We start from the raw sequence: 72,089 nt of genomic DNA, 5'->3' as shown, positions 1-72,089 counted from the left end.
ACTACAGACTTACTATCCATATGGGATGGGATTATGTGATCACACCAGCAGTGTCCCTAAAGGTAAAGTTAACTAACTCTAACTAAGCACTCAATTCTGCACAAACTACATAACAAGACTGTGAACTAGAAGGTAAAAGTTGGCACATTAGCAGATCCATATACTTACACAACATTTTAGTGACTTGCCGGCGACGTGCCTTCTGCTGCTGTGTGCGGATGTTACAGCAGCTATCTTGTCCGAAACCAGATTTTGGCTCCAGTTCCTGGTGCATCTTTTCACGCTTTAGCTGCAGCCCAATGAGCATGTAAAGAACACTGATTGTGAGCATGGGCAGAATAAAAAACAGCAAGGTGGTCATCTGGATTGTCAGGTTGTACATCCAGCGTGGTTTCACTAATGTGCACATGGCTGAGTCGGGAATCTCCACATTTATGGTTCCAGCAGGGTCTGTGGAACAACTGTGCAAGAAGACAATCCCATGCAGGCTTGTATTGGGCACAGCACACAAAACTGATACACCCCACACAGTGAGAATGACTCTCTTAGCATGAGTACGTGTCACATAATACTTTGCTCGCAGAGGGTGGACCACGGCGATGTAACGCTCTATGCTCAGTGCCGTCACGTTTAGGATGGATGCCAAGCAGACCGTCTCAAATAAGAAGGTCTTAAAGTAGCAACCTGCCGTTCCCAGAAGAAAGGGGTAGTTCTGCCACAGCTCATACAGCTCTAATGGCATGCCAAGTAGTAGCACTAACAGGTCTGACACGGCCAAGCTGAACAAGTAGTAGTTTGTTGGTGTCCACATGACTTTGTTGCGTGCAATGACGGTGCACGTCAGCACATTCCCCACAACGCCTACCAGGAAGATGATCAGATACATCAGGCAGATGGGGAGGAACACAGGTGATCGACGAGGACCCAGATATTTTTCCAGGTACCCCTCCTCTGTCAGATGTGTGAGATTATGAAAGGTCCCATTCACGGCATGAGTAATATTGGTGCACGCTTCTCCTTTAGGACAAAGCCACTCTTCGTTTTCAGTTATTAAATCAAATGAACAGTTGAAAGCTGACATCCTGCCAACTTAGCCGAGCTCACTGGCTGGAAAAAAGTAGAGGAAACCGTTATTAGCATCAATCCAGTTGAACACACAGTAGACAACACTGAATAGTGAGGATAAATAATGAGTTTCAAAATAAGTAAGGAAAGAATGAAGAACTGCGTGATAATTATTAAACTAAGAGTATTTCCTACCTCAACCCTGAACGCAGGACTATATAGCAGATAAAGAAAGTGTTACTTCTGGCACTTACCATATCACTTAATTGTCAGGTAATGTTCATCTATATGTATATGAGAATCATTACAGCACTGTGCAAAAGCTTTGAGCCACCTCCATTTCTTTATATCTAACCACCAAGGAGTTTTCCTTTTCATGTTTGCACCTGTTTCAGGAAGTAACCTCATGTTGCAAAAAAGAAAGAAAGAAAAGAAAATAAGAAAATATAAAGAAATCAGAGGTTGTGCAACAGATTATGAATTGATTACTGGATTCCTCATGTATTTGTATAGCAAGTATTATTTTTGCAAACGATTCCCTTATCAATTCCAGTCGCCCCGAATGATCTCACCACGCTCAAAAGTTTGGTTATACTTTACGAGAACGGATGACAACAGGGCAACTTGCAATACTTGAAAAGTAGATATTTCATTTAAGGGAGGAAACACTACGAATATGCAAAAGCATTTGCTCACAAAACACGTGATAACCTTAAATGAATGTCGTGTTTTTAATTCCGCTCCTTATTACAAAACCTGCCATTACTGTGCATTTAGGTGACCATGATGAGAGAGACAGAGTCTGGCTGGCTCAGATGCTGGCAGTTCTCACTGCAGTCTACCATTAGCGTCTCCTTTCAGACGAATGTCACCGAGCAGTGACTGAGTTTGTGGTCAAAGGCTTGCACCCATTTGCCACAGCAGATGCTCCGATTTTCGGTAAGTGAATGTGTTTAATTGTAGGCAGGGACATTACTGAATATTCTTGTGTAATTGCTACAGAATAATTTATGTTATACTTTGTTATTGCTACTGAAGAATATTTATTTTATTATTTTACATTTACAATTTTTTTCCTGGGGACCCCGTGACACCCCATTGAAGAGCCGTAAGCTGTGGATCTCTTAATATCTCACTGCTGGGTTTGTAAGGCCATGTTACTCCTAAATTTCTATCTTGTTCAAAGAGAAGATATAAAACAAAGTTCTAAGCTAATCGACCTTAGTGTTCTCCTTTTTTAAAAAGAATCAATAAGAGAATCGATAAAGAATCGAATCATTAAACAGAATCGAAAATGGAATCGGAATCATGAAAATCTTATCCCATCTCCAACAACGATGAGGCGGCCTACATGGATGAAGTGAAGAATCTGGCATCGTGGTGCCAGGACAACCACCTCCAGCTGAACGTCAGCAAGACCAAGGAGTTGGTGGTGGACTTCAGAAGGGGTCAGCACAGAGACTACAAGCCCATTATCATCAATGGAGCTCCAGTGGAGAGGGTGCAGTCCTTCAAGTATCTTGGTGTCCACATCTCCTCAGACCTGACATGGGCTGCCCACATTCAGGTCCAGACCAAAAAGGCTAGGCAGCGCCTGTATCACCTACGACAACTGAGGAAGTTCAGGGTCTCTCCAAAGATCCTCAGGATTTTCTATACAGGCGCTGTGGAGAGCATCCTCACACAGAACATGACATCGTGGTTCGGGAACAGCTGTGTGAAGGACCAAAAAGCTCTCCAGAGAGTGATCCGTACAGCAGAACGCTGCTGCAGGATTGCTCTCCCCCCGCTTCAGGACACCTACACCAGGAGATGCCGGACTAGAGCAGCGCAGATACTGAAGGACCCGTCCCATCCTGGCAACAAACTGTTCCAACTTCTGCAATCTGGTAGAAGGTTCCGCATAACTATGGCTACCACAAGATGCTCTGCACCACGTAAAATCGTCCATTATTAAAATATAGCCATTTTAAACTTGCACTAATTTTAAAATTATTCATTATTAAACTCTGGCTGTCTTCCACAGTCTGCCCCACCTGGGCACGGCCAATGGCCTGAGCCTGGTTCTCTTACTCTTACTTGCTTATAGGGGTCATTTGATTATTTGGGTTTTCTCTGTATTACCGTAGGGTCTTTACCTTACATCATAAAGCACCTTGAGGCAACAATTGAGCCAATCAATAAAAAAATATTTATAATTTCAGACACATTTGTTTTGTCTCTAAGTCTCTATAGACAATTTCTTTTTATTACATTTTTTTTACACCTTAAAGGTCTACATTTAAAACAACCTACCACTTCAGATAAAAAGGAAATATTTTTACCTTTACTACTCGTCAATAGGTACAGTAGCTTTGCTGGATATAAGAACAGTGATTGTGAGTTTACTGACATCTAAAAGTAAGAATTCATAGACAAGGATGAAAAGGAACAACGTTTGTGGTTTGACTGCAGATGTAGGACCTTGGAGTAACATTAGCTTCTGTCTCTTTGACTGAACATCTGCCTGGCAGCTGCAAAACATGAACCCACTTGACATTGCTATGTATAAAACTTGCAAATGGACTGATTTATTTAGTTTGGTGCCAGAACAGAATACCATATCGTTCTGGCTGACATAACACCTGCGTGTACACTGCCGTGAACAGTAGTTTTTTTTTTTTAACCTGTCCTGTCGGGCAGCTTTAGCAGGCACAATCATGATCTGAATGCCCCGTTGTGCCAGACACATTTGTTTTGTCTCTAAGTCTCTATAGACAATTTCTTTTTATTACATTTTTTTAAATTATTCAGACAAATGTATCTACTGCGTGACAATGCCAGACCTCAAGGCGGGTAGAAGAAACTTTTTAATTCAGTTTAATGGAATTAAGTTTCAATTCAATCTATCACAGCCCTGAAATGTATCAAATTAAACTGATGTGCATTAAACTGAATTAAACAATAGATAATACAATATAGTTAATACAAGCCTGAACTGTTTTAAACAGAGTTGCATTAAAGGAATTCAACTTTACAGAAGATGCTAAATAGGTGTAGAAAGCAATGATGAACTATGGAAGTAACATGTATTGCCCTAAAATGAGTAAGAATCGCTTTCTGAAAGATTGTATATTTGATCACATGTTGGCCACTTATAGAAATCACTGAGGAAAATGGAAAAGCATCCTTTTTTTGAATGTTAATTGATCATTGTTTGAGGCCAGTGAGCAATGCAATCAATTATCTAGTCTGCAGCTGTTAACACAACACCACAATCCATATGTTACCCAGAAGCTTTTTCCAGTTGTCAGAGCTTTTGTCCCTGAAGTAGAGACCATACTTTTCACTTTTCTGCTATGATTTAATAAATAATCAAAATCGTGAGTCCGAATCGTGTCAGTGGACAAAAATAACCTGTTTCAGCAAAGTCTCCATGACACCGTCTCTTATGAAAGTCAAAAATGTCATATCTTGATGGGTTGGAGTGTTTTTTCACAAGCTTTAAAACTGCATGAAGTCAGTACAGGATTGCAGGAATTATACAAATGCCAAACAGGGAACTTTAATGTCTGACTGTAAGTCAGACTTTAATAACAGTGCACACTTTTCAATTTATTTGGGGGCACGGAGAACACAGACAAAAAAAGAGAACACAGAACATATCTCCTTTTTCTGTATTTTTTTCTGTATCTTGCAATATTCATGATTTATTTTTATACCTCACTGCTTTTATCATTTTTGACACATCACATTTTCATTCATTCAACACGTTCTTTGTTCTAAACAAGTCAAATCATGTAATAGTCTGTAATGGAGTTAATGCCACAAGAAAAAGACCTGCGAGTGTTTGAACCTCATTCATCTACTTTACAATATGTAAAGACGTAATAACTGATTGATTGGTAAATTAACAGCTGATGCACCAAGATACAAAAAAGCCAGAAATGCATTGTTTTGGATTCAATAAAAACTTGTATGTGACACTTGTAAAAGAACCTATGAGCTGAAAGAAATCGAATCTCTTCCTTTTCAAGTAAATATTGACTTGATCACATGTAGCGTATAATAATTTGGGAGAATTAAGAGAGAGATCTGCAATCCTCAGTAAAGCGCTGTTACTGTGTAAACAAAGGTAATTAAAAAGTAGTAGTTTAATGAACTGGTTGATTACACAATGACACCCGAGATTTATTTTAGTCTGAACGATGAAGTGCCTCCTATATCAGATAGTGAATAAAAATTACAGTGATTTACTGCAGCTCTGCACTGGAGCATCTCTAGCTTTTTTACTGGATATAAATGCTCTTACCTCCAGTGTGTCCCTGTGTTGTTATTCCTTTGCGTAAACTCAGGTTGAAGCCTTAAGTCTGAACAATGTGCGGCTCTTTCACTCCACTCTCCTCCTGGTCTGTCGCACTCTCCTCCAGCCTCACTTGCAGTTACACACATACATACATATTGCGCGCACACACACGCTCTCCCCTTTTCTGTCATCCTTCCTGCACGTCAGACTCTCAGACATGAATGTTCAAACACAGGCAGATATTTAAAACAACATTTATAGTTCTTTCCATTGCAAACACTTAAATTCGAATGACTATGATGATATTAAAGTAGGAATACGAGCTGCGCTCCCTTCACTCAGAACCCCCTTAAGGTTGAGGATAAAAACCCTTGCAGATACTCAGCTTTCAGTTTTAATTCAGTAGACTGTAAAACATACTTTCACACAATTCCATGTGTAGCTGGTAATTTTCCTTAAACCTCGTTGTTAGAGTGGCGTAGCAGTGGTTTTCAAAGAGAAAGTATCAGTCGGAAATTAGTTAGCTTTTGTTCATCTCCTCCACAGCTTGGTGGACATATTAATATGTGACTAAACAGGTTGCCTACAGTTAGCTGTTTTTGTATGTTTGAAGTGTATTCCTCATCTTCAGTTTTTGCAAACACAGTTTTATGGATAAATATTTAAGCAAAATTAATGTACAAGGCCCAAACTGACTGTATTACCTGAATTTGGCTTCTAGTCACTTTGTCTTCTAATGCTGCTTAGAACCACGTCTAACGAGCCAAACATAGCTCTCTCAAAGTCCTGTGTTGCCTGGTTACACATTGTATATATTGCAATTTCACTATGGACCTGCAGACCTGCACAGAAAACAAATAACAACTTTTGTTTTAAACAGACACATTTTTCATGTCTCCCAACAACTCAGGCACCAATCAGTGGTCTTCAGATAAAGAGCCCGCAGTATCCCCAAAGACGACACAACAGAAGATGAGCGTGATCAGAAGCATGCTTCTTGTTTTCTTTGACGTTCCCAATGGTGCTGAGTGAAACTGTCTCCCAGGGTCAGACTGTCAATGTAGAGTTATAACATAATCTTGTTGAGGTGTCTGAGGGAGAACATTCCCTCACTGACAACTTGAACTGTGGTTCACCCCAATACATTCTATTTGTTTATTGTTGTTTTTATCTTGAGAAAAAGTCAAACTGAATTTCATTCAATCCATTGAAATCTTTTTGTTTTTTCTTCACACTAAAACAAGCGTAGTTACCATCTGTCATAATTGCCATGTTTCTACTGCAAAGTGAATATTAATTTAAAAGCTCTCCCTTTGTGTGTGTTCTGCCCTGGTGTATAATCAATACTTAAATGTGCCAATATCTGGGACTGTTTCAGGGCACTGTGCAGCTGGGGGAATTGTTGAAGGTCCAGTACTGTGGGTGGAGGTGAAATGTATGCACACCTAACCTTTCATATGCACCAAGCATATAATCAAAACCATAGTTAGCTCCCACCGTGATCACCCTCTAATTTTGCTGGTTGACTGGTTTTTCTGAATGGGAGATAAAGAGGATGCACATTCACAACAGGTGGTTAACGCTACGTGTGCTGTGCTGGATTCTGGTAGCTGACTGATCCTGGTGAAAACGATTTATCTATATATTCCTAATTTACCATTGTGTGGACAAATTTGCATCCCACTTTTTAAAATATATATATTTTAAACAGGAAATATAGGGAGACATAAATATATGGAGAAAGTTGACACCCTGACCAACAATAGTCCTTCATGTTTGGCATTCATGCCTTATTGAATTAACATAAGTTGAAGAGGTTTGCGTAAAGCTCTTATTTGTGACTATCTAAAGTGACCACACTCACTGGAAATTAAATGCTGGGCCAAGTACGATAAGCACTATGTTCGGAGTTACTCAAGCTTGTTTGTGCTTGTTTCTTTAAACAGTCCAAAGATATTTAAAGGTTTCAGATTTTGCACCAAAACTTCTGTAAACTACAAAATACAGGACCTAACATTCCAACAAAGCACCCTAAATCTCCTCTGCAGCCTCAGTAAAGCAACATTTAAGCGACGCATGACGCCGCTCTCAGTCCGCTGCTGGTGGGAGAGTCCCCAGCTGACCGTCCCAAGAGTCCCGTATGTTGGAAAATAGGACACAGGAAGGGAGGGCGCTAACTGGTGAGCGCCAGCTGAACTTTCAAAATAAGAGCGTGTTCTCTCTCTCTCGCTCTACACACACACACGCACACATATACATATGTGCTTATAGCAATTTTCATATTGCTTTCAAATAATGTGCTGATGGCCCATATAGGCACATAAGTGTATTCATACCGTAATCTGTCATATTTTTCAAAATGCATTTCAGCACGTTTCTGTATGGTTGTTCATTGCTCAGCCCTGTGATTATTGAGTCTGGCACTGGCCAAATAAAAAAAAAATTGACTTATTTAAATCTGAAATTGACATCATGCACATACTAACTACACATAGTAACTTCCTGGAGTTGTCTTACATCAGCTTGAATTTTTACATATATTTTATATACATTATATTCTTGTTATTTCATATTTTAAAAAACAAGCACTTTTTAGATTTTGTTGTATAGCAAAGTTTGTGTGTGTGTGTGTGTTTTCTTCTTTTTTTTATGTAACCAAATTATTAAATATGACCTTTTCCAGAACTACTCATGCTGCAGTTACAGTTTATTTTCTTACTTTTGATGCATCCGAGTAAGAACTGGCTACAGTGGCGACATAAAGTCTAACACTTCACTGTTTATTGCAATAATCTGACACTTTCAAGTCTAATTAACGATATGTTTGGATTTTTACTCTTACTGTTTGCTTCTTCCAATTTGAAGGTTGTTTTGACCTAAACCAGGATGCACCTGTGGTTTCTTGTAAATGGTGGTGAAATACTGATAGCACTTTCATTATTATTTACCCATGTTAATAGGTTTTGGGTTGTTTTTTTTGTTTTTTTGTTTTTTGTATATTTTGCACTGATTCAAACGATACCTAAATAAGTGTCAAAGACAAGAGTAGACACTGCTGGAGCAGCTGAAAGAAGGATTGGAGTTTTTTTTTCTTTGTTGAATAGTCATGCATGCGGTCATTTGAGTCATGAGTCATTGGTGACAATGAATAAGGTATTTCCCATGTATGATGATAAAGTGTACCAAGTCTCAGAGGAAGGACACAGGACACATATATAATCTTCAGATAGTGTGAGAAATGTGAAACACAGATATATGACATGTGTGTTGTAAATATACACATGCCATATATCTGTATTTCACATTCCCATGAGACCAATCACATTTCCTAATCTGTCCAATAGTACTTTTTCAATTAGAAATGTTAAATGTTGCACTAAGATCAAACAGTACTATGGTAGTCAGTTTGCCTGAGTCTGGATTCAGGCAAATATCATTTAATATCTTTACAAGAGCAGTTTGTGTGTGGTGATACTGATGAAAACTGAATAGCTAAAAAGCTGAATGACCAGGTTTAAAACAGCAGGTAACTGCATCATGATTGTTAAATTGTTCCATTTTATAAAAGTAAAATAGCAGGAACTTAGCAAACATGGAAAATAAGCTTTTCTCTCTTCTAATAATATCATGTGACTTTACTCGTGTCAGTTTTATTTCATGAGCATCTGAAACCACTAAAACTTGTATGACTTACAGGCTTGAAAACGCTCTTTTGTTTTCATCAGAGGAGCAGCTTTGTCACCTGCTTCACCTTAGAAAACGCTTCAAAGAACGGAGCCAGATTCAAAGTGACAATGAAAAGATGTCACTGAATCCCATGACATACCTCAATTACTTCGGCTCAGTGCATTCATAGAACCTCTGCAGCATCCTGCATGTTTTTAATGCGGTTTTCCACTTTATCCATTTATCTCCTGCTGCTTTGTCTCACATTGTGTATTATAGCTGTGAAGCCCTTAATGTGAATCTCGAACTGCATGCTGATTCTCACCATAATCTTTTGCAGTATAGTATCACGTTTACTAAGCTTTTTTATGCAACATTTTTTCAATTGAATTTGATTATTAGCTCTCATAGGCACTGTTCTAGAGATGGCATGTAAAGGAAAGTTGGGAAAACACACAGTATGCGGGGTTGCATTTAGATGATATCCAGCTGTTTGAAAAAGAGTATGTTCTTTACTTTTTGGAGTTAAGTGGTTAGTTCCTGAAAAGTGTAAGTGTAAGATTAATCTAAAGTGGGGAGTAACTGGGCAGATGAAAACATCTGGATCAGTAAAATGACACAATAATATCGTCACTCAACTCAAGATGCTAATGCCAATAAAAACAGCTGTGTGGCAGGCACATTGTAGACCCAAACACAGAACTTGGAAAGCAAGCATAAAAAAACTGTTTTAATGCAGATTGCTCACCAAAGCACAAAGCACACAGCTACAGTAAGTGGGACAACGCAACAAAGGACAGGGGAAGACACAGGTAATAGTGAACAGGTGGGGAACACAGTTGCAGACACAACTGAGTCAACACATAAAGAGACACTATCTTAAACAGGAAGAGGGAAACATGATTAACATGACACAAAAAGGCTATTTTCTAGGCACACTTTAGGCCCTCTAAGACCCCGCTGAGCATTGTTTAGTCACCTCAGACTACTTGAGTAGTGTAGTTAACCATCTCCACCCCTTTATGTATTCTTCTTCTGACACCTGCTTCCAGCAGGATAACCATCATGCCATTAAGCTGCATGATGCTATCATGTCAGTATGAACCAAACTCTTCCAAGTCCCTCTGTATTTATTTGAGAAATGCAGAAATGATTATCTGGAAGACAGTTTTAACTCGTGACCATATAATTAAAGAACTTTTTAGAAGTATTTGTTCAATCATTTGCAAAAACAGTTGGGACCAAAAATATTTAATTTCCAATCCACTGGAAATTAAATATGCTAATTTAGACTGATGAAACATTTCAGCCTCTGATTAATTAAAACACAAGGCTGAGGCAACATAATTTCACGTGAAAGATTCCATTTCACTGAGCGATAAATCAGATAGGGCTCTTTGAATCTATTCCAGCAATCACGGCGAATCACACAGCTTGACAGAGCCTGATTCAGTGAACATTTGGACTTTGGAAAGTAATTTCATTACCGGCATTTTAATGAACTCATATTCCTCATTTCAGGAGAATAATTGAATGATTTAGTAGCAAGCAGGCGTCTCATGGCATTTTAGTTTTTCATGAATGACAAAACCTTATTGAGCAGCTGTTTGCCTGCACCTGACAGGACAGATCCATATTAAATGATCACCCTGACCTTTTGCTTGTTCTTACTATGATCTGGGGGGCAAAAAACACAATGATGAACAAGAAGGAAAGATGAAGAATATCTTTGTCTGTCTTTTTTGATAATGGTTAAAAAACAATTACCAGATGATAGAAAGAATAGCAGTGTGTGATGTGGATATTACACATGTCCACAGATGTTCCTTAAACATTACAATCAGGGGTGTTTTATGTATGCCTGCAGCTGTGCTCAGTAGGGCAAAAACATTTAAATAAAAACGAGTTCTTGTTTTCAGCTCTTGGAGCCAATGTTTTATCCTGTTAATTCTGCGTGCTTTCTGTGCAAGTCCCTCCAGTGACACTGAAAAGAAAGACACGCTGAGCTGGATTGTCAGAGTTTGTTTTAGGCACTGTGGTGTCAGTATGGATTGTGTTATAGCTATGACAGTATGATAGCTTGTCCTTTCAGTGAAATCCAGCAGTTGTTGACATTGTTAGACATGTAGCTGGCTGAGATGCCTAGAGGTTATACACCAGCCTAAACAGCTGATGACAAGTGGCTTTTCATTACAAAACACAAACTGCAAATTTATTAGAAAATCTAGATGTCCAATTTTAGAAATGAACAAAAAAGGCTGAGGAAAAATTTGATTTCTCTTAACTTCTGGTTGTTGTTAGAAAAAGAGAATATTCTGCCTTTCGCATGATTTTAGTCAGAGGATATGCTGCAAGTTGTTGATGTAGTGTGAGCATATTATTGCTAATTTATGGAGCCAGACTTCTTTGTCAGTGTGCTAGGCATATCTAAAGAACTGGACTTCAGTTTAGCCTTTTAGTTCCCATTCAGAACAGCTTTACATCTTGGACTTAAACTAACCAGCTCCTTGAGGATGTTATATCCATGGATGTTGTCACAAGAAAGTTTGATGCTCTGATATCAGCTTATAGGCCATTACGTGAAATGAGCTGGAAAGGGATCAACATATTGTCAGGCTATTTGTGTCAGGAGGAAGGAGGGGGAATAATGTCAGAGCCATAAAAATTGTCCACCAGCAGCTTACTTACGAGAATCTGAAATGTTACAATATGCCTAGCAAAGTCGAACCTTTAATAACAAGGGTTCATGAGCTAGCATCAGTGTGAGAGTGAGAACACTCTGAAAAAATACAAAGTAGACATTTTTACAAAAAGGATGGCACAGCTGGGGGATTAGGACAGCACATTTTGTCCCACAGGCATCAGCTTGTCAGCTTTCTTCAGGCACACAGGTTGAGTTTATTCACGATGAGTCAGTCTTTACCGCCTAATGCATTTAGCCACAGGATTGATCACTAAATAAGCCAGAAAGGCGTCATGTGCACATGCACATCCACAGATTTAGCAGATCTAAGCGGGACTTTTTTACTTGCACATTTCCTTCCCTTTTTTTCTGCTTAAATGCAAAGTCAAATGGGTTCATTTAGGTGTTTTTCCCTCTGTATTCAGTGACCCTTCTATATACTAAATTGAACCTAAATTCATATGCAGGTAACCACTGCTGTGTATCAAAGGTGCCAATTTCATGTGTTATTCAGGACAAGCCAAAGGCCAAATCATGAATATACACAGAATGACAGCCGGAGTCATGATGCATTTTAATTTGTACTTCTTTCTTTTTTCACTGTTAGTGAGAAAGACAGAGAGAATATGAAGCAGTTTATGTGAGAACAGACAGCTGCTTTGTTATGCACGGCTCAAAAAAATCAAAAGGACACTTTTTTATAAGAGTAAAGCATCAAACCATTTTAACTTCTGGGATATTCATCTGGTCAGTTAAGCAGCCGAGGGGGTTGTTAATCAGTTTCAGCAGGTTGGTGTTAATGAAATTAGTAACAGGTGCACTGGAGGAAGCAACAGTGAGACAGTAGTCTGACTGATTTGGCAAGGCTAAGTGTCACTGCTGGGAGCATGAGGTAATACATGGACCATACATAGGTTGCACAGGTAGCCCAGGTCCTCCAGGATGGCACATTATACGTGCCATTGCCAGGTCTGCAGTCTTTCCCAGCACAGTGTCAAGATCATGGAAGTGATTCCAGGAGATAGACAGTTACTCTGGGAGAGCTGGACAAGGTCTTAGAAGGTCCTTAATCAATCAGAAGGACTGCAGCATCTGCTCTTTTGTGCAAGGAGGAACAGGATGAGCACTGCCAGAGCTCTACAAAAGGACCTCCAGCAGGCCACTGGTGTAAATATCTTTGACCAAGCAATCAGTAAAAGACTTCACGAGGGTGACCTAAAGAACTGGCGTGCTCTTGTAGGCACTGTGCTAACTGCCGGACTCTGTGGAGTCTCACTGGCACTTCCCATAGAATATCAGGCTTAGCAGGTTCACCACTGCTGCCCTGTACTTCACACTGAGCACATGTGACATTTGTGAATGGATCTGGAGAAGCTATAACATCGTTCAGCATAACTGCTTTGGTGGTGTATCAATGATGGTCTGGAGAGGCATATCCATCTAAGTTCTATAGGCAAGGTAATGGTATGCTGACTGCCATTAGTTCTCAGGATGAAATCCTGATCCTATGCAGGTGTAATGGGTTCTGGGGTCCTCCTGGTGCACAACATTGCCTGGCCTCATGTGGTAAAAATATGGAAGTAGGGACTTGAGGATCAAGGAGGTGATACCATTGACTGGCCCCCACACTAGCCAGGAGCTCAGTGACGCCCTGGATCAGATCTGGGAGGAAAACACATGCATGATTATGTTCTGATTTGTTGTCAAGGTGATCCTTTACGTTTTTTTTGAGCATCATATGTTTGAAACTCTGTATTGCTCATAGTATAAAAAATAGCAGGTGGCTTGACAATACATTGTTAATCATCAGGAAAATGGCACAGGTGTGCTCCAAATCATAAATTGGGAAGTAAATGTCCAAGATCAGTGTGTTAGTGGATGCTTTGCTACTGCCAGAGGGAGGCGATCAACAGAATGTGAAGACCACAACATTAACATCACAAATAAACGAACCTCGTCTAACACAATTTACAGACTGCCCACATCACAGCTACTCCAGAAACGTGTGGAAAACCACACGGGCTTATATAACAGGTGAGGTCTGGTATTGGCCCAATGACAAACCAAACATTATTTTACTCATTATCCCTGCATGTGTCAAAAGTCATGGTGGTACAACAGCAACACTAGTTTACAAAGAGTTTCCAAATTTATTCTCAAAATTTTTTGCAATTCTTGTTTTATGCAACTAACAATCCTGGGACAGGTATTCAGACTAGAGGCACACCAGGATAGGCCTTTTGATCAACTACAAATAATAATAATAATAATAATAATAATAATAATAATAATAATAATAATAATAATGACTATTTATTTAATAAAACAGGGTTAGAAAGTGCTTCACAGTTCAAATAAAAACTACATATTGAGGATAAGTGTGCATGTTAAATCAAACACACATAATCAGCCATAACGACAGACATTCACACAAACATGCACGTGTGCTTTCAAACTATGGCAGCAAATGAAGGGGGATGGATTAAGGAAATGATAACTTATAAAAATGAGTTTTCAGCATTCACTTAAAACAAATAACAGAGTCAGCCAACCTGACTGGCTGAGCAAGGCTGTTTCACAGTTTGAGTGTCACACCCTCAAAGGCACTATCACCTCTGGTTTTAAATGGGCTTCAGTGAGCTTGTACAATGTGAAGGTATAAGATATTATTGTATTTTATAATATTGCATGGTGTTTGTTGATATGATCTCAAAATGGGTGGAGGTTTTTCTTTTAGAAATCAGGATGCAGGTGGAGTGGCCAGTGCCTTCTTGAGAGAAATTTCTGGAGAAACAGCAATGGCTAGCATGAATCCAAGTCGTTCATGCCAGCCATTGCAAGGGGATGCAGATGTTACATATCTATAAAAGACTACTACATGCGAACAGGGCTGTCTCTTTCTAAAAAGAAAAAAAAAAAAGCTCCCTGGGCTCTTTAAAGCCCCTTTCTTGAATTAAAACTGGAAGATAGCGCTATCAAATATAAAGAATATGAAGACTCAGGTGCGTAATGATGAGGGATGCAGGGTAAACTAACAAACTCTGACAGACTGATGCCAGACATGCAGCAACAAAATAGCTCCAAGACTGGTCGACCAGCTGATGTTTTTCCTTTGTTGTCTACCCACTGGCTTTTGGGGAGGCAGTTGTACGCAGGTGTAATTAAATGTGTAAGAATAAAAAGGAAGAGTGAAATAAAAATTCCTAAATGAATACATTTACTTTAATACATCTATCTAGCTATATTACAAATTTAGTATTGAAAACCTAGGTCTGCTGCTATATCCTTACTGTATGTATTTCATATATGCATATTATTTAGATTTAGCAAATTTAACAATTTTATAAAAGTCAATAGAATTTTAATGTCAAAGGATGGTTTTGCTGGCCCTAAATATCCCTTTGACAGCTTTAACCAATCATTATTTATTTAAAAACAGAAACACGGTTATTTTACAACTGTTAAAATAACAGGAAATACTATATCTATAAAAAACAAAACAAAACTTGAAATAAATTGCTTCACTATAAAGCTGCTTTGGAACTTGTTTTCTTTGAGCTTTTACTTTGAAAGAACAGGAAGCAGACGCTTTTCCGCTTTTCCGTTCTCGATTTCACAAAGTTGGCATACAGAAAGCAGAGGTAGGTCTACCAGAATTTTTCCCTTTTGTTTTGCATTTGTTATTAATTACTTGGCACACGAGCAAGTTATGAACTTTTCCTAAAGCGTGCACAAGGCTGTGTGTAAGTGTGCAAAACAGACGGAGAGTGAGCTAAACATTAGGAAATGAGGATGATGAAGACTTAAAATTTATTTAAGTTAGATTCCTGAACAAATGCATGAAAAACACAATGTAGGGAGTTCATAAACACAAAGACTGCTAACATGAAACAAGCATGCAGCATGAACATATTTTTTTTACTGTTAGAAGAAGTCAAAGAAGTGGAATCAGTGAGTGAAATCCTGAATATTTCTGGTAGACTCTGATGACTTTATTAGTACTAGCTAAGGTTTCTAGCTTATGCTAAATTGGTTTATTTCAGCTATTTCAAAGGCTTATCTTAGGAATTTTCTTTTATAAAGACTGAGTCAATTTAGCAAATATAAAACATATTCTAATTGCTATTTGAGTGTGTTTTAATGGCTTAAAATTAAACACAGTCTGAATACAGCTACTAGCCTGTATTCAGCCTGTATGTAGCATATATAGCATCTATGGCTTTTTTTTGTCAAAGATGTTTTGCTGATGTTGTTTTAAGGGGACTGACAAAATATACTTGAGTAAAATATATTTTATTAAGCTAATTTAAGTTAGTGCAATTTCAAGATAAAACAGAGAAACCCCCAGCAATCAGATGACTCCCTATGAGCAAGCATTTTGGTGACAGTGGGAAGGAAAAAACTTTTTAACAGAAAGAAACATCAAACAGAACCAGGCTCAGGCAGGGCTGTGACCGCTTGGGGGTGAGGGGAGGAAGACACAACATAGACATGTTGGCAGAAATTAACATTAACTACTGATTAAATGCAGAGTGGTGTATAAACACATATGAAGTAGGAAAAAAAAGGTGAGTGAAAAAGTAACACTGATGGGTAGCCTCCAGCAGCTTAGACCTATTGAAGTGTAACTGCATAGGGAGAATTTAGGATCACCTGCTCCATCCCTAACTATGTGCTTTATCAGAAAGGAAAGTTTTGAGCCTAATCTTAAAAGTACAGAGAGTGTCTGTCGGGCTGGACAGACAGACAGAGGGTGGAGATAAAGAGTCTAGATAAATATGAGTGGCATTAAAGTAGCTGTACATAATGTTATTTCTGTGAGATGGTTATGAGTACTTTTTTCTCTAATAGTTGAAATTCGTGAAGTCATTACTAGTTAAGGATTAATGGAATGCTTGCTTAACTCAGCAGAACTCTGATCTTGCAGCCTGTCTACAGTCGTGAGAGAAACCTAGGCTTGTTCTTATTGTCTTCTTGGCTGCTGTTGGTTCTGTGGTCTCTAAAGACGATCCTACGCTGCTTCAGTAATATGTAGGTCAATCTATGACTGATAATGTTTGATATCAAGGTATGCTTTTACTGTATTGGCAGTATGTTTGGGATCATTGTCGTGTTCAAAAATGAAGACATTGCCAATCAGACGCTTTCCAGACTGTATCGAAAAAAATCAGACTGATTTTCTACATTTGCACCACTGGCTGAAATGCAGCCACGAACCATGAGAAAGCCGCCACTGCATTTTACAAATAACGATAAACTTACTATACCTCTCTTCTGTACATACTAATGACAAGAACTCTAACTACTGATTATTTTAGTAATCAAGTATTCTTTATTATAATTATTCCAACAATTAAATGCATGATTGGACAAAAAATACTTTTTGAACAAAAGATTGCATACAATTGTTTGGAAGTAACACATTTCTTTTAGCACAATCCATTCATTTCAGGAGCTCAAAAGTAATTGGACGAATAAATAACTGAACATAAAACATTTATTTCTGATACTTGGTTGAAAACCCTTTGCTGCCAATCACGCTCTGAAGTCTTGGACTCATGGACGTCACCAGATGCTGGATTTCCTCCTTTTTAATGCTCTTTCAGGCCGTTACTGTAGCTGCTTTCAGTTCCTGTTTTTTGTTGGCCTTTCTGTCCAGAGTTTAGTCTTCAACAAGTGAAATGATTGCTCAACTGGGTTAAGTTAAGGTGGCTGACTTGGCCGTTCAAGAATATTCCACTTCTTTGCTTTTAATGAATTTTTGGGTTTCTTTGGCTGTATGTTCTTGAATCGTTGAACTTGGACTTTCGACTCCCTCCACAGATTCTCTATTGGATTGAGGTTTGGAGACTGGCTAGGCCACTCCAGAACTTTGAAATGCTTTTTACGTAGCCGCTCCTTCGTTGCCTGGGTGGTGTGTTTGGGATCATTGTCATGGTGGAAGATTCAGCCACGTTTCATCTTCAGTGCTTTCACTGATGGAAGGAGGTTTTCGCCCAAAATCTCACGATAAATGGCCCCATCCATCCTTTCCGTAATACGAATAAGTCGTCCTTTCCCCTTTGTAGAAAAGCAGCCCAAAGCATAATGTTTCCACTCACATGCTTCACAGTGGGTATGGTGTTCAATTTAGCATAGGGCTGCTCAATTAATCGAATTTTAATCACGATTACGATCTGGGCTTTCAACGATCATTAAAAATGACTGAGCCGATTATTAGCCCCTCCCTCGTGCTTTACTCTCGCGCTGCTCCGTGTGGCAAATCGAGCGCACCTCTCTGCATTTCGAACACGCATCACAACAATTAAGAGGACCCGAGGGAAGCTCGGAAAGCTAAGCAGAAGTTATTTGGAGAGGAGAGTGACTGCCGTTGGTTGAAAAGAGAGGTAAAAAAAAACTTCAGTGGTGTGGAAACATTATGGGTTCGCGGAGTCAGACTTGGATCAAGTAGACATAGTGTGTAAACTTTTCTACGGTGTCATAGCTGCACCACAGAGCAACACTGCAAAGTTCACTAAACATAGATGTTTACATTTTTCATTTATTTTTTATATTGCAAACATTTGCACTGTTATCAGTATTTGCACGCTATTTTATATTATTTTTTAAAGTCATTATTCAACACATTGTTATTGTTAACCCTTTAAATCCCCGTAGAACCGGAACCGCGTAAGCTAGCGCAATAATTTGTTTTGCATATGAAACCGGAGGAGTTGTACTTACATCTTATGCCATCAGCTTGTCCTCGGTCACGGTTTCCTTCCACATTTAGCTTTGCAAAAATTGCATAAAAAGCGCTTGCAGGAACAAAACCATAATATTCCAGAAACACGCTTTGCCGATCCGATCAGCTGTTCGTAACACTTCCCACAGTGAAAAAGAGTCAACGCGAACTATCGCATGTCCGCCATTTCCTGTCAGAAACCGGAAGTGACGTCATTTTGGCGGAAAATGTAGTTTTTTACTTGTAGGCCTTAAAAGCCTATACTGGTGTTTTTATAAGTCATGTTTGACTCTATACTTTTCTGAATAGTTGCTGGGATGCTTAGAACTCGAATTGCACTGCTGGAATCAGTTTGTTTTGATGCACATGCTGTTTTCTTTGCAAATTTGCATCATAGGATTGTTTTTTGTTTTTCCTGCAGTATATAAAAATTGCTGTATCTCCAAAATAAAACTATGAAGACACTCAAAATAAATTTCCTGTGGTGGAAAACTATTTTTTTGCAACTTTTTTGTATTTAAAGTTTTGAGGGATAAGCCTCTTAAATTTCCCCAAGTAGAAATATATGTAAAAAAACAAAACAAAAACGATTTTCAATTTTTTTGTTTATTGCACTTTTTTGCAATTAATGTAATTACTATGGACTTAATGCATACATATTATTAAAATATGGGCTATAACAGTTGCATTGATGTATAGCAACTTGAAATGCTCCCAAAAATGGCACTACAGCATGTAAAAAAAAAAAAGAAAAAAAAAAAAAAGTTCTGGCGGACTTGGTTCTATGGTAGGTCTTAAAGGGTTAAATAAATATCGTCAAATATCTCAATCTCAATTTCAGTGAAAATAATCGTGATTATCATTTTTGCCATAATCGAGCAGCCCTAATTTAGCATTCTTCCCCCTCCAAACACGGCGAGTGATATTTATATCAAAGACTTCTATTTGGGTCTCATTTGACCACATGGCATTTTAATCCATGACGACGTAGTGTGTTACTAATAGTGAACTTTGTTACTGTGGTCCCAGCTCTCTTCAGGTCATTGACCAGTTCCCCTCGTGTAGTTTTGGCCAGGACAGCTGCCTCCTGCAAAGTGGCAACTTTTTGTTCATTCAGGTACAGCACTGTACGGTCAGGAACACAGTTTTTGAATTCCTCCAACAATACCAGTTCACGCAATGCGTTAAACTCTGAAACTTTGCTTGCTTGACACCACCTATCAAATAGTATCCCTTTTTCCCTTGCAAACTCAAGGAATGTTTGAGCAGTGGGGCGATCGTGGCTCAAGAGTTGGGAGTTCGCCTTGTAATCGGAAGGTTGCCGGTTCGAGCCCCGGCTTGGATAGTCTCGGTCGTTGTGTCCTTGGGCAAGACACTTCACCCGTTGCCTACTGATGGTGGTCAGAGGGCCCGGTGGCGCCAGTGTCCGGCAGCCTCGCCTCTGTCAGTGCGCCCCAGGGTGGCTGTGGCTACAATGTAGCTTGCCATCACCAGTGTGTGAATGTGTGTGTGAATGGGTGGATGACTGGATATGTAAAGCGCTTTGGGGTCCTTAGGGACTAGTAAGGCGCTATATAAATACAGGCCATTTAACATTTACCATTCCTCAGGGTCCTGAAACGCTGCCTGTAGGCTTCAGGCACCAACTCATAGGCTCTGAGTATAGCGCTTTTGACATTGTCATACACAAGACTGTCCTCGATAGTGAGAGCTGTGCATACTTCCTGTGCCTTACCAATTAATTTGCACTGAAGCAAAAGGGACCAAACCTCCTTGGGCCAATGTAAAGCCATAGCAATGCGCTCAAACGCATTAAAATAGGCCTCCACCTCAGTCTCCCTGAATGGTGGAACTAGGGCAATGTTTTTGCCTACATCGAATGTCGGCGGTGCACGAGCAGGGGGAGAATTATCTGAAGGATTACTATTGTTATCTTCATCCTTCACTGAAGATGGAGCAGAAGGCTCAGGAGACAATTTGTTAGCTTGCAACTCCAGCTGACGCAACCTAATAGATGTCTCAGCTTCTAGCTGCCGACACTTTAGCTTGAACTCAAGCTCATCCTTACGTTCCCTTTCTTTGGCCTCAAGTTCAAGACGAGCTAAACGTACCTTTAAGCGTGCACTAACACTGGGATTACTGGATTCGACAGAGAAGGGCTCAAACCGTGGAAGAGAGGCTGGTGGCTTTCCCTCACCTGGTTTGACCACTGTAGGTGTCCCCGCCCCCTCCTCAGCACAAACCTCAGGCTGATCAGAGGTTTCGAGGTCTGACGCGTCATCCCCCGAGTCCACGTCTAAAGGGAACACACCTTTCCCAACCAACCCACTGACAACAAGAGACTTTAACTCGCTCTTCTTCATAGACTTAGCCACAGGGATTTCATAATGCGCGGCAACGGCAAATAAATCTTCCTTCCTACATGCATCAAGCTGGTCTAATGCAGGCTTAGCTATAAAATCACCCAGGCTAAACTGTGCCATATCCAAAATTAATCCCGGACGAGCCCCAACTTATGTTACGCCCCCCCTTGAAAACGAAGTGTTGACTGGAGTGAGGGGTAACACAAAGTGAAAGAGAACACATGAACTACTGGAGAATAGATGTCATTTAAACGTGATTTATTGCCCAAAACTACTACAGTAAAAATAAACACAGGGAAGCTCTTTTCTTCAGGGTCTCCAAGGCCAAAACAACAAACAAAACACCCCCTTTAGCTAAAAATCAAACCAAGTACTCACTAACCAAAACAAAATACAATGGCTGAGCTCCCTGTCTAACCAAAAACAGGAGAAAACAGTTGAAACCAAAATGGCAGAGAACCCCTACCTGCTTCCACAATGATGAACTAATTAACACAATAAGGGCACACCTTTGCTTACAATAAAAGAAAGAAAACCAAAGTTCCACAGAGTTTAAGTTCTCACACACATACACACTAAGGCCCGCTGCCCTAAACACTACAGCTCACAGCTCTGGCAAAAATGGGGAAAGTGGCAGGGGTGTGGCAGTTTAGGATGGCAGACTATATGCCGTGGCTGACGAGCTGGAACACACCTCAGCTGTGGCTCATGAGGCAGACCTGCAACACAAGAAAAGGAGAAAAAAAACCTCTTCTACAGAGGGAGAGCCACTAGAGGTCAGCGACCGTAACAACGATATAGATTTGAAAATTTGCGATAACGATATAACTGACGATATAATTGACGCAAAACAAAATACAACTCTACAACTTTATTAGTGGGGAAAAAACCCCATCAATTTCTTTTTGTTTAAACAAGCAGCTGTTTATTTTAACGTGCATTACAGCCTCACAAAATTCAACAGTGGTTATACTATGAATGAATGCGTATTCATAATGATACGTATGAAGCGCCTTGAGGCGACTTTTGTTGAGATTTGGCGCTATATAAATAAAATTGAATTGAATTGAATACTGTTATATACATGGTTATCCATAATCATGTATATCCACAAAACTTAAGAGGTGCTTTGCAACAAAAGTGCAGTGTGCGAAATCAATAAGTCAAATAATAATATTGCACAAACTCTTGAGTAAAAACAAAACAAACAAAAACATAGATAAATTATGCTACTGCTCCCAGAAGTTTTTCTACATTTCAACTTTTAAGATTATTTGCCAGAAACACTAACATGTTCACAGATGCGGGCTTAAGGGAGGACCTTTGACAAGTTACATTTCCACCTGTGCTGAACAACCTTTCAGATGCAGAGCTAGTTGCTGGAATGCAGAGGTATTTCCTAGCTAATCTGCTGATGTGGGGAAAATTTACTGTGTGAACTTTCCACCACGAAAGAGGATCACACTCACTGTCTGCTGGTGGACTATTCACATAACTGCTCAGTTCAGATGATAACCTCTCTGCAGTTACCTCTTTCTTGCCACTAACTGGTCCCTTCAAAAAACTCCCAGCATCATATGTTTGAAACTCTGTATTGCTCATAGTATAAAAAATAGCAGGTGGCTTGACAATACATTGTTAATCATCAGGAAAATGGCACAGGTGTGCTCCAAATCATAAATTGGGAAGTAAATGTCCAAGATCAGTGTGTTAGTGGATGCTTTGCTACTGCCAGAGGGAGGCGATCAACAGAATGTGAAGACCACAACATTAACATCACAAATAAACGAACCTCGTCTAACACAATTTACAGATTGCCCAAAGGAACAGCTTGACAATGGGAGAATGTGGTGGAGACTGGTTCTGTGTTCGTGCTAAATGCTAGCTAAACTCATCAAATATTCCCTATCATGATAAATCATTTGTCCAACAATAATCCAGAGTTTGATATTTAGTCTAGTGTAACATATTTCTAAACTCCTTACCCATTTAATTGCACACCCCCAGCTGAGCCAAACCAGCAGCAGTTACTGCGCCTGACAAGCTTTCCAGTTGACAGCTTTTATATAATTACTTTACTACATGAAGCATAGTATTTTTGCTCACAATTTCAGAAATGTTATCACAATTTTAGACATTTTTTTTATCCATTGCATTTAAATCTTGCATGTACAACACAGATTTGTACATGCACGTGTCTTCATTGTGGACAGTGCACTTTTTTTATGTGTGTGAGAAGTGGATGGAAAGACAAGACCATGAAGGAGGTTTTTTTTGGGGGGGTGGTATAGTACTGGTGGAGGTGTGTGTGCGTGTGTGTGTGTCAATCATTCACGACAAGAGGGCTAGTGTGTGCATGTTTTTTGTCTGTGCAGTAACAATGAGAAAACCTTGAATGTATTTTAATGGGTGTGTGTGCGTGCCATGATAACTGACAATTGTGTGTGTATTTCTCTTTGATGTCCCTTTTTTTCCCTCCTCCATCCACCACCTACTTCAAAGCAGAGTGCTCCAATCTCTGTTGCCAGTGGATACCCTTATACATAACTTTATACTGTCACTTACACCAGACTATTTAATTGTACTTTCAACATGGGTCTCAAATTAAAACCAGTAAAGGGAAACTGAATGCATATAAACGCATCCTATCTGCAACTGGTGCTCCTTAATAATTTAACAGTATCTCACTAATAGTAAATACACCTTATTAATATAATGTTTAACAAATTCCTTCCCTCTACTGTAACAAAGAGATAGATGTAAGGATATAGCTTGAGTGTTTGTAATTCTATAATATATAATATTATATATATAAATGTCTTCGTTTCACATCACCGTGTCTTGAAATAATACTAGAAAGAGATTCTGAAAGAATAAAGGACTGGCAATAGGTTCAAGTGGCTCTGTCAGAATCTTGAGAAGACTAAGCCTGGCCCCGGGGACTTTTGGAATAAACATTTTATAACCACTTTTAGAAAAGGAAACACAATAGCAGCCAGAGGACAATCTGATTATTAGGATCACTATGCAAATGTGTACTTGAGCGAGGCATTCATATCCTCGCCATCTTTTTGTAGAAGAGGCTTGGAAAGTGAGAAGAACACTTCCTTTAGGGCATCTGTATCACTCAGCCAGCACGCTAATATTGGTGCCTTTACAGTAAATATCTCCCATTTCTCCCAAATACACACAAACACATGAAAATATACACTAAATATATATATCTCAGTCATGTGGAATGTTTGTTATGGCAACAAGACATATAGTGGAATGTGTTGTAATTGATGTAATTGGGGTGTTTGCTACTAATTTTGTATACATTACACACAAATCCCTGTGAGAAGATGAGATATACATCACTCTAAGTTATTTTTTTCCATAATGTGTGCTGGTACTTTCTTCATTTTCAGTCCATGTTCTTTTTTTCTGTCCTAAAAACACTGTCATCATTGCCCCAAGACTCTGCTAGGCTATTAGATATGGCCTAAAGGCGAACATGTAACAGGCTTTTATCAGTGTTGGAACTGTGAACACTTCAGTGTTATACAGCATAGTGCATGGCAATAATGAAATTTGAAATAATTGTCTTACAAAGGATTTTATTGCACTTTTCATGAAGAACTGGCTCAGTTTTGTGTCCTTGGCCCACGACAGACATGTCAATATAGAAATTAAGTTAGAGAATTTAAAGCCTCAAAGCCTGGTAACCTCAGTAGCACTCTGTGTGCATTTTTAGAGGACCCTACACATTAAACCACAGCAAATATAAAAATGTTAATTGTCAGTCATGGTGCTAAAATTACCACTCATTCGTAGTTTACACAGGAACCACTATAGAGGTGTTAAATTAACAATTTTAAGAGAGTTAATATTGTCATGCCATTAGTATTACCTAACAAATGCTTTGCTTGCAAAACATTAACACATATCTAACAAAATAGATTAAAAAAAACCCCCAAAAGAAACCAAACTTATAAAATAGAGTAATATAACTCTCTATAGAGTCAATTTCACAAAAATGAAATGTAAAGATGCTTTTAGTCTCTGTTATTTTAGGTTACACTGGGCAAAGCAGTTCCTGTTCTCAGCCACACTTTTCTCTCTTAAAGCACTAAAATTCTACCCCCCCCCCCCCCCCCCCACACACACACAAAAAGAAATGTATTAATGGTAATTTTCATCTTCAAGGTCCCGTAGTTGTTGTTAAGGTTCAAAATATTGGGGATGGAGACAAGAGAAAAAACCACAATAACAACACTGGTCCGGCCGGGTTGAGTCAAACGATGATTTAATGATCACACACGTGGGAGATGGACACTGATGCAGACAGCCTCAAAATCTCAAAATGGTGGAGCATTGCTCAAACTTTTATAACCTCTGGTGCCTCCACCTTATCATAAAAAGCCTAAACATTCACATGCTCTCTCTCACACAGCGCCTAAGCTACGACCTTGGCTCCCTGTTTATCTGCTCCTGCTGAAATGGGGCAGAAAACTCCAGCACACTCTGTTCTCTTCTACTCAGACAAATTAGACAATAACCTTCTGCGAACAGTATTTCTTATAACTCAGCAATATAATGCATCATAAAACAATATCATTCATTCACAACAAGTCAGCAATTTAATGTAATGCAAATCAGTTTAACTAATGCAATAGTTATCAGCTTCTTCTAATTCAGGAGAATAATGCAAACTAAAACTACATAATAATTCACAATCTTTAATTAGGGGTATAACATGGCATAAAATAATATCATAATTTTACATTGTGAAGATATAAAGGGTATTTTTAGGAAATCAAACATGCAAATTTACAACTGGCTTATGTGACTGTCTTTTGCCCTTATATGCTATCGATATGTCTGTGCACCATTGTCACCAGCACAAATTCTAAGTACATTCGTTACACTTAAACCCCAAGCCTTTTTCATATGCACTATGTATCGTCACATTTAATATGTGCTTAGCACTTTGATTTCATGCTGTCAGCTGTCAGAGCACCTTAGATGAACCTGACTGGCTCAGTCCTGATAATTCTTTGCTTATAGAGCATCTGTGTTCTTTGTCCTAATGTTTCTAGACAAAAATAAAATAATGATAGAAGATAATACAAGTGAATCTGCCTAATTACAGCTTTTTAGTTAATTTGTGTTAAATTATGATATTTTATGATGTGCTCATGTACGCACATGGACACACATGTCCATAGCAACTGGGAATATTGCTGCAACACAAGAGCACAATCCCTAAATAGCGCTGATGAGTGTGGTGATGTTTTTTCAGTGATTTACAAAAGTTTAACTGTTTTGTAAATACGTGAGCCATCAGTTCATTTCAATATGACATGCTCAATCTGAATTTGTGTGGGTCCAACACTAGAAACAGCTCACAGCTCATTAGAGGATGGCGAAAACTGTCCATGGTCCTGAAATTATACCTGTTTGATTTATTTAATATTTTACTGTTCATTTGATTGTAATAAAGCTTTATTAAGTTAAATTATGTTTTTCTTTAAGTTTATTGACACAAATGCATTGGTTTAAACTATTCAAACTGAAAACACTGGAATGAATCAGTTATTACACACGATCTTTTTGCCGTGCTGTCTTTGCAAATAGTGATAGTAGTGATAATAATCTTTTGTTTTTTTTATTAAATGCCTAACAAGGGCCATAGAGAGCTGCTGAAGCAGAAAAAAACTAAAACGCTGATATGAAAAATGAATTACGATTTATACTAGACATTAGTTCATAAGTGTTACATTATCTGTAGCCGTTCTTGCGTTTGTGTCCATCTTCGGCCTTGAGTCTCCTTGTTTTCTGTCTACATGTCATACATTGTTGAAGGTTTATTTTAAAAAATGACAAAGGAGGGAAATACAATAAAATACTAAGGATAAAAAACAGATAGTGGACAGAACATAAATGATATATCCACTGACTTATCCAGAATAAAACCAATGGGGAAGATTATTTAAATAAACACTTCAAACATCTCACATGCGTGCATACATACATAGGACACATGCAGTAACACATTAACACTGGATTTGTCAGGATCCGAGAAATTAACTCCAATTACTTCTTCATCCTTTTGTTGTCCTGTTCCCATCTTTTTTTTTTTTTTTAAGATGTGTCTAATTCCATCAAATTCAAACTGAGATAACATCCTTCTTAAAATTTTTTCTCAGTTCAACATTCGATATGTTTCATGGGAGATTTGCACATGACTAGTCATTCTATTTTATTTACATTTTACACAATTTCCCAACTCATTGGACCTTTATGGGTTTGTAGAACGTATAATTTATTCCTGTGCTTCCTCTTCCTTGGTCTGAATTGCCATGTTATTTGTTGTGTCTATACTTAAAACATACACTTGAGAATTGTATTTGTCAGACTATAACAAGCTGTAGTAGATTACTGATTTGGTCGTCTTACTTGTGACCCATTAGTGATGCTCTTGACTGGGTTCTGAATTAGTAAAATTAACTGGCTTTTATAAAAATTGTGCACTGTTAATAGAATACCCACAAAACTTTCCACTCCCACTGGTGGTGCCTTATGGTATGCTGCCTTGCTCAAGAAATTTGTACCTTAAAGTGGAAGAAGAGCTCAACTAACACTACCACTATTAAAATAAAGTGCTAACTGCTTACTTAATCTAATAATCCAAGAAGGTCATGGCCTCATCCTCCGACTAGCAGGCTCAGTAAACAGTGAGTATGTAATTACTAGGGGTGCAACGATATTCGTATCGATATTGAACCGTTCGATACAGTGCTTTCGGTTCGGTACGCGTATGTATCGAACAATACAACATTTGTAATTTATTTTATCAACTTTCCTTCTGACGATGCTGTCTGTGTGGAGCGCTCAGTGAATCTGCGTTCGACTACTCCGCCTAGGCTGCACTGTCGAGCGCAGATCCACTGAGCGCTCCACACAGACAGCATAGTCAGAAGGAAGAGCACAGGGCACCTCCCCCACCCTCATTCAGATCTGGCGTTTGGAATTATTTTGGTTTTCATGTGACGTATGACCCTGAAGGTAAGCGAGTCATGGACTAAAGTAAAACAGTATGTTGGATGTGCCATGCAATGCTCAATTACATGGGTGGGAACTAGTGTGTTAGCGCAGTTAGCTCGTTAACGTGTTGGCCGTCTAGCCCCATGCACGGGGCGATCGGCGGTAGCTCGTTAACGGAGATTTGCCATGTTGTGGTGTTAAGGTCATTTCAACGAGATTAACCTGAAAGCACTAGTGGGAACACAACGAATATGACTGCACATTTACGCCGACATCATCCTAGTGCAAAGACAAGTGGAAGCAGACAAAAAAAAGCAAGCATGCTACTAACTTTAGCCGAGTCATTTAGACAGCTGTTAGCACATGATTCTCCTTATGCTGCTGAGAATATAACCCAGAAGAAGCGGATAGTATAGCTTTTATTTTGGAAAGAGACATTTCTCTGTAATAAACTCTCTTTTCCAAAGATGCATGATTCCTCAATCAGATACAGGGCTTGCAATATCGCTAGCCTGACGTCCTGGGGCTAGCGATTTTTTCAGTCGGGCTACCAAAATCTATCTCTTCCCTGCCCGTCGGGCTATTGTAAGAAGGAAAAATATATGTCAATGCTTTTGCATTCTTTCAGAAATGTAGCTGGGTAATTATGTCATTGGCATCGGTGAGCCACTGTCAATATGTGACATATTGAAGTCGCGTTTGAATTTGCGCTTGTTTTTTTGCTTTCACTTTGCAATCGTGCGAACTGTGTATAGAGAGCGACAGCACTGATCTGTGAGTGATGATAATTTGTGCACCAATTCCTCTGACATCGTCTTATTAATCGTTAGCTTACTATGCAAACATGACAAGTGAAATCTCCCGCAGCAAGCTTAAACATGTGAGAGGTTGATCGTGCAGAGAATCGCTGAGCTTATGTGAGTGTGTGTGTAAAAGCAGCAGGATTTATATTTGACTACGATGACCTGGATGACTGAGAACCTTCACAGACAGATATATATTTTAGTTCTGCTGAGTCAAATAAGACAGGTCAGGGTGAAGAAGTGACAGCCAAAGAAAAGCTTACCACAAAACGGAGAAGTTATGACAAATCAGACTATAAGGCAAAAAGAAAGTGCAGCTTTATGGTTTCATGGACAAAAGAATTTCTGTGGCTGCAATATGACAAGCTAAATAACCAGGGCTGCACATAAGTGGTCCGCAGGTGCGCATTCGCTGTCAAAATAAAAAACACGCACAAGGGTTAGGGTTAAATTTAAAAACTGTACTTTTGAGTTAAAATATATATTTATAATTTTAATAAATTACAAATTAAAAAGGCATGAACATTTTTTTTGTATCGAAAAAATATCGAACCGTGACACCAAAGTATCAAACCGAACCGAACCGTGAATTTTGTGTATCGTTGCACCCCTAGTAATTACATACTGATATCTACTAGAGTGATATAAAATGGCTACAAATATTCAATAACCTGCATACATTGAAATAAGTAAATAATAAATCCCAGTAAAATAGACGAGACCTGTAAATGCAAAGGGAAACATACTGTACTACCTAATCTGTTGAGTGTTACCTTCTTCAACACAGACCTGCTTTCTGTTTTCATATCTACAAAAAGTTACATCTTACTTCTATGCATTATATTATTTATGTAATCTACTTAATGTTAAAAACTAAATGTCTGTTTTTAGTGGATCTTAATTAGTTATTGGTATAGTTATTTATCTTTATTATACTACTATTATACTACTTTATTAACATCCTTCTTAAAATTTTTTCTCAGTTCAACATTCGATATGTTTCATGGGAGATTTGCACATGACTAGTCATTCTATTTTATTTACATTTTACACAATTTCCCAACTCATTGGACCTTTATGGGTTTGTAGAACGTATAATTTATTCCTGTGCTTCCTCTTCCTTGGTCTGAATTGCCATGTTATTTGTTGTGTCTATACTTAAAACATACACTTGAGAATTGTATTTGTCAGACTATAACAAGCTGTAGTAGATTACTGATTTGGTCGTCTTACTTGTGACCCATTAGTGATGCTCTTGACTGGGTTCTGAATTAGTAAAATTAACTGGCTTTTATAAAAATTGTGCACTGTTAATAGAATACCCACAAAACTTTCCACTCCCACTGGTGGTGCCTTATGGTATGCTGCCTTGCTCAAGAAATTTGTACCTTAAAGTGGAAGAAGAGCTCAACTAACACTACCACTATTAAAATAAAGTGCTAACTGCTTACTTAATCTAATAATCCAAGAAGGTCATGGCCTCATCCTCCGACTAGCAGGCTCAGTAAACAGTGAGTATGTAATTACTAGGGGTGCAACGATATTCGTATCGATATTGAACCGTTCGATACAGTGCTTTCGGTTCGGTACGCATATGTATCGAACAATACAACATTTGTAATTTATTTTATCAATTTTCCTTCTGACGATGCTGTCTGTGTTGAGCGCTCAGTGAATCTGTATTCGACTACTCCGCCTAGGCTGCACTGTCGAGCGCAGATCGACTGAGCGCTCAACACAGACAGCATAGTCAGGAGGAAGAGCGCAGGGCAAGCTAGCGAGACAGAAGTTAAGCTCTACTTGCAACAGGCAAATTGAACCTCATTCAGATCTGGCGTTTGGAATTATTTTGGTTTTCATGTGACGTATGACCCTGAAGGTAAGCGAGTCATGGACTAAAGTAAAACAGTATGTTGGATGTGCCATGCAATGCTCAATTACATTGGTGTGAACTAGTGTGTTAGCGCAGTTAGCTCGTTAACGTGTTGGCCGTCTAGCCCCATGCACGGAGCGATCGGCGGTAGCTCGTTAACGGAGATTTGCCGTGTTGTGGCGTTAAGGTCATTTCAACGAGATTAACCTGAAAGCACTAGTGGGAACACGACGAATATGACTGCACATTTACGCCGACATCATCCTAGTGCAAAGACAAGTGGAAGCAGACAAAAAAAAGCAAGCATGCTACTAACTTTAGCCGAGTCATTTAGACAGCTGTTAGCACATGATTCTCCTTATGCTGCTGAGAATATAGCCCAGAAGAAGCGGATAGTATAGCTTTTATTTTGGAAAGAGACATTTCTCTGTAATAAACTCTCTTTTCCAAAGATGAGTGATTCCTCAATCAGATACAGGGCTTGCAATATCGCTAGCCCGACGTCCCGGAGCTAGCGATTTTTTCAGTCGGGCTACCAAAATCTATCTCTTCCCTGCCCGTCGGGCTATTGTAGGAAAAATATATGTCAATGCTTTTGCATTCTTTCGGAAATGTAGCTGGGTAATTATGTCATTGGCATCGGTGAGCCACTGTCAATATGTGACATATTGAAGTCGCGTTTGAATTTGCGCTTGTTTTTTTGCTTTCACTTTGCAATCGTGCGAACTGTGTATAGAGAGCGACAGCACTGATCTGTGAGTGATGATAATTTGTGCACCAATTCCTCTGACATCGTCTTATTAATCGTTAGCTTACTATGCAAACATGACAAGTGAAATCTCCCGCAGCAAGCTTAAACATGTGAGAGGTTGATCGCGCAGAGAATCGCTGAGCTTATGTGAGTGCGTGTGTAAAAACATTTCAGTTCTGCTGAGCCAAATAAGACAGGTCAGGGTGAAGAAGTGACAGCCAAATAAAAGCTTACCACAAAACGGAGAAGTTATGACAAATCAGACTATAAGGCAAAAAGAAAGTGCAGCTTTATGGTTTCATGGACAAAATAATTTCTGTGGCTGCAATATGACGAGCTAAATAACCAGGGCTGCACATAAGTGGTCCGCAGGTGCGCATTCGCTGTCAAAATAAAAAACACGCACAAGGGTTAGGGTTAAATTTAAAAACTGTACTTTTGAGTTAAAATATATATTTATAATTTTAATAAATGACAAATTAAAAATGCATGAACATTTTTTTGTATCGAAAAAATATCGAACCGTGACACCAAAGTATCAAACCGAACCGAACCGTGAATTTTGTGTATCGTTGCACCCCTAATATATATATATATATATATATATATATATATATATATATATATATATATATATATATATATATATATATATATATGTGTGTATATACATACATACATATATGCTTAATCTGACTTTATAATTAACTTACCTATTGCAAAAAAAAAAAAAACGTACCTATTGCAATGTGCAGGCGATGTCCAAAGCATGAAAGTCTGGTCCAGTTGTTGAGTGCGACGGCTTTCACAATGTTGGCCCCGTTGCCTGTCGTCACACACACTTGTTTTTCCTCCTAAAGATTCCACGAGCTGAGGAACTCTTTTAACCCTTTAAGACCTACCATAGAACCAAGTCCGCCAGAGCTTATATTATATTTTTACATGCTGTGGAGCCATTTTTGGGAGCATTTCAAGTTGCTATACATCAATACAACCATTATAGCCCAGATTTTAATAATATGTATTCATTAAGTGCATAGTAATTACATAAATTGCAAAAAAGTGCAATAAACTACAAAAAAATTTAAAATCGTTTTTGCTTTTTTAACATATATTTCTAGTTAGAGAAATTTAAGAGGCTTATCCCTCAAAACTGTAAATACAAAAAAGTTGCACAAAATAGTTTCCCACCACAGGAAATTTATTTTGAGTGTCTTCATAGTTTTATTTTTGAAATACACCAATTTTTATACACTGCAGGAAAAACGAAAATAAATATTATACTGCAAATTTGCAAAAAAGCAGCATATGCATCAAAATAAACTATTTCCAGCAGTGCAATATGAGTCCTAAGCATCCCAGAAACGACACAGAAAGTCATAAAGTCAAAGATAACTTTTAAAAAGACCAGTATAGGCCCTGAGGCCCTGATGGTAAAAAAGACTACATTTCCGCAAAAATGACATCACTTCCGGTTTCGGGCAGGTAATGGCGGAAATGCAAAAGTTCGCGCTGACATCTATTCCAACGTAGGAAGTGTTATGAACAGCTGATCGGATCGGAAAAGCGTGTTTCTGGAATATTATGTTTTTGTTCCTGCAAGCGCTTTTTATGCAGTTTTTGCAAAGCTTTATGTGGAAGGAAACCGTGACCTAGGACAAGCTGATGGCATAAGATGTAAGTACAACTCCTCCGGTTTCATATACAAAAAAATTTTTTGCGCTAGCTTACGTGGTTGCAGTGCTACCGGGATTTAAAAATAGTTACGCAAAATGGAGCGTGTCCGCTCCGATCGGCTCTAAAGGGTTAAGACTCTGGCTATATTTTCCCCAGTATGGTCCTCGGGGAAAAAACTTGTTTCGAGGCACGTGTTTTGTAGCTTCCAGTCTTTGTCCACGTAATGTATTGTGAGGCTCATGTAGGGGTCTGATGTTCGGCTTGACCACATGTCCGTGGTGGACGCAAAAAACTCCACCGAAGATAATGCATTTGACACCTCAGTACGGATCTCTTCATATTAGGGCTGCCACGATTAGTCGACTAATCACGATTACGTCGACTATCAAAATCGTCGACGACTGATTTAATAGTTGACACGTCGTTTGAAGCTTTGTAAGATCTCAAAAGACGCAGGAATAAGTAGTAGGATTTAAGAGTGTAATAATGGACTGAAACAGAAGATGGCATGTACAAGGATGCCAGCTGCCGTTAAACCCCGAAGAAGAAGAAGCTGTGTCCCAGAATTCATAGCGCAGCCCAGCTCAGTTTCCAACAATGGCGGCAGCTAGTTAGTTTTAATATTACTCTTATTATTCTTTCTGGGTCACAAAATAAACGTTTAGCATATTTTCAGGCGAGAATGTAACTGCGTAAACCTCAAATATCTGCTCAGTTTATCAAGACACCACATATTTTCAAAAGCTCTCCAACGTTTTCGGAGGCGTCTGTTACCCACTAGCTCGATAGCTAGCCGGGGCAAGGCTCACTAGAGCCGCTGAGAACACCGGACTCCCGGCAAATCGTTTTCAAACCCACCACCATCTTTCACTACTCAGGTTAAACATATATAAGTCACTTAGATAACTTAAAAATGTTATCGTTTGGCTTTTTTTTAGTATTTTATTTGTGCCTGAGTAAATCGGTTTGGCTGAGATTAAAGTTATAGTTTTTACACAGCTGAATAAACGTCAAGCAGACAACTGATTATCAGAAGTGTGAGATGCTCGAGAATATACTCCGGTGTCCTGTTATATTTTAGATAGCAAGGAGTTTATTAAACTTCACCGAAACGATCTGCAAATTTCATTAAAATGTAATAAACTATCATCTTGTCTTTATTTTTAGTTAGCACATACCTTAAACATTTAAAGCTGTAAGCTAATGATAGTTATATAAGAGCAGATGCATGCTGGTGCAATAAGCTGTACGCTGTACGTCGAATGGATGCATGATCTGATTAGTCGACTAATCGCAAAAATAATTGGTGACTAGTCGACTATCAAAATAGTCGTTTGTGGCAGCCCTACTTCATATAAAGCAGGCAAGGCGACTTTAGAGAAGTATTTCTTTGTGGGTAGCTTGTAGCGTGGATGGAACGTTTTAAGCATCTTTTAGAAGCCTTCTCTTTCCACACTCTGAATAGGCATCATATCCCAGGCTAAACAATGTGTCACTGCATTAGTTAGTTCCCCCCAGCATTTGTTACTTTTGTCATAAGGCGTGCAGCTATTTAAAGCTACGTCGATTGTTTGTTGAGTCATCTTCTTTGGTCTCACCACCTAGTTGAAGCGGACAACTCTTCACGTGCTTTAACGGCTTTTTTGTACTCCAAGAAGTGCTTCTGCTTCAAATGATAAAATAGGTTTGTAGTGTTTCCTCCTTTTGCCACGGCCCGCTTGCACGTTCTACAAAAAATTGTGCTTTGATGGGTATCCAATGGACGAAAACCAAATCACTTCCACACCACCGAAGTTGCACTGTTTTTACTGACCAATTCTGGTTCACCCGCTTCATTCAAAGATGCGCTTTCGTCCGTGTCATCCTCCATTGCCGCCATACTTTTTCTGCCATGTGCGTATGAGCGTATGAAAACAAAGGCACTGCGCATGCGCATTTTGCCCACATTCTATCGCAATATTTCATTTTCCTATCGTTGCCGACCGTTATACTGGTATTACCGTGAACGGTATAATATGGCCCAGCCCTAGTTCTCAAGATTATTTTTACCCCATCAGGTGACATCTTGCATGGAGCCCCAGGTCGACTGAGATTCTCAGTGGTCTTGTTTTTATTCCATTTTCTAGTAAGGAAACTCTGGGTCGGGGATGAGTTCCTGCCCCAAGTGGAGGAGTTCAAGTATCTCGGGGTCTTGTTCGCGAGTGATGGGAGAAGGGAGCCAGAGATCGACAGACGGATTGGGGCTGCAGCTGCAGTAATGCGGACGCTGCACCGGTCCGTCGTGGTGAAGAGGGAGCTGAGTGTAAAAGCGAAGCTCTCAATTTACCAGTCGATCTACGTCCCTACCCTCACCTATGGCCACGAGCTGTGGGTAGCGACCGAAAGAACGAGATCGCGGATACAAGCGGCAGAAATGAGCTTCCTCCGAAGGGTGGCTGGCCTCTCCCTTAGAGATAGGGTGAGAAGTTCGGCCATCCGGGAGGGGCTCAGTGTAGAGCCGCTGCTGCTCCACATCGAAAGGAGCCAGCTGAGGTGGTTCGGGCATCTGACAAGGATGCCCCCTGGGTGCCTCCTGGGTGAGGTGTTCCAGGCATGTCCCACCGGGAGGAGGCCCCGGGGCAGACCCAGGACACGCTGGAGAGATTATATCTCTCGGCTGGCCTGCGAACGCCTTGGCGTTCCCCCGGATAAGCTGGAGGAGGTGGCTGGGGAGAGGGAGGTCTGGGCCTTTTTGCTTAGACTGCTGCCACCGTGACCCGGCCTCGGATAAAGCGGATGAAGATGGATGGATGGATGGATGCTTTTTTACATTCTGTCTCTCACAGTTGAAGTTAGGGCTGCACGATATTAGGAAAACCTGCGATGTGCGATAACTGTGATCAATACTGCGATAACGATATGACTTGCGATAAAATAAATAGCAAAAAAAAAACAAAAAACAAATACATAATTTCCGTTTTACTGCACAGTTTTATTTAATGAAAGCTGCTGTATTAGCAGTGTAACAACAAAGTGCAGTCAAACATTGAAACATTGCCCCCATAAAAAAATTTCTGAGGCTTGAATTCTGAAAGACATCCTTCCCGGTCTCTATAATTAGTTTTAAATAAACATAACTTAAATTATACTGCAAATTATCTCTATGCAGTTGTTCATCATTTTACCACTCACCAAGTAGTTATGATGCAAGTCAAAACTGGAGTGGAAACTTTACTAGATTAAACTATAGGTAAGAACTTGTCTGCTGTGGGAACACACCAAAGAACAATTGTCTACCTTTGTGGTCGTACTGGCCAAGACTAATATTATCAACAATTAAGAACAATGTAGGTAGTGTATTTTTGTAATTTTTTGAAAAAAAAAAAAGGTTTCTCTATCTTGCATTCATCCTTCCTGAGTGAATGTTTTTTATGGCAAGTTCTTGTTAAGGAAAACCAACATGTTTACTCTCCAAGGTTTTAAACATGTGCGCTGACATGTTACTATGTTTCCTGATGTACTAAAAAGTCTCTCTGAAGGTGAGCTACTTGCAGGTATGCAGAGATACTTCCTTGCAAGCTTGCTTAGCTGTGGGAATGTCATTTTGTGGAGTTTCCACCATGCCAAGGAGTCTTCCTCACTGTCTATGGCCGTGGATAGCAAGTAGCTGTTAAGCTCAGCTTCAACAGCTTGTGAGAGATGCATAAAAGAGGAGGTAGGGATTGGAGCTGCCTTGAAGAAACTGCCCAGGGACTTTTTTGCCTTCTTCAGGGGACGACTGGGTGGATCATCTGTCTGGGCCTCTGGTTCAGCGGAGCTTCTCTCCTGGAACAGAAAGCAGATTATAAGAAAAGTAAACATTTTGGACTAAATATGAATTGAAAGGTTTTATATATAAGCATGCATGAATACCTTCTGTGCCACTGCTTCCATTTCTGACATCACTCTGGTCTTGATGTCTGAGACTCGATCAGTGCTGGTGTAGCTGACTTTAAATCTGGGATCCATGAAGCACGCCATGTCCATAAGTTCCTGGGTAGCTGGATTTTCATATTTAGTAATCAGGTACTCGAGGATTTTCTTCTTAATTGATTTTGTCAAATCACTGTCTTCTTCCTTCTCTGCAAGCACCGACGTCTTCATCAGATGAAGGACTGGTTTTACATATGAAACACTAACGTAGCTCTCACCAGACAGGGCATCTGTAAAGTCTTGCAGGGGGTGTAATGCCTGGTTGACAGACTCCAGTACCTCAAGATCCTGCCAAGTAGGAATCAAGTGTCTTGATTTCTTGTCTGCTGAGATGACATCAGAAATGGCCCGCTGCTGCTCCAGGACTCTCTCAATCATCTTCTGCCTGGAACCCCACCTGGTTGGGCATTCTGTGATCAGTGTGTGCTCTGGGAGGTTGAGCTTCTGCTGTGCTTTTTTCAGAGCCATCTTTGCTTTCCAGCTGTGGCAAAAATGTCCAACTAACTTTTTGCAAAGTCCAATGGCTCGGGCAATGCGGGCATCATCTTTGATAGAATTTTCTGGAGAAATAAGAGGAAACAAAAAAACTGTCATGTTTAAAACCTTTTTTTAAAAAAAAAAAAAACTAATTGAAATTTATAACTAAAGTTGTCTAAAAAGGTAACATTATCCTTATCAATATCAATTTGATAATAATGTATAGCACATTTTCATTGCTAAAAAGATCTGCCTTGAATAAAACTTACCGATTGCAAGGTGCAGCCTGTGTCCAAAACACTGAAGTCTGACCCAGTTGTTTAGCTCCGTGGCTCTCACAACATTGGCACCGTTGTCTGTGGTGATGCACACTTGTCGATCTTCTTTAAGATCCCAGCTGGCTAACACCTCACGTAATACATGGGCTATATTTTCACTAGTGTGGGAGTCTGGAAAATACACAGTCTCTAGACACCGTGTTTTCAGTTCAAAGTCTTCGGTGAGGAAGTGCACTGTGAAACTCATATATGGTTCCGTTGTACGACTTGACCATAGGTCTGTAGTGCTTGCGTAGTTTTCAGCTTGGCTCAGTTCAAACATGACGGTCTTGCGGCATGTTTCATACATTTGTGGAATGGCGACATGTGAAAAGTAGTTTCGTGAGGGGATGCGGTATCTCTGGTCCACTTTATGTATCAGACTGGTGAAGCCCTCTCTGCTAACTGTATTTATAGGCATCATGTCTTTAGCCAAAAAATGTGTAATGGCCTCTGTTATTTCTTTGTACCGCTTCGACGTTTTCTCATAAGGAATTCCACTTGAAAAACTCTGATACAGAGACGGCTGTTGGACTGCTGCGCTCTTTGTCTTAACATTAGCAACCTTTGTTTGGCTAGCCCTATCTTTCTGGAACTCTTCAAACAGTTCTCTGTGGTTGTATTGAAGATGATGGTGGAGATTAGTCGTGTTTCCTCTGGTGGTTGCCACGAGTGTTCGGCAAGTTTTGCAGAGTACCTGTGTTTGGAGAACGTCGTCTTTATCAAATCCAAAGTACCTCCAAATAAGTGAGGTACTATTTTTTTTTTTTAGCCACGAGTTCAGTAGCATTCTCGTCACGCGTCTCGCTCTCAGCCATTACAACTCTGACTCGTTGCTGCAGCGTTGTTCGCGCCCGACCTGCGTAGGAGGCGGGCCTCTAATCCATTTGATTGGTTAATGCCGTGAAGGGCTCTATTCGACTGGTCAAATGTGTAAATGGATTTCTTTGATTGGTAAATTCTTTACAGCACGTGTGTAAACATTTTAAGGTACCCAATTATCGCAGTTTACGCCGTCTTTTGCGATGGGCCCATCGCGCAGGCTGATATCGCGATGACAATAAATTTTCGATTTATCGTGCAGCCCTAGTTGAAGTGAACCTATCCTGAAAATTACAGACCTGTCTCATCTTTTTAAGTGGGGCAACTTGCACAATCGGTGGCTGCTAAATACTTTTTTGCCCCACTGTAACTATAATTGGAACATGTTTCAGTAAACAGGTAAATAAATAAAACTTGTGTCAGTGTGAAATATACATGGACCTAACTGTATATGGTGTGTGTTCATGCATGTGTGTATTTTGTGTGTGCTGTGTGTCTACGTGTAAGTGTGCTAGTAAGTGTGTGTCTGTAAGTCGTAAAAGGAGCATGTGATGTCTGCTATGAAGAAAAGCGAGCAGATCAGCATTCTCAGAACTGAGGTTTGCCCTGTGATTTAATGCGACGTTTACTGTTGCAGAGAGCAGACTTTTGGATGGTGTAGGTGTTATTAATTAATAATTAATAATTAATTTGAACCATTCAGTATCTAACCTACCAGCCCCAGGCCAGTGCCTCAGAGTTTTACTGTGCCATGTACATTTTTATAGGTCAGCTTTGCTTGTTGCAGGTGACTCTGTCTAGTTGAAACATTGTAACAGACTAAGGTAGCAGTTCATCTGCAAATTTTAATGTCACTTCTGTATCTTTACTGTAGATTTTCACTGTGTAAAACAATCTGCTATAAAGTTAACTTTACATTATAGTAATAGGTGCTAGAAAAAAAAGCTCACTTAACCTGAACTTACCAATTGAAGGACTCTGTGTGTGTAGAGGCAGACTCTGGCTACATGTTCAAATAGAACTGCATGATCTTCTCAGCTGCTGTTGTTTTAGCAGTATTTCTGTTAAAAAAACCTGCTGCCTGCATGGGCTTAATGTTGTAATACTTTTTACTCACGCACGTGCTCATAGATACTATTTTTAGTTGCAAATGTGAGAGAAACCCTCATGTTTGCATAGTGATATTAGAATTGTGGATTAAACTAAAATGATTTTATTCAATTAACCATTACTGCTGTAGTTATATTGATTTTTTTCTGTCATTCAGTCTGCGTAGAGATTTGTGTGTGCGTATCAAAATCTGTATGTTTGTGTGTATGTGTTTGCACTTTTATTTTTTTATTATTTTTTTACACATTTACAGATCTGTAAAACTGTGTCAAACTTATACATGTGTACAGGAATCTGTAGATGTTTATTCAGAATGCCTATAATGGCATTTGTAAACATGTAAATACATTTACAATAGCTAAAAGTTCTGCAAGAAGCACTGAATATACAGACAAATCGTCAGTTACAAGTCACCTTTCAGTAGGTTATCATGACAGATTTGGAAATGTGTTTGGAAAGTAGTCTGTTAGACTTGTGTTTGTCCATCTCTGGTATGTCAGTATGTGGTGTACCAGAGATAGACAGACCAGAGTTAATTTACTACTATATCTAACCAGAAGCCAGATTAATGAACCTGATAACCTTAACACAGTATCTTAATTTGCAGTAAAAAACCCCCCACAAAAACAGCCTTACCCAGTAGCAGTAACTTCATAAGCAATTTTGCATTATCATTTCATTCATTGAAATGAAAATAAAAATTTAAATTCCGTTTCAGAGTACAACAATTTACATCTTTTGAAAAAAAAAAAAAGAAATACACGTACCAGAACTTTAGTCCAGCAGAGTTTGTGCTGACAGCAGCTCTGGGATCTAGATTTGCACGACCTTAAAAGAACAGATTTGCTTAGATGTTTGAAGATTAAAAAAGCAGTACTGTGCAAAGTCAAATCTTGCTCTACAGGTAGTAATAGCACTGATTAAACTGGGCTAACTTAAGTTGTGTAATGGCAAAGCAGCTTGATAATTTCAAGAGTACGTATCTCTGGCAGGAAGAAATTGGAACAAATGATGTGTTTTGTAATAGGCTGCCAGCAGTAAAGTATCTAAAGATAGAAAAGAACCAATCTTAAATTGTGAGTTTGCTAAATTCTGAAAACAAGTGAAAAGCAGCCATTTTCCCAAATTGCAAGAGAGTGTGGCTACCTGGAAGTAAAATATTATGATATGAGGTGTAGCTAAAAAAATCAAACACAGCTGGATTCATCACAGCTGTGTTTGTCCTTCAGGGATCAAGCAAAACTGTCACATTATGTTTGCATTATGAAGTCTCCCTTCAGCTTAGCTTTACTTTGCAGTTCTTTTCATTTATGGTGTGAATACAATAAAATATTTGTAGGGCTTGAGCAGGACCATTGACTCACACCCAGGTTCTGCAACACTGTTGGGTAATATAGATGGTCTCATGGATGCATTTAGGTCTCCTCCTCTTCACACTGAAAGTTTGACATGGTGCAGGCAGAACATAACCCATCTCAAATTGTATCTTTAGATACTTTACTGCTAGCAGCTTATTACAAAACACACCATTTGTTTCAATGTTTTGTGCCAGAGATACACACTCTTGAAATACTTTTAAATTATCAAGCTGCTTTGCCATTACACTCAAATCCCAATCAAATGCCATTCCCACTAGATACTGCTGTGAATGCAGCTTCACAGTAATTAATTTGGGACAGATATTTATGACAGATGTGATTTTGCTAGCACTGAAACAAGTCAACTCACATTAATAATAGAGTTTTTAACAAGGATTACATAGACTTCTAAGAATTTGTTCCAAGTATTTATTTGCATTTGCACTTTGCTGCATTAATATGTCCTGAGAAAAAAGAAGCATTTGGGTCCATTCCATGGAAACTGACTAAATTTAAGACCATTACTGAGTTCCCAGTGATGATGAGCCAGCAATTCCAGTAATAACACATTTATTAATAAGAAATCTACATAGTAATTGAAAATGTTTTAGCTTTCTACTGTTATTAGTTTGCTCATACAAGTCAGGGGCATGATCAAGCATTTTCTGAACTGTTTTCTGTGGAGCCATTTTCAAAGAGGCATCTTCAGAGAAGAACTTAAGCTGTCTTTCAGTTTTTTAGGCCAAATATCTGCTACAGCACTGCTGCAATAAAATGTCTTACTCTTCTCATTTTATTTGCATATTTGCTAGATTTACATGTTTTACATCTTTATATCAATTTCACGTTAGCTAAAGAGTAAATACAAAATGCAGTTCTTAAATGATGATTTTATTTATTAATGAAAAGGCATTGCTGTATTTAGTTTTCTTGTTTCTTTGCGAGGTTCAGGTCTGTTAATCAGAATCAGAATGGGTTTTATTGCCAAATGTTGAGCGGGTTTACAACATTAGGAAATTGCTGCGGTGCTTCAGTGCAAACATACTGTTATAAATACTGTTATAAATTAAGCTTAAATAGACATGAAAATAAGAATAAGAATTAAAAGTGCTAAGTAGATAGATAGATATATACATGATATATACATGAGTGCAGGTGGTGATCAGTGCCAAACATGGAATGATGCAGTGACCACACCGTAGGGTCATGTGTTAGTGGTAGGAACAGTCATACGGTTATTGTTCATGTGTTCAACAGCAGAGGGGAAGAAACTGTTCTTATGGCGAGAGGTTCTGGTGCGAATGGACCGGAGCCTCCTGCCTGAGGGGAGCAGGTCAAACAGACTGTGTCCAGGGTGAGAAGGGTCAGCTGAGATCCGGGCTGCACGCCGCAATGTCCTGGAGGTGTACAGGTCCTGCAGAGATGGGAGTCTGCAGCCAATCACCTTCTCAGCAGAGCGCACAACACGCTGCAGTCTCTGTTTGTCCCTGATAGTGGCTCCAGCGTACCACACGGTGATGGAGGAGGTGAGGATGGACTCGATGATTGCAGTGTAGAATTGCATCATCGTCCGTGTTGGCAGGTTGAATTTCTTCAGCTGCCTCAGGAAGTACATCCTCTGCTGGGCTTTCTTAATGACGGAGGTGATGGTGGGCTCCCACTTCAGGTCCTGGGTGATGGTGGTACCCAGGAAGCGGAATGAGTCCACAGAGGTGATGGGGGTGTCAGTCAGGATGATGGGGGGGAGTGGAGCTGTGTGCTTCCTGAAGTCCACAATAATCTCCACTGTCTTCTGGGCATTCAGCACCAGGTTGTTGTGGCTGCACCAGGACACCAGACGTTCAACCTCCCTCCTATAGGCAGACTCATCCTCGTCCGAGATGAGTCCAATAACGGTGGTGTCGTCTGCAAACTTGATTAGCTTGACAGACTGGTGGGTGGAGGTGCAGCAGTTGGTGTACAGGGAGAAGAGCAGAGGAGAAAGAACACAGCCCTGAGGGGAGCCGGTGCTGATGGTCCGGGAGTCCGAGACATTCTTTCCCAGCCTCACATGCTGCTTCCTGTCCGTCAGGAAGTCTGTCTCTTAAAGCCAGTACTGTGTTGGTGTATGTGTCTAAAAAAGATGTAAAGGGTTTTGTGCTTTTTCCTCATGTTGTGTGGACTGATCTCTGTGTTGTGTATTGCAATTTTCTGCTCTTTTTTTTAACGCTCAAATAGAGCTGGGCGATAGAACGATAACGATATGTATCGCGATATAACTTTTACTCGATAGAGAAATTAAACTATCGCGATAGACTCTTGTCCTCTTAAAAAAAAAAAAAAAAAAAAGGTCAGCCAATCCAAATTAAGTAGCGCAGAGCCGAACCAATCACAGCCGCAGCGTCACGTCCCGTGACTTGTTACGTACAGCACAAGTGCCAAGCCGCACGTGTGTTTGTTTGGGAAGCAGCCAGCGGGTAATGGAGCCAGCGCGTAATGGAGGAAATGAGTGTGCCGACTAGAAAAATCAACCGAGCGTGACCGAAGAGAAAACAGATGATGGTTCCAACGCCGGAGATATTGTCGAACGGAAGAGCTATAGAAGTTCCGTAGTGTGAAGGTATTTCGGCTATTTCAAGTCTGACAAAAAACAGAGTAGCGTGCACTGTAAATTGTGCCGAAAGCAAGTCTGGAAATACAATAAACTGGTGCATGCGTCACACTGTGCGCCACGTTATTGTTTCGGTGAAATGAATTTCTACAAGACTGTTACTGTTAATTGTACTCTCTGCAGTGTTTAAATGCTTACATATACACACAGTTACTGTCCCTCCACACATACGACTCGGTTCTGCTTCTATGCCCCAGCTTTGTTTACTTTTTCCCACCGAGGCTTCTAGACTTCTGATTGGCCAACATTTCTGGTGCAGAAATGTTGGCCACCTGCTGCTTTGGCATGTTCATAGCAGCGTTTTCCTTCATTTCTGCCTTTATGTGTGGACGGGATTATTTTTTAAAACGAAAACGGAAAATCTCAGTTTTCAAAAATACCCGTGTACGTGTGGACGTAGCCTCAGTCTCTGACTGGAAGCGCTAATTCGTCATTCGGCTTTTGTCAGACTAAAGTAACTGTTAAAACTGTTTGAAAAGCTCAGCTATACAACAAGGAGAGATTGAGAATTTCCTTTTAGTTCTCAGTTTATTTGATATTGACAAAAGTTAGTCAATTTTGTCTGTTCTTCTGTAAAACAAACTAAGATTTATTTTTAGAATTAATATTTTGTTTCTAAGTGGAATTGACAATTTAGTCTGTTTCGTTTGTTCTATTTTGAAACTTAAACGCTTTAGCGGCTGCCTTTTGTGTAGTTTGTAATATTTGCCTTTATTTATCTGAAAAAGTCTCATGTTCCTTAAGTACATCTACCCTGTTGAACTTATTATGGGAAATAAATATTTAAATAAAAACAAGCTGCTGATTATTTCACATTTTACTTGTGAGCAACGGCACATTTAAATCTTACAAATATAGTTATTTGGCTTATATCGTGATATATATCGTTATCGCCTGAAATGAAAAAAACATATCGTGATATGAAAAAATCTCATATCGCCCAGCTCTACGCTCAAACAAGTTTCACTTCTGCTGTTAACACCTTTATTATTATTGAGGACTAGAAATGTGTAAACATTAATAATGAAGACTGAAGTTCACATCATTGTTACAAAACACATAAAAGATCTGATTCACCAGTTCTAGCATGGCAATGATTGAATTGTGCCTGATTAATACTGTAACACTGTAAAAGGCAGATGAAAACAGGTAGTCAGGTAGAGGAAATGTTTCTCCCACTCTAACTTTTTTTGCAGTTGCATTTGTTGTAATTTGTGAAGATGTTATAATATTTGTTGATTTTATAAATTAGTGCAACTCTTCTCTAATGGCTTGTTGTTTTCCTTCAGCAATAATGCCACCAAAAAATGCCAAGCCCAACTTAAGCCATTCCCAGGTATCTGAGATTGTGAAGAGGCTCTACCGGCTGACTGCATCAGTGATTCAGTCTCTGCCCAGTTATGATGACCAGAACTTCTATGTGGCGCCCAGTGAGGGTGGCGAGTATATCCTAAAGATAATGAACTCAGAGGACAGCAAGAATACCTTGCTGATTGAGGTGCAGACATACACCATGTCCTTCCTACAACAGAATGGAATTCCTGCTCAAACCGCGCTGCCCAACACCTCAGGAGAGCGAATGAGTCTGGAGGAAATTGGTATGTGACCAGCCACGTTGTTCAGATCTGAAAAAATATCGTTACCTGACATGACATAAAATTTCATCCATGCACGATGAAGCTTGTGTGACCGCAGCCTGGCACTCGGTGTTCAGTCAGTCAGGCTCAAATTGATCCTGACTGATGTCAAAATGCTTCGTAGCAATTTCCCTGTAAACATTCACTGTTGAATCACAAGTGATTATAATTAGAAATTGTTTGTTTTTCAGTAACATCTAAAGATAACATGTCAGAGTGTTATTTAAACCTAGGACTACGAAGCCCCCAAAAGACTTTGTGTGCTTACTGGAGACTTCTTTATGTCACAGTGCTGTGAACATCTTTGTCTCCTTCCAGATTTCTTATCATTTTTTTATATTTAAATGTTCCAGATCACCAAATACATTTTTTATTGGATAAAGATAACCAAAGAAACACAAAATGCAGCCAATAACGGCTGATCAGATATTGTGGGTCCTAGACCCTAAACAAAATCCTGAAATTGACAGAAAATGAGTGAACCAGTGTCCAAAGACTTTCCATCATTACTTAAGTATGTTGGCACACTGCACATGCTTATAAGTACTGTGTTTCTGTGACATAGTATAAATGTGCTGCGTAGTTGAACTCGACCTTTGGACGGTTGCTTTTGCAGATAATCTGTAAAGATAAGGCACAGGCAAACTTGGCATCTGCAGGAGTAGAATAACACATCCTGGCTTAGGGCTAAAGGGCAATCTTACACAAGGAAGTTTGCATAATTAGCAATATTGTTACGCCTGTGCCCTTGAACAGGGCTCTGCCATATATGTTCAAGTTTATTGAAGCCTATAATTATTCATATCCTTACTTTTGGCAGATTGTGGTTTTGGCAGTCAGAAGTACCTGGTGAGACTGTTGACCTATTTGCCTGGGACAACCATCTCCAAGGTTCCTTTAACTCCACAGCTGCTGTATGAAATGGGGAAAACTGCAGCTAAAATGGACACAGTCATTAAAAAGGTATCATAGTAACAGTCCTGTGAAATCTCTTCTAAAGGCGTCCACTCTGTGTTAGAATTTCAGTGAATCTTCGGGAGAGAATTTCGTGAAACTGCCCAGAATACATGTGTCTATCAGCTATTTTTCATTTACACATGTCTTGCATTTTTGGTGTAATTTAAGATGAAACACCCTCATCTTCACGTGCTGGAGAGAGAGGGGTTCAAATGGAGTCTGTCAAATGTTGCTCTCCTGGAAGATTACCTCTACGTGTTAGACGGAGAGCCTCTGCTGGAGGTTGTGAAGTCTGTAATCCAAGGGTACAAGAGCTCTGTGGATCCCAAACGCTCTAGTTTTCGCAAATGTGAGTATACAATATTATCTTGTTACATGTATCAGTTACATGCTTATGACTTAACATAAAATATATTTATTGTCATAAAAGCATAGCTGTGAAGGTTAAAGACCAGTAACTGTTTATCAGAGAGCTGCTCATACAGTTTGCACTGTACTTCTTGATTACCTTGTCTTGGCTTCTCATTGGCTGATTGTATGTAGTAGTTTGATTTTACAAATACACTTTTCAAATGTCTTTTTTAAAGGCGTTAACCATGGCGACTTCAATGACCTCAATGTCCTGGTACAGCCTAATGATAAAGAAGGCTATAGGATCACCGGTATTCTGGACTTTGGCGACATGAATAGTGGCTACTACATCCATGAGCTTGCAATCACCGTCATGTACATGATGATTGAGCACCCTAAACCCATCGAGGTGGGTGGACCCGTCCTTGCTGGCTGGGAAAGCGTCCTTCCTCTCAATGAGGTGGAGAAAGATTGTCTATATTTGCTGGTGCTGTCCCGCTTTTGCCAGTCCTTAGTTTTAGGTCGTTACTCTCTGACCTTGCAGCCAGAAAATGAAGAGTATCTGATGATTTCATCCAGAAAGGGTGTTAACATTCTCCAGCAGCTCTGGGAGTTAGGAAAGGAGCAGGTGGAGAAGCTGTGGTTTGAGACTGCTGCTCAGCTCAGTGACAAAAGTGAAAGACAGGAACAAACTCGTTCATGAAGGCAGTGACTCCACCGAGCGACAATTTGTCCACAAAAACGAAGATTGTGTTTCCACAGTTAAAACAGTTTATATCTTTTAAACTTGTTTTATTTCAGACAGAACAACAAGGAACGTCAAAGTGTTTCAATAAAGCTAGAGGAGTATATAATGTGTCTGAGAAGAAATTTAGATACTGTTGTGGAATAAGGGAAATATTTTACTGCTACTCATACTCATCATTATTACCATTGCATTAATCAAATCAATCATCATTTCAGTAAAACATTTATTGAAGCTGTTGCCATTACATTAACCTTTTTACTACAGGTACAGCTAAGACCATTTTATACACATTGCATCTTGTGCTTATTAAGAAGTGTATTCTGCTCAGTCAATCGAAGGTCTCAAGCTTTGTTTGGTGCAATGTCCAGACAATCTATTGTAAAAGTGACTTGGAGCAACAGAAGGTTAAAACTGCGTACACGCTCACAAAACACATATAATACATATAATCTAGAAACAGGCTTGAGTGAAGGCCTGAATGTATCCGGCTTCTTGTTGCATCTGAGTTTGCTTAGTAACAGGTGACAAAAGATGGGCCAAAAAGGAGGACATCAACATCAGAGCCTGAATCCATCGCCATATTTGGAGAAGATGCTAGAGAGGGGAACTTCAGTGTCTGCATTTATCTCTTAAGATTGCTCATTGTCTATAAAACATGCAAATGATGTTCTTAAAATACAAAGTATGTTCTTGTACAACGCGAGAAGTGGCGTTAACCAACCCTGACGTTATAAAAGCAATCTGAAGTATATTTTTGGGCGGAGATCTACATCTGATGTTTTGCAGTGTTCATCTTCCCACGCGTGTGTTCAATAATCATCTGTTTGATTGCATCCTCCTGGGCCTCTATTTTGTTTTGGTTCTCAATTGGGACACTGTATAAAAACTATTAATGAAGTACTGTAAAAGAAGAGGTAGTTATTAGCAAATTCATGGATGAGAAACTGAAAAAGCGATTACTAACTCCCACAGTTAAGTGCCTCAGATCTACTTAAAAAGGAAAAAGTAACTGAATTGTCATCTTATTTTACAGATTACGGTAAATGACAGAGTGATTTAATCAGATTGTTTAGAGATGCTTAAATACGTCTGAATTAAACACATCCACGTTCCTCTACACTTTTAAGAAATCGATGTTAACAGATTTGTTAACACATTTCCAAATCTCATCACAGACACACAGATCCAAGTGCAGACACATGGATGTGAAGACATGGATTTGAAATCACGCAGATTACACAGTTCATTTAAAAGACAAAACATGTCAATTTAAAAATAAATTAAAGAATTTCATGTTGTGTTTTTATTTCTGTTATTGAAGGGGCTTTGGAGCCAAAATGGTTTTTGGCACAGACTTTCTACCACATTCAAATTGCAAAAGTGAAAGGATGATATTTGCTGTACATCACACAAGTTTAATTCAGATAGATCAGCAGCAGAAACATCACGTATTAGGAACATAATTTTTAAAAAAAAGACTCGATGACTTTGTGTTCTTTTCAAGTTAGGGCTCTTTACATGAGTTACACTCATTTCTCTTGCAGCAGTTTTAACTCATAATTCATAGCATCGGATCTAACAGATGCTATCATGCGTCATGTATCATTTTATTATGAAAGTTATACCTTTAGTAGCTTTAAAAATGTCCATCATGTATTTTGGTGTTGTGATTTTCTCCTGACAGTATTTTTGATTAAATCTAGTGTAATACTGCCCCCATGTGGTTGTCATTAGTGAAGCAAGGACTTTATGGTAAATACTAAAACACTGACTGTTAATCACTGACATCACCGACAGTCTGATATGATAATATATCATATCATCAATTTTTTATTTTATTTTATTGTAATTTTTGTTTCAAAAAGTATGTTTTTCCTTTGTAGAGTAATGTTACACTGACATACACATACCGGCCACTTTATTAGGTACACTGTAACAAGTAGGACTTCTTTTGCCTTCAGTGCTGCTGTAATTCATCGCTCCAATCCATCAAAGTGCTTGAAGAGTTGGGTAAATATTGACATGCTAGCTGCAGATTTGATGGCAGCACACCCATGATAAAAGTCTCCTGTTCCACCTGCTTTCAAAGGTACTCTGTTGGACTGAGATCTGGTGACTGTGGAGGCCCTTTGAGTACAATGAACTCATTGTCATGTTGAAGAAATCAGATGTGAAGTGATGCTCAGAGAGTTCTAAGGGGCTCAGAGTGTGGCAAGAAAATACGCCACATAGTTACACCACCACAGCCTGTCTGAACTATTGATACAAGGCAGGATGGATCTGTGCTTTCATGTTGTTTATGCTCAGTTGTGACTCTACTATCTGATTATTGAACCTGAAATTTCTGTTCAGAAATCTTCCTGTCCATTTTTTTCATCTTTTTCAATTTCCGTTCTACAACCATTTGTGAGAGAACGGGTCTCTCTCAGGACCTCTGTGATAGGATGCCACCTGTGCCTAGTTGTGAAATTTCCACAGTCAACTGTTAGTGGCATTATAACAAACTGGAAGCGATTGGGAACAACAGCATTGTAACGACGATGTGGTAGGCCATCTGCTGACCCTCACAGAGCAGGGTGATTGCAGAGATTGCCAGGAGAACAGTGCTTGTCTGACTTCATTGTGCCAAGTTGAAGTGTGGTAGAGGGGTGAATTCGTTGTGGAGTTGTTTCTTAGGAGCTGGACTCGGGCATTCATTTCCAGTGGATGAAACTCTTAGTTCTTCAGCATACCAAGACATTTTGAACAATTTCAGCTCCCAACTTTGTGGAGACGGTTTTTGGTATGGCCCTTTCCTGTTCCAACATGACTGCACACCAGTGCACAAAGCAAGGTCCATAGAGAGATGAGGGAGTTTGTGTGGGCCGGTCTTCAACAACAGTGCTGACCTCATCCCGACAGCACACCTTCGGGATAAATTAGAGGGGAGACTGCAAGCCAAGCCTTTTCATCCAACATCAATGTCTGATCTCACAAATGTACTTTTGGAAGAATGGTCAGAAATTCCCATAAACACTCCTAAACCTTGTGGAAAGCCTTCCCAGAAGAGCTGAAGCGGTTATAGCTTCAAAAGGTGGGCTGATGTTTTATTGCACCCCATAGATTACGAATAGGATATCGCTCAAGTTCATAAGTGTAAAGACAGACAAGGGAATACTTTTGGCAACATAGTGAACATTTTTTACTTGGATCCCATTGAGGATGCCCATTTTTGTTGAATTAATTAAAGAAAGAGTAATTCATAACTCTGCACTTTTTAAAGCACAAATGGATTATGCAGTGAGCACAGAGAACATCTTGTGTAGATAAAGATGACTCAAAGACTTTAGATTTAGATATTTTTTAACACCACTCCCTCCATAAACAAAGCTGTGTTGATACATTACACGTTTCAAGCAATCTGACCCCTGATCTGAACAGTGATTGCATTTATAGCCACATGTCATCCCTCAACTGCTTAAAACAGTGCAAACGTTATACTTCTCCAGTCTTTCTGGAGATGGTATTCATCCAATTTTAGGTGGTCAAGCAAATCTAATTCAATAGAGAGAAATCATTAGAAGGAATTGAAAATGATTTATTGATCTACAGAATTAAATGATGCTATTTGCCGATTAGACTCTGATGGCCCACAGCAGAATGAAATCTCAACGGTGACAAAAATTAGGGCAGGACTCTCCAGAGTCTAGATGCTGGAGGCTTCGATGAAGTGACTTGCGGGCAGGAAGAAGCAATGATGTCACCATTGAGTTTTACAGCATGGGAATGTGTTAGTCATGTAATGAATAGACTAGCAGCTAAACACCTGGGAAAGCAGACAGATTAGTGAATATAGAATCAGAATCAGAATCGTGTTTATTGGCCAAGTATATGTGCAGACACATACAAGGAATTTGGTTCTGGTAGATGGTGGCTCTCAAGCACAGCAATGTAAAAAACACACACACACACACACACACACACACACACACACACACACACACACACACACGTGTCTATATATGCATACACATACATACACAAAGCTGTGTAAACCAACTATAAATAACTAATCTAAACTTATATACATAAAATACAGAAATGAATAAGGTGGCTGCAGGCTTCTGTACTGTCTGCCAGAGGGCAGCAGATCAAAAAGTCTGTGTCCAGTGTGTGAGGGGTCTGTGATGATTTTCCCTCCCCGTTTCCTGGTTCTTGAGAGGTACAGATCGTGGATGGAGGGCAGGGGGGCGCCGATGATCCTTTCTGCTGCCCGTACAGTCCGCTGCAGTCTACCATACCAGACTGTGATGGAGGAGCACAGGACAGACTCAATGACTGCAGTGTAGAACTGGATTAGCAGCTCCTGTGGAAGACTGTACTTCCTCAGTTGTCTCAGGAAGCACATCCTCTGCTGGGTCTTTTTGAGGATGGAGGAGATGTTGGTCTCCCACTTCAGGTCCTGGGAGATGGTGATACCCAGGAACTTGAAGATCTTCACAGTCGACACAGGGCTGTCTGATATGGTGAGGGGGGGACTTCTCCTGAAGTCCACTGTCATCTCTACAGTTTTAAGAGTGTTCCTTATTGAACTTGTGCCAGTGTTTCATAAATATGGCTTGATTAAACCTCTATAAACATGACTATCTGGCGCTGAGATGCAGTCTTACACGTCTCTCTGCAGTTTTCTCCTCCTCTTGTCACACCAAAACCTTTACCCCATAAAACCTGTGTCTGCTTCCAGGCCACCTTACATAAAGATCTAAACAAAAGGAGTAAACCATAAAAAATTCACGAAGAAAAGCTGTAACACCTTTTCAGAACAATTAACTTACTAAACTACATGACAAAACTTTAGTTAATGAGTGATTAAATAGCTGATCAACATGTTGGTTTATTTTGTCTTACAGAAACTTAGTTGCAGATGGAAGAATATATTCATGTAAATAAATCAGCACCCATGTGCTGTACTGACTGCCAGAACCCTCAAAGCACAGACTGAGGCATGATTTCATCTGTGCAATACTGCTAAAAGTAAAAACATCCTGTATCAGAGTGATGCTGGAAAACAGTGTCAGGCTGTTCTCAAAGCTCCCCAGAAGGGCTTCAGTTGATCCAAAATGCTGCAGTGAAAATACTGACAGGGACTAGAAAGCAACACCATATTTCGCAGATATTACCTTCTCTTTACTTTTTCCCTGTTAAATCCAGATCTGATTTGAAAATCTTACCCCTCACAAAGTTTTGAATGATCAAGGGCTGTGTTAAAACGTGTATTACACTACCCTAAGAGGCTTATTCGCAGTTCTTAGAATCCAAAAGAAGAATGGGAGGCAGAGCCTTCACCTCTCAGAGCCCTTTTTCTGTGGACCCAGATCCCAGTTTGATTGCTAGAGACACGCATTTCTATTTTCAAAGATTAGACTTAAAACTTTCCTTTTTGATAAAACTGGATTCGATGACTCTGACTCATTCTTCAGATTTGCCGCTATAGACTCACACTGTAGGGGGCTTTCACAGTTAGAATCATAATTAATGGACAAAGACACAACAGTGGACTTTAACTCTATGAATACGCGATTGAAGTGCAGACTTTCTGTTTTAATTGAAATGATTTTTGTTTTTGTTTTGTTTTTGTTTTTTTGGGGTGGGGGTGGGGGGGGGGGGTTGCCAAAGCGCAGACTGACTTTCATAGACTGAATAAGGGGCCACAAAGGATAGTTGGAGCCTATGCCAGATGTCATAGCTTAAGAGGTGGGGTTCCCTGGACAGGTTGCCAGACAGGCAACTATTCATACACCTAATTTAGAATCACCAGTTAACCTAAGTGCGTGACTTTTGGACTGTAAGACGAAGGTGGAGCGCACGTAGAGAATGTGCAAACTCCATGCAGAAAGGCCCTGGCCAGAGGGTGAATTCAAACACAGGACCTTTTTGCTGTAAGGAAACCACTCAACCACCCCACTGACAACCTTATATTTAAAATTACACAGAAAAGCGATAAAAGACAAATTCAATACTTTGCCCAACTTCAGATATTTTACCTGTTTTGCTTGTCATGATATCCCGAGGAGACAGACCTCATCTGGTTATGAAACTGGTGATCAGTCAATGTATTAATTTTGAGCCTCTGAAAGTTGGTAACTATGTATAAAATGCTGTAACTCCTAAATGGTTCATGCAGGTTTTTTTGTACATCTTCAATTAAAGCTGAAAGTCGGCACTTTGATCGTACCATTTAAAATACACTGCTAACGCATCATGTCATGAACTTTCTCCCACAGTTTTTCGCTTCACGTTTTCTCTCCATGCTCTCCTTTATTGCTCATCTCCTTCTCCTCATTTGCCAAACTGGTTGCAGCACATGGCTGCCCTGGTTCTGTCAGAACTCACGTCCTGTTAAAAGGGAGTTCTTCTTTCCCCTAGTTGCTATGTGCTGGTCATAGGTGTTTTGGGGGGTTTTCTCTCTAACATTGTAGGATCTCTACCTTACAATATAAAGTGCCTTGAGATTACTGTTGTTCTGAAATGGTGCAAATTTTAAAGTTTAATTGAATATAAACCTTTTTACCACTAGATGGAACCATCATCCCACTCACCCACCGTGCTACATAATCCGTCCTTTATGAATCAGTTCTTCAGACCTGTGGGCTTGAAAACTTTAGTTTTGTTTTGACAGCCCGGTGGCGGCAGAGGGAGTTTATGTCTTGTGTTGTAACCGTGTAAAATTTGTGTTTATTCAAAAGCTTATGAACTTAGGCTGATCTCTTCAAAAGCTTGAAACATCTAAATCACGGCATGCAAATCAGAGCTACGGCACATTAGACGCAGATGCAATGAGGAAACCATGGTTTGCATAGCAAGATGTGGCCGTGAATTTACTACCAGTCACCTCATCTTTAATAAGTCAGATTACAGCTTTGAAAAATTTCACAATAAAAGCACAACCATATGAAATTGTGTGAAGCTGATTTTGTGTTTTTTTGTGCAGAATTTCACCTTCATGTGCTGCTGTGCTGCCCACACCTCAGCCAGAATCTGGCTTCGCACTCCCTCTCTCACACATGCGCATGCACACACATAGACACCTCCTCTACCTTCCTACATTTCAACCTCCTACCTCAAAGGCACCATCTGCCCTCTGCCCCCGCTGCAGCTAGTGATATGTACCTCCAGTCATGCAGAAAAAGTCACAGTGTGCGTCTGTGAATATCTGCCCGTGTTCACGTTTGTACTCCGTCTGTTTCGCTGTAGTTCACTGTTGTTCGAGTACAACGAGCCCAAAGAGACATCTAGCTGAACCCTATACTGCTGTATCCTTTATACTGTAACCCAGAGTCCCTTATTATGCTTTCTCATCTCCCATTCCTCTTTTGTCTTTGTAATACTTTAATTCCACATCCCACAAATTATAGTTGAAACAGAAATGGCAACACTCAAAGGACTTAGCTTAATACGCCGACCCCACTTATCAGCGCCATTAAATCCTCTTGGCATTTCAAACTCGAGCACTGTGGGTATGCTGAACATCTTTATAAAAGACAGCATAGAAAATTTAATTTACACTCCAAAGATCACCAATATGGTGACTTTTTTACCGTTTCAAAAAACATGCTACCCCTGTTGTCAGGTTTCTTGAATGATTTTTACGAGTTACGTACATATGCTCTTTACGAAGGCCAAACGATGAGAAAAGATGCAGAAACATGAAAAGCAAAGTCAGCAGGTGGAACAGAAGATCACTTACAACTAAAAAGTAGAATCTCAGTATCGTCCAGCCTCATATCTTCAGCATGAATTGCTCAGATGTTTTTGAGTTTTTAGACCATGTAAATAGAACTGGACACCAAAGAAACTACTGGATCCACAATTATAGTCTTCACCAAATAGAAATACTGCTCCTCAGTTGTTTTAGCTGTGATCAATGGGACTGTTTTAATTATTTACACTGTCTTCTGTTTCTGTAATCACACAACATTAAATGTGTGATAACAGGTTTTAAATAAAACCAGGCAGGCTGAAACTCTAGAGCAGCAATTTTAACCTAGTTTCACATTGTGGGCCACATACAGCTTTCTACATGATAAAGTAATGCTGTTGTAGTAAATCAGAGAAATCTGTCAGCACGATTCTTCGCATGTATACATTTTTATTATTGTGGCCCTGTTGTTAAAAACTGACATTTCTTTGGTGTAGTATGAAAGGCATGGTGGAGGTCTTTATTAGGAGGGAAATATGCAAAACAGTATTTAAATACATTTAAAGTCCATAAAATCCTTCATATTTTCCAAAAGCATCGAATGAGTCTTTACCAGACCGGTTCTTGCCCCTACTTCTTATGTTGGACACCCCTGCTCTAGAATGTTTGAGTGAAAAGCATTAGTTGGCACACATGGTCCTTTTCATTCATTGCAATGAATGAAATGAAAGCGCTTGGCTTTGTCTTTGGTTGTATGTCTTTGTTTCACTGGAAACAACAGTTAGTTTCCGTCTTTAATAAAGATTAATCGGACACAAAGCACTTGGCTGCCTTTCCAAACTGTCTTTGCTACCAAGCTGACCTGTTAGCACTAATCCACTTCATGGACCCCTGACAAACTGTTGTGTAATGTATATTAGATCTGTGGCTGGATGATACGTAGTGACCACAATCGTCAGGGTTGACAAATAGCTAATGGGTCTTTTTCTTTACACCATGGGAACTTGGAAGTTCGGTTATCGGTTATGTGGACAATTTGGAAAGGTCCCTAACTAGCAGATTTTGCACCAAAATCTATATTCATTACTTAATGTATCACTTTTTAATGTGATTAACAGTTTTTGACTGATCTCCATTTACTTCAATGCCACTATCACATACAGATAAATCAATTATGCTAATTATCAATTGTAATCAAAAGAAAGAACGCTTCAAAGATAGCCATGAAAAAACTTGGACAGCTTTTTAACAGAGGCATATTTATAGTGGTGCTCATCCTGTGAAAGGGGATGCACCTCACAAATGGGAGTAAAGCTCAAGAGGAGACAGTGGCCTCAATTAGTAAGCTACTATTTTAGTTCGGTGGCTTCTTCAGCCTCATGAATCAACTTCTGGTCTTCTGTCACGAACTGTTCTCCATCAGACGTACAAAACTCACCAATGAGGCAGTGAAAGAAGGCCTTAGGCACAAAGTCATTACAACTTTCACACATTATCACGTTGCCTTTTAGTCGATGTATTCCACAGCAAATGTGACGTTTCCTGTAGAAGTGTCATGGTGGCCTATCTGCACCAAACAGGTTGAAGGCACAGCGGCCTCTCTGAGATCCAAAATTATGGGTGGTGCGTGGAAAGGGATGGCTAATCGATTAGAAAGGGTTTACTGAGCTGACTGAGTCACAGGGTGACTGTGGAATTAAAGACGGAAATCTGTGTGTGTGTGGGTCTCTGTGGGTGAGGAGGAAGAGGAGAAAGTTGTGTGGTTCCACCGAGAAACTTGCTACCTATATTAGATAGATCTAGAGAGCAGTATATGCACTAATAATATGCACTTTTAAGAAAACAGTGAGAGAAAAATGAGTTGCCCTCTGTCCATGTAATTTATGTCTGCAATGAATCGAGTTCACTTGTTCCTGTGGCTCAGTGATACTATTGTCTTTCACAGAGGACTGCTATAGTGATAGACAGTTGTTTTCTTTGTACAGTAGTTTATATTTGCAGCATAGTTGTGTGCTGAAAGCCGTCCTTTAGTGGTTATATGTGCATGCATAAAGTGCTGAGATCATATCACCCACATGCACACATGAAAAGCTGGAGGTGGGGACAGCAGCAGGACATTAACAACAGAAAAAAAGCAGGATTACCCATTTTAAATGATTGGACAAATTATTACAGAATACAACAATTATGGATAAAGTATTTGCAATTAAATCATTTTACGAAAGAGCAACAGCTCAACTGATGTAGTAAACTTCATGTTCTAGCCACAGGAAGCCAAAATCCATATCCTGCTTACTTTCCAGTCATATAGATAATCTTTTTTTGTCCTTTTGCAACTTTTTCTGTCCTGTGAATCACATTCTTGACACTGTCTGACTTGACAGTATTGTAATCTTGATCCACCCACGCAGCAAATGTACAGCTGAACTCAGGATATAAAAATGTACACAATGTCTGACACTTAAACATAGTTTCAAACACCCCCACATGCCCCACGGCAGTGTAGTGCACAGACAAAGGCAACTCCTGTCAGTTACATTTGTCGTGAAAACCCAACTCTTCCTGCAGCACAGCAAGTTTTGCTTATACACCGGCAAACATTCAGACACTGTTGATGACATTATTGACCTACAGAACATTCGATTAGACCAAACTCAAACTTTCTCGTACTTGCAGTGTCGCATGAGGACTAAAGTCTAAACTTTGTGACCGCTTAGTACTTAGCTGCTGATGGTGAAAAGGATGTATAAGGATTGTTCTTCATGTCTTTTATGGTAAATGTACTGGGGGGGGGGGGGATGATGAGAAGTATAAAGGCTGAAATGGAGAATCAGCTGACCAGTTGGTCCCGCAACACCCCCGGCTGATCGAGTCAAGTTTATATCCCAGAACCTCTAGGAGGGGTGATAGGTGCAGCAAGCTGCCCAGTGCCCGGCTCTCTTTTCTTTGGCTATCTCAAAATACTTATTGTAGCATAGCTAACATAAGATATATTTAGATATTTTTAGGTAACAAAGTAACCATTTAAATTCCACTGATGTGTTCTAACAGTATCCTTAAAAAGATAAAAAATATTTTTATCTTTTCAAGTCCTTTGAAAAGGCCTTAGGGTGCTGCCAGCTCTGATGTTTGTAGTGGTTTGACATAAAATATAATTGCCAAATTTGAAAGTTCAGATGTTTTACTTGCTGCTGGTCTCTCTCAGCAGACTTCCAGTAATTCAGTTTCCCAACATGTTGCTGTGGTGCACAAATAAACGGGTGTGGTCAGAGGAGCCATGAGCTAGATTAGATGAGCAGAGGCCTGTTTAATTGTTAAAAAATAAGATCTACAGTGTAGCTTAATGGTAGAATGCCGTTTAGCATGTGCGTTCGTACTGATGGATAAATTTGGTTCACTCCTTTCCTTATTTGGCCAGAGGGGACAGACGCAGTGCTCCAGGACAGATTTAAAAACACAGACTGGAATATGTTCACCCACACAGACCTGGACCAGTACACCTCATCTGTACTGGATTACATCTCCAAAACCACAGACAGTGTCACCACCCAGAAACGGATCACCATGTACCCCAACCAGAAGCCTTGGATGAACCGGGATGTTCGTCTCCTCCTGAAGGCCCGCAACACTGCCTTTAGGTCAGGAGATGCACACGCCTACAGTACAGCCAGGGCTAATCTAAAGAAGGGCATCAAAAAAGCCAAACACCATTACAAAAAGAAGGTAGAAGAACACTTCTCCAACTCCAACCCCCGACGCATGTGGCAAGGACTCCAGACCATCACAGACTACAGGACCACCAAACCCTCCCCCGCATCCTCTGATGTCTCCTTCCTCAACGAGCTCAACAACTTTTATGCTCGTTTTGAGCGAGGGAACCCCACAACCACAACCAAAGCAGACATGACGCCAGACCACCAACCTATGACTCTCTCCCCCACCGATGTAGGAGCGGTGCTGAGCAGGATCAATGTCCACAAGGCTGCAGGCCCTGATGGCATCCCCGGGCGTGTTCTCAGAGCGTGTTCTGGGGAGCTTGCAGGAGTGCTCACAGACATATTCAATCTGTCCTTGGCCCACGCTGTGGTACCGGCCTGCTTCAAATCCACCTCCATCGTCCCGATACCCAAAAACTCCAACCCATCTTGCCTCAATGATTACCGCCCAGTAGCACTCACCCCCATCATCACTAAGTGCTTAGAGCAACTGGTCCTAGCACACTTCAAATCCTGTCTCCCCCCCACCCTGGACCCCCACCAATTCGCATACCGCCGGAACAGGAGCACAGAGGATGCAGTCTCCATCGCAATGCACTCTGTCCTCTCACACCTGGACAACAACAACACCTACGCCAGAATGCTGTTTATAGACTTCAGTTCAGCATTCAATACAATCCACCCCTCACAACTCATCAGGAAACTGACAGACCTGGGCATCAGTTCCCTCATCTGCAAATGGTTACTGGACTTCCTGACCAACCGCCCCCAACATGTCCGGCTGGATAACCGCTGCTCATCTACAATCACGATGAACACCGGTGTACCACAAGGCTGTGTGATGAGCCCTTTCCTCTACTCCCTCTTCACCCACGACTGCAGACCTGCTGATGGTTCCAACACCATCATTAAGTTTGCAGATGACACCACGGTGATTGGCCTCATCAGTGACAACGATGAGGCCGCCTACAGGGAGGAGGTGGATCGTCTGGCTGAGTGGTGCGACAGAAACAACCTGCTGCTTAACACCGAGAAGACCAAGGAGCTCATCGTGGACTACAGGAGGAATGCTGACCCACATCCACCCATCCACATTAAGGGGACGGCTGTGGAGCGTGTGAGCAGCTTCAAGTTCCTGGGAGTCCACATCTCCGAGGATCTCACCTGGACGACCAACTGCTCCAAGCTGGTCAAGAAGGCTCACCAGCGCCTCTTCTTCTTGAGGACTCTGAGGAAGAACCACCTGTCCTCAGACATCCTGGTGAACTTCTATCGCTGCACCATCGAGAGCATCCTGACCAACTGTATAACAGTCTGGTACGGGAACTGCTCTGCCTCGGACCGGAAGGCGTTGCAGAGGGTCGTGAAAACTGCCCAGCGCATCGCCGGAGCACCACTTCCTGCCATAAAAGACATCTACAGGAAGCGGTGTCTGAAAAGGGCTGGGAAAATCATCAAAGACCCCAGTCACCCATCACATGGACTCTTCACCCTCCTGCCCTCTGGGAGGCGCCACAGGAGCCTCCGGACTAAGACCACCAGGTACCGGAACAGCTTCTTCCCCACAGCTGTCAGACTCCTGAACTCTGCCTCCTGACATCTGACCCACGTTAAACTCATGGACTGAACATACACACACCCACAATGGACAACTGTACCCTCAAACACAATAATAACATGGACTGAACCACCACTCACAACCACTAGCACTTTATATAGCCTCTGTAGAAACTATCTACACCCTCACTTATCTTAACTGCACTACTGTATAGCTCTGTGTAAATAATCATTCTGTACATTCGATAATCTTTAATCCTACAACTGTTTACAACTTGCATAGTTCCCATTTCTGTATAGCTGTATATCCCAGATTCTGTAAAGTTATTTATTTCATATTCTGTATAGTTTTTCATATTTATATCCTGTTCATATCCTGTACATAGCTTGTACTCACTACAGCCTGTACATACTTATAGTTATAGAATATTCACAACATACTTCATACCGTGTACATTATAACATACCATAATAGACCCATTTCTGTAATATACTCACATATCTATATTATTGCTAATATATATTGTAATATATCTATATCACTAAAGCACTTCTGGATGGATGCAAACTGCATTTCGTTGCCCTGTACCTGTGCATGTGCAATGACAATAAAGTTGAATTCTATTCTATTCTATTCTATTCTATTCTATTCTATTTAATCTCTCCTTTCTCCTGTTTGGTTGCAGCAGAGCGGGGTGTTAAGGGACAAGAGCAATTGAGGTGTACTAGGGCGAAACCCCCCTGTAAGCGGCTGCGAACATTTCCCTTGGAGCACAGCTGAATCTTCTTTACTGTCTGACACTGACATCGTGCCAGGCAGCTCGAGTTGAGGACCATGTTCAACAGAGAGTGCCAAGAGCAGTGACCCAAAACACACTGTGTCCAAAATCAAAGTAAACTGTGACAATCCAGGAAATGCATATCTGAAAAACAAACAAGAGCAAAATAAAAAATAAAAAATAAAGGAATTATAATTTTTTATATATAATATCTCACAGGAAACCTTCGTAATGATAAAAGCTATTCACAAAGCATCTCACACTGACGGTTAAAGGTCAGCTGATGTAGAAACATTGCAGCTGATTATCATTGTGTACTTAGCTTTACTAGCTTTACTTTGGGCTAGTAACTCGACCTTTCCACTGCAGCTGTCAGATAAATGCAGCATATTAGTGTATTTCCAATGGGAAATCTGGTAAAGTATCCACAGAAAAGAAATTAATAGTTAAGTAAAACTAACTCAAAATTTTCTTGATGCTTTTAGTTACTACCAGCACTCCTCTAATACCTCAGGTTTACACAGCTGTGAGGTACAAGTCTGCTGTTAATAATACAATCCATTTCACAGGAAAATTGAAGAGTTTTGCTGTTTGTTGCTCGGGTTGTTTTACAGAGACGTGTGCTTTGTTGTAACAGCTGGTTTGCTGTCACCACGGAAAGCAAGGTTTCCTTTTCCTTCACCTCCAGCCATTCCGCTTTTTTATTAAACACAATGTCGAGCGTCTGCTTTATGTCATGAGTTAAGTTGCATGTGTGCTGAAATCACGGCAACAAACCCAGCGCACGTTGCTCTCACAATCGAGGGCGTTTACCTGAACGCTATTTGCAGTATCACCTTACTTGAAGTTTTAGATGCATCACTGGAGTGAATGTAAACACACTTTGCGATTCAGTGGACTCTGAATTAACTGAAACATGAGTTGTGGGCTGCACAAATCAAGCACCACCATCTAGTTCAGGTTAATGTGAGTATGTATCTGCGTGGCTTAAAGTCAGTGCCTCTGTGTGATCAGCAGTCTGGATGGCCACTCATGACCTTAATTGGGAGAATTTCTACAGACAAACTAAACTAAAAGTCGTGTGAAAGTAAAAGAGTTAAAAAGTCCAAAAAGTTGTTGGACCTAAAAAAAAAGAAAGAAAAGAAAAATAAGCCTAATGGTCTTGCTGGAAAGCGTGTTTATCTCTTTCACTTTTGCCATCCATTTAAAAAGGAGTTGAGAGATTAAGAGAAAAGCTTAGGGAGAAAAGCTATTTTACTGAAACAATAAAGTAATGCAAGATTATGCAGGGTGGCAAGAGCAGTTAAGCAAACAGAGAGCGTTTGCCGGCACTCCATAATACACTGTCTCTGTCACAGGCCCTCTGTTTTTTAGATAATATGGGCTTTTAATTCAACATGTAATTTCCAGTAATTCTGCAAAGTCTGCTCACTCTTTGAGGGGAGAAATTGAGGTGATGCGGGGTTGAGTTTTTTCCCCCCACATCTGCTGGCAAGATTGAGGAAACAGAATTAAGACTTTTTCATTTTTGTTGTTCATTAGTTTTTCAGCACTTGGTATTAGTTTGGGGGATCTAAGGAGTCTCCACCCAGGACACATGTTTCTGATGAGAGCCTTGATGTGATGGTGTGATGTTTGGCTGTGCGCGCTTGTAATTATGGACACATATGCGTGCATTTGTTTACAGATGGATAGTCTGAGAGTAAATGACAGTGGAGACAGAGACGGAAAGAACTCACCACCAAAGGGAAAGTGATGGCAAGAGATCAGGAGAAAGAGAAATGAATGAGTGGGAGGTGTAGACATCCAAACTGTGAGGTCGGCATAACCTCTGATGACCCTCTCATGCCCCATCTACATGCAGAATCTCTGAGGTCCACTCTTGGCTTCCCTCACTCTGCTGTTTGGTTAGCATTGGGTAGCACCCATGTGGTTCTCCTGTGAAATATACCCAAATTAATTAGCCTCGACCCTGCAGGACATTCTGATTTACAAAAATATGCCGATCATTGCAAAGGATTTCATACCGCTTTGGTGTTTTGAGGGTTTTCACTTAAAATAACCGAATACACATGGACATGGGGTCCCTGGTCAAGATTTTATTTAAACTAAATTTGAAATAGAAGAAAACAGTTCTGTTTAAAAATTCTGTTTGTCACGGTTTGTCTGGCCGAACTCAGATGCAGGACTCAGGAATGAAAGTTCAGTGAGTTTATATATAGTGTTGGTGCAGCGCAATATATAAAGTCTTTTTTGAAGTGCTCAGTTGAAAAGTCCAAGATGTACAAAATCCAATGTGAGGAAGGGTCCAAGTGCCCAATCCTCTCAGTGTCCCGAACAGAAACAGGTCTCAGCTTAAACACCAAACAGCTGATTGAAAGATGATCCACAGGTTCTTGAATGATTCAGGTGCATCCAGGAGGATCCCGCCCCTGTACGGCAGGTAAACACACCAACACTCAGTGCAGCAAACACACAAACACAGAGAGAGAACAAAGGGGAGAGAAATGGTTGGGATGCACAGTGAAGACTGGAGGACCATGACACTGTTTTATAGCTGCTCTCATCACAAGACATTTTTATCTGATACATGAAAAAAACAACCTTCACAAGTGCAGATAAAATTAATACTGAAAGCTGACTTTGAAGGTGAACATATTGAATTGATGAGTACACCATGTTTATTATTCTTTTCATCACAACATGGATAATGAGGTTGAAGACATAAGAGCCAAAGTACCAAAAGCAGGTCTCAATACCACATTGGGAACGCTCTACCCACTCTTCCCAGAGATTTGGGAACAAGAAGAAATACCAGTAGACTCGAAAGAAGTGCTATTATCAGTCTTTTCCAAGAACTGCTAAGGAATTAAATTAAATTGAATTGAATTAAATTTTTTATATAGGCCAAAATCAGAACAATAGTCAAAGGTGCTTTATATTAAAGGTAAAGATCCTACAATAATTCGATGAAAAGCCCAACAATCAGTTGACCACAATGATAAAGCACTTGGCAACAGTGGGAAGGAAAAACTCCCTTTTAACAGGAAGAAACCTCCAGCAGAAACAGGCTCAGGGAGGGGCGGGGCCATCTGTAATTACATTACCCTCAATTCCAGGGAAAATCCCAAACAGAATAATTTTGGACAGACTAGTGGGAACTGCTAAGAAACTATGGAGTTCCAGTGAAGCTGGTTAACCTGATCAAGAGGTGAGACAACGGTGCCCACGTTCACCATTCCTGTTCCTATTAGTGTTTGACTGGGTAATGAAGAAAACCATAAAAGGAAGAAGAAACCGAATTCAGTGGACACAACTGATAAACCTGAATTTCACTGATTTGGCCTTACTGTCAGTCTTGGAGGACAACAGTGGCTACCATCAATAAGATACAGACTATCACCAGAAGCCACCCAGTGAAAGTTTTTTATGATCTATCAATCATTCTTATTCGAAAATGCGAAGCAAGCAAATGTAAAAGAAGGGACAGACAAGAAGCTGTAGATGGACAGGATATAAACTGAGGAAACCAGGCAACAACATCACCAGACAAGCACAGACGTCAACCCGAAGGGGAGGAGAAGAAGAGCAAGGCCAAAGAATACATGGCAGAGAACTCCAATAGGATCCTGAGAAGTTGGGAAACAATTGGCATCAGATTAAGACAATGCTTAAGAGTGAGCACTTTGGAGGACTCAGGAGGGGTGTTGAGCATAAGTAAGCGAGTGTTTGCTGGTGGGAAATCTTCTTTCTCCACTCTCAAATCACAGCCAAATGCTCATTTACTCATGTAATCACCAGATGATTTTTCCATAAGATATAATTTCTATAAATCAAGCTTTGAAGATTAGAAATTTTATGATGCATCCCCTGTATAAATGGTCAAATGCATGTAATCCCAGTATGTATGGGTGTTTTTTCTGTCTTGCCAATTGGTCCATGTTGCTTTTTAGCTTTACTGCTTCAGACCTCTCCCATTGTGCTTTCTTGTTTAAGCATGAAAATTCTCTTTTGCTGATATTTTTGACTGATTGCTCATTTTAGGGTTTGCTTGACCTGTGTTTTTGCCCACTGTAACCCTTTTTATATGGCTTACTGAACACATCTGACATCCTTTTACAAGGCCGGTTGGGTCTTGGAGCATTTAACCTGTTAGATCTGATATGCCTGTTCCCAATTACGTGCATTCTTTTCACAGTAGTAATGCTTCTCTATTCCTGCGGGAGCTTGTGTTTGCTTCTCATTCAAAACCTGTTTCTGTTTTTTCATCATTGCCTATTACTGTTTGTGAGGCTCCCTTCTGCGGATATTCTTTCTGTTCCCATACTCATTTACTTTTCCTGATTCATACTCGGGTCCAAAAATTGAGCCGATTTTATGATCATTTGTGAGCTTTTCCTTAAAACAAAATCATCTTCAGTTTGCCTCATAGTTAGCTTCAAGGAAACTGCTGCACAGATATTACTGCATCAGTGCAATTTAGATCAGCTCTGGTAACTCACCAGTATACATAATAAATGGTGTTAAAGTCATCAAAGCTTTCAGGCTGTGTTTGTGTGGTGGTATGCATAAAATCTTGTCACTCTAGCACCAAAACATGCCAAAATATCCTCCAAAATGTGTTTTTTAAACACAGTGTGACACACGTAGGTCTGTTGCTATTGCACCAACTGTAAAAAAAAAGAAAGAAAAAAAAAAGAGATCGCTATTCAACGTCTGTTGACAGACAGAGGAGAGAACTGTGGGAAAAGAGGTCAGAGACGTTGTTTTGGCTGCATGCAGCAGCGCCATAAATCAGAAGCTGTATAAACTGACTTTTTAGAGAGGACACAGAGGCGTCTCTTGGCCTGCTGGATCAGAAGCAGGCAAACAGAAATAAGAACTATGTTTATGCGTGTGTGTGTGTGTGTGTGTGTGTGTGTGTGTGTGGGTGTTTATGTATTTGCTTTTAAGTTTAAACATACTTGTATGGTTAATTTCCCCAAAGGGATCATTAAATCTCAGCATGTCTTATCCTGTGTGCATAAGTGTGATAATGCAGCATGAAAACAGCTAATATTCATGGATTTTGTCATTCTCATTACTTTTAACTGTCTTCCTTTGATTTAAGAAATTTGAAAGTTGTTAGAGCTGTATTTACCATAATCATGTGGTTTTATAAACAAGATTAAAATTTGCAATTCAGTTAGTCACAACGAAAAGTTGACGTTTTGACTTACAATTGTCCATCCATCAGGCCGTTTTCTTTCTGCTTAAGTCAATCCCAGTGAGAGGCACTTTGCCAGTCAACCTCGCCAGAGAGGCAAACAAATATTCACGCTCACAAACGCACAGCCCATTTAGAATCATCAATTAATGGCTCAGACACACTGGAGCAAAAATAGGAGCTCAATCTCTGACTGCCTACAGACTGCCTTGAACTTTTTGGCATTCAGCAATTGATTGTGAGTACCTGTGGTGAGCGACTGCACAGAAAGCGTGGTTGCAGGCAACATGTCTTCAAACAAAGTGGAGTTCAAATTGGAATAACTTTAATCCCTGTTAGAGTTGAATCTATTTGTTCTGATGAGCACAACTCGTCTGTGATGCTTCTTTTTGCAGTAGAGGATTCGACTAAAGTTGCCTACTTTTTTGTATTTTGATTATATTGTATTAGTGAGCACCCTTGTCACTTAAATGGCCATCCTGCGGAAACTACATCATCATTTGTGGAGGAATGTTTGGATTTCTTTCTAGATCTATGATGTTCTGGCTGTGACTTGACTGTAAATAGTTAATGTGAATTTCTCTATATGTAGACAGAAAGAATTTGCAATGTTTTGCCAATTATCAAAAGCAGATTGTGTGTAATTACCAACTTGACCCAATTCAAACTGAAAGCAGACTGATGTTTTATCACCATCTTGACATACCAAAGTTGCTTTGAAGATGGCAGCTGACTGTAAGTGGTCTCAGACCTGGTCCTCATCTTCAGAGCAACCATTTCAAAGGCAATGAGATCACAAGTTTATTGCACATGGTCAGAGCACGGTCTCTAACCACTGTTTTCCCTAGTGTGACTGTAGCATTACATAACAGTCATGTATTTTGCACTGTGGGAGGTAGCTGGAGTACCTGGAGAGAACCCACACAGGCACATGGAGAACGCACAAACTGCTGGCCTGGGTCCTTCTTGCTGCGAGGTGATAGTGGTAACCACTGCACCATTGTACCCCTTGCCTACAGTTGTTTACGTTGTAAAAAGGTTGCCTAACATCTCCATATGGAACACATCTGCTGGAGTCCAATCAGGGTGCAGGTGACAGGAAATCGATTTCTTTGTGTACATGTGAGTGATCTGATGCTTTGGAGTTCTATTGTGAGACATGTTTTTTTAATCGTTGCAACAAAAAAAAAGAGATAAAGCTTGTTTCTTGTCCAGTGAGCTGCCTTCAGCATAGTTTTCAGTGGTTCTTTGTTTCTTTGCTGACAGTAATGTTGTTCTTTGCTGTGTTGACAACCCTTCCTACTGACAAGCTTTGTTGCTTTGTTGGTTTAATGCTTTAGTTTTTCACCAGCAACATCACCTGAGACACACTGTTACATAATTGCCAATTAACAGGGTAATGTGAAACCTAACATGTTTCACATTAACACTAATAAGGACAATATAAACGATCTTTCCTTTATACTATTTAATAGCCCATAACCACAAAGCAGGATTTAGTGAAAATCATCCCAAAGACCACTTCAGAGAAAATAAAGTGGTGAAAATGCTCAGTTACGTGTTTAATAGATTCAAGACAAGCTCATGATTATAGTAATGGAGTTCTTTGTAATATGCTACCCTAACGCTGTATGAATTACTGACAAAGCAGCATTTTAAGTAGTGTCTCAGGCAGCAACGATGCCAGTGTGTTTTTTTGTCATGTCCTGGAAGAGCATAGCTGAAGATGTGACCACACAACAAGTGCTCTTCTATCCTATGGGAGCTTTAAATTAGCAATAGTGGTACATCAGAGCCTTTGCAGTAGTCATGCAAACTGACAGCTTGCACGACTCCAGTGACTGCTACAGAGCAGCTCACCACAAGAGAGATAGAGCTCAGTTTTTTTTATTTATGACAAAAGCCTAGGAGGAGACAGGAGACTGACTTAATCTTGACACGCAGCATCTGAAACCTGTCCCTGGCAACCTGATGTATCATTTGATCATTTCTTATTCCTTTCAATATGCAAAATAAGAACATAGTGAACAACAAAGACATAAGACTTTGACAAAGGCAGAAGGAAGACTACACTGTGCAGACTACATGCATGAGCAGTAAGACCAGTCCAAGCAGTCTTTTTCAGTGCGCCATTATAAAACTTGATGGCCATAACCTTTAATTAATTTGCAAGAAGCACTACCACTTTTTTGGTAGCACAGTAGGTTATTGCATTACCAGCATGTATGTAATTTCAGCATGCAGATTTTCTATAGAAAAGTGCATTTGAATTTGTGTGTGGCCACAAGGAACTTAAGTTATAAACAAACTTATTTAGTCTAATACTAAATAAATCATTAGTGGCAGCATCAGTAAAGTAACATTTCACCTGCTTTATAGCTGATAGTGGATTACTTCCATAACAATGTTTATTATTTTTGGCCCAGGCTGCTTTTATCCATCTCTTCATCTTCTGTCAGTAACAGGAAGTGTTTGAAAGTCTTTGAAAACAGTGCTTGCATCCCACTTATACAAAAGGATAATGCTACTCTTACCAATGCCAATCATTCTGAGAAAACAATAGAACTATCTGCTGTAAACATTATCAGAAAAGCTCCCAAGGATAAGACATTAGAAGCACGAGGAGTTGAGCACCAGTATAATGAAACTTGGTTATCGTTTCACTTCAAGTCATAGACTAGCGAATTGGTACTGAAGCTAAGTGATTGTTTTACATTTTCCATATAACCTGAGTAGAAATGCACAAAAATACTATGTAGGGTTTTAATCTGCAATCCTAGGACTGAACCTGTGGACCAGTTGGCTCCTAGGCGAGCATTGACCCATTTCTTGCTACATCTAAAGACTCAGTCACTCCAAGCTACTGTAGTATTTGACAAGCCTGAATCACTTTCCAGGACATGCTTGGATATTCCAAGGTGAAGTACCAGGATGAATCTTATGACTGCCCGGTTGATTAAAAGGATTCATAATGGTATCTCCAGAAAAAAAAAAGTCACAGTCAAAATCCATTTATATGGATCAAACCCTCTCTTATTGTGTTGGAGGGGTTTGTGTGTCCCTGTGATGCTGGGAGCTGTGTGGACAGATCTGGAGAAATCAAATAAGTAGTGAGGATGAACTGGGAACACTTGGTGGAGGAACCTATCCATGGAATCTTTAACTTCCATGTCCAGCATGCAAGAGATACATGTCAGGGATTGCGAACATAGATAGCAACTTGAGGACTTTCTGGGCTTGGTGGGCCGAGGGGTCTTCTGAAGCACCAGATGGATATTAGAGTACCAATAGGGCTGTGGCTTCAGCAGTTGTGGAAGCACAGGGTTATACTTCCACAGTGGTATGCTTCCGCTACTGCCTTCATGGTGTTTTCAAATCTCTCCTACACTTGAGTGTGGGAGGAGTTTGGAGAAGCCATGGAAAACGGCTTTTGACAGGTGTCAAAGAAGTTCCCTCTTGGCTTGGCCAGAGAGACTGCCTCAAGCGAAGGAGTTAAAGTATCTTGGGATGTTATTCACGAGTGATGGGAAGGTTTGAGCATGTGGTTATGATGCTTCCTGGGTACCTCCCTTTGGAGGTTTTCCAGGCATACCCAACTGGAAAGAGACCCTGAGACAGACACACAACCGACTGGAGAGATTGCATGTCATCTGGCCTGAGGATGCCTCAGGATTCCCTAAGAAGAACCAGAAAGTGCGGCTGGAGAGCTGGATAGCTGGAATAGTCTCCTTAGCCTGCTGCCACTGTAATCTGACTTTAATCAAGTGAAGGATAATTAACAGAGCTTTTAAAAGAGGGAGGACAAAATATGAAAACAGTAAAAATATATTATATATCAAAGATCAGCGTTTTTATTTTCATTCTCTACATGCTTTAATAGGGGCACATACAGGGCAAGTGAAAAAAGAAAGGGCAATCTGTGTGAAGTGGCCTGTTTAGTGTGGGGCACTTACATCAATATAATATGGTTCCTTTTTTCATGATAAAAATGCATAAAACTGCAACTACTAACTGCACTAGCTAACGTCCTCTTAGCTTGTTGTAGCATCCCTGAATAACAGTTATGCTAACATGGATTTAGACTGCAGCTAGGATGGGACTACATCAGCTTTCAGTGGCCCAAAGGGTTGGTGAACTGTGTTCACCTGGGACTGATTCACAGTAACAGCAACAAAGGGCAACAAGACATGGAGGATGTCCAAGTGTGTCAAAGGTCATTCAAAGCTGAAGTTTTACTTTTTCAGAAGTTTCAAAGCAACAGCAATCCAGTAAGAACATCTGATCTACATAATTGGTTGAAAGACTGCCTGACACCTGATCAATCTGTACTGAACATTTGCACTTAGTGGTGATATCTAGAAAAAGAGTTGCTGGAAAGATGCTCTGAGAACTATTGGGTAACAAAATGTTTGAATTCAACATTACACTCTTTAACTTGAATTGAAATGAGAACAAGAAGAGCCAATACTGCAGGAATTGTTACATCATATAATGCACAACACTTTTACCCAATAGCACAATCTCAGCTGTAGTGCACTGGCCTTGGCGGAGGATGTGCTTTCCCTGTCCCTGTAAAAAAATGCCAACAATAAAGTCAGGTATGTTTAGGAGCTATAGTGCAAAGAATAATAGCAAGTAATACAATTCCAGTTTTCCAAAACTTTGGCCTATGAGCGATAACCACAACAGCCATACAATTCACTAACTTTGTAGGGACAGTGCCAGGGGTTTTCAGTTCCTACTATTCATAACTCTATAGAGATAGAACGAATGAATATGGTGTGTGTCTGCAAACATGTAAAGTGAAAGAAGCTTCAAGAAGCTGTGATGCAGTCTAATACGTGCCTGTAAGGGCAATCATATCGTATTAATGACCCAGTTTTACCTTACAGTGAACAATGTAACTTTGCTCACATTGTTCACTGTAAGCAAAATTAACACTACATAGCTTTTCCTCCTTCATTCATAATTGAGTCCGGCGCCTTGTTCCCATTTGTGATTGGGGAGGTTTATGTTAAGCTTCTGATGTTCAAAATCAGAGTCGGGAAGAGACACTGATGAGACAGTCGGATGAGGAACAGAAAGGCTCTGTGGCTCATTCTGACAACCGATCTGGTGCCATCAACAATAAAGTCCGGTAGTGGTTGCATGATATTTAACCAGACCACGAACACAAACCTCCCATAGCTTTAAACATTAAACATCATGTTCCCTGCTTCATCACGTATTCTCTTAGTCAGAGTCTGATGGATAGAGTGTTACAAGAAACCACACACCATCCCTGCTTGTTCTCGCTTGCATGACTGTATCAAAAGTTTGTGGCTTGTTGAATGTAATGTATTTTATACTGGTGGAACTCACTGTCCTGTGTATATTTTAACAAGATTTTGTTTTTTAAAGCAAATGCATTCTGATTTACTTTTTGGCACATTATGAGTCACATGTTACAGAGTTCATTGACTGCTTTGACTCTTGTCTCCATTCCCTCACAGAGTGCACTAAGCCAATCTAAGCACGTAAGTTAGTGTGCCCATGAAGATGACTCCGAGGGAGAAAATTCTGTTGGTAAACCACATGGTTTTTTTTTTTTAAGCTTGGAGACATTATTAAGAGACAGTGTCGTCCTCTGCTGTCCTCCTCTTGTGGGCGTCAGGGGCCAATCAGACTATCATTACTCTGCTGACAACATGTGTTTATTGTTCTGAAAGCAGCTGCAGGGGATTCTCCCCGAATCCTCAACTCTTCATGTGTTTTAGATAAACAAGTAAAATACAATGCTCTCTTTCTTTAGATTATTTAAGAGATTATTGGGTGGATTTATTGATTGTAGCACGCTGGTATCTTCTTCAGAGCAAT

The 72,089-nt window shown here is 40.0% G+C and overlaps 3 protein-coding genes across 3 annotated transcripts in view; 1 reads left to right on the top strand and 2 right to left on the bottom strand.

Annotated features, from left to right (window-relative positions):
- Positions 1–5,460, bottom strand: part of nmur1a (neuromedin U receptor 1a) — a 9,327-nt gene extending 3,867 nt beyond the window's left edge. Inside the window, exons 1-2 of the mRNA XM_085246584.1 lie at positions 5,357–5,460; positions 169–1,107 (exon numbers count right to left, since the gene is read on the bottom strand). Of these exons, the coding sequence (XP_085102710.1) occupies positions 169–1,081 (913 nt within the window). The 5' untranslated portion in view covers positions 1,082–1,107; positions 5,357–5,460. The remainder of the gene's footprint in view (positions 1–168; positions 1,108–5,356) is intronic.
- Positions 5,461–15,269: 9,809 nt separating this feature from the next.
- Positions 15,270–49,012, top strand: hykk.2 (hydroxylysine kinase, tandem duplicate 2). Its single transcript, XM_085247871.1, has 5 exons — positions 15,270–15,340; positions 44,894–45,202; positions 46,062–46,204; positions 46,367–46,547; positions 46,786–49,012. Exons 2-5 carry the CDS (start codon positions 44,899–44,901, stop codon positions 47,250–47,252), a joined length of 1,095 nt encoding a protein of 364 aa, XP_085103997.1. The 5' UTR covers positions 15,270–15,340; positions 44,894–44,898; the 3' UTR covers positions 47,253–49,012.
- Positions 35,575–38,720, bottom strand: LOC146558839 (E3 SUMO-protein ligase ZBED1-like). The gene is made up of 3 exons (XM_085247938.1): positions 37,617–38,720; positions 36,811–37,430; positions 35,575–36,723 (listed from the first exon to the last, which is right to left on the bottom strand). Exons 1-3 carry the CDS (start codon positions 38,452–38,454, stop codon positions 36,328–36,330), a joined length of 1,854 nt encoding a protein of 617 aa, XP_085104064.1. The 5' UTR covers positions 38,455–38,720; the 3' UTR covers positions 35,575–36,327.
- Positions 49,013–72,089: the final 23,077 nt, after the last annotated feature.

This window comes from Mchenga conophoros, linkage group LG15 (assembly GCF_057382185.1).
Source record: "Mchenga conophoros isolate Kocher_MC1m ecotype Shallow Benthic linkage group LG15, M_conophoros_male_GT1.1, whole genome shotgun sequence".
Lineage (NCBI taxonomy): Eukaryota > Metazoa > Chordata > Actinopteri > Cichliformes > Cichlidae > Mchenga > Mchenga conophoros.
This window is presented reverse-complemented; position numbering and strand designations above follow the sequence as displayed.

What these genes read in the sequence shown, in the direction of transcription:
- LOC146558839 (XM_085247938.1), bottom strand. Translation starts at nt 38,454, where the DNA reads ATGCTACTGAACTCGTGGCTAAAAAAAAAAAATAGTACCTCACTTATT. An exon ending in CAGGCTGCACCTTGCAATCG is followed by an intron (nt 37,431 to 37,616) that starts GTAAGTTTTATT and finishes TTATTTCTCCAG; the next exon opens with AAAATTCTATCAAAGATGAT. An exon ending in TGGAAGCAGTGGCACAGAAG is followed by an intron (nt 36,724 to 36,810) that starts GTATTCATGCAT and finishes TTTCTGTTCCAG; the next exon opens with GAGAGAAGCTCCGCTGAACC.
- hykk.2 (XM_085247871.1), top strand. Translation starts at nt 44,899, where the DNA reads ATGCCACCAAAAAATGCCAAGCCCAACTTAAGCCATTCCCAGGTATCT. An exon ending in TGGACACAGTCATTAAAAAG is followed by an intron (nt 46,205 to 46,366) that starts GTATCATAGTAA and finishes GTGTAATTTAAG; the next exon opens with ATGAAACACCCTCATCTTCA. An exon ending in ACGCTCTAGTTTTCGCAAAT is followed by an intron (nt 46,548 to 46,785) that starts GTGAGTATACAA and finishes TCTTTTTTAAAG; the next exon opens with GCGTTAACCATGGCGACTTC.